The following is a 66,230-nucleotide window of genomic DNA, read 5'->3' as shown; positions in this document are numbered from 1 at the left end:
GGCTGGGGAATTGGTGTGAGCTGATTACTTAGTTCGGACTAGGCAGTGTGAACTTCTTCAGTAGAGACAGTATTCATAATCAGAACTGCATGTGCTGTTAAAACATGGATTATTTTTATTTTCTTCCATATTCGCTCTGGATTTTGTGCTAGCCTTAATTGGCCTAAATGCAAAATGCAATTTTCAATTACAATAGACAGCATGTTAGTTATATATGATTTATATATATTATCCGACCGTTGGGATTCTCTTTTCTCCCTGGCAGTGCAGTCCCGCCCATGGGCACCCTTTTTTAAAAATGTATTTTATTCCAAACGCATATGAAAAGTTACAACATGGAACAATTTGGGAAACAACACACAACTATACCGTTTGTATAAATGTTCCCCCTTTTATGCCCCCCTCCCCTCCCTCTACCCGCCCCCCCCCTTAATGAACAACTCCTCAAACACGGTCACAAACATCCCCCACCTTGCCTCGAAACCCCCCGCTGAACCCCTTAACTCGTATTTGATCTTTTCCAGCCGAAGAAAGTCATATCAGTCCCCCACCGGTGTCCCTGCTGGCGCTGCTGATTGCCACTCCAATAAAATTCGTCCCCAGGCAATCAGAGAGGCTAAGGCCACAATGTCAGCCTTCCTTCCCTCCAATCGGCTCCGGCTTCTCCGATATCCCAAATATCGCCATCAAAGGGTCCAGCTCCACCTCCTCCCCCACTATCCTTGCTAGCGCCGCAAATACTCCTGCCCAGAATCTCTCCAGTTTTTTGCAACCCCAGAACATATGAGCGTGATTCACTGGTCCCCTCCCACACTTCTCACACTCTGCCACCTCCTGAAAGAACCCACTCATTCTTGTCCATGTCATATGTACCCTGTGTACCACCTTGAAATGTATCAGGCTCATCCTTGAGCACGAGGAGGCCGTGTTTACCCTTCGCAGTGCCTCACTCCATACTCCCCAGTTTATTTCCCCTCCCAGCTCCCCTTCCCACTTTCCCTTAATCTTCACCACCCACTCACCTCCCTGCTCTCCCAGCCACCTGTACATATCACCAATTCTATGCACCCCTTCCACATCCGGAAGCAACAGTCGCTCCGGCAGGGTGCACCTCGGCAACCTGGGGAACTCTTTCCAAACATTCCCTGCGAAGTCCCTTATCTGCAGGTACCTGAACTCACTCCCTCTCGGGAGCTGTACCCTCTCCTTCAATTCCTCCAGACTGGGCAAACCCTTCCTCCAGATACAAATCCCTCACCTTGACCAGCCCCACCTCTCTCCAACTCCTATACATGCTATCTATCCCCTCCCCGGCACAAACTGTAGCCATGTAAAATGGCTGACTCCCGATTAAAATGGTCAAATCCCGATCTAAAATGGCGAACGGAAGAGGCTGATGGGAAAATCAGCCAACAGGACTCAAATGGACAGCTGCAGGTAAAACAGTGTATTCGCCTCTGGGGAAGTCAGTCCAGACCGATACCTGCAGCCATCAACATCACAAAAACCCAGCCATCTGCATATTAAGCAGCCATCCCCGGGAACAATTGCTACAAATTAGCAACTCAAAGCCGACCCAGACCTTTCGGCGCCAGCAGGGGCTGACACAAAGAAAGGTAAACGACCACCCCCCGATCAAGGAATTGCTCCAGTATTGGAGCATATCGAACCAAGTGATTGGGACCAAGTCCAATCACTTGGAACCAGGTACAAGGTCCGCCCCGAGAGGCGGGAAGCCCCTGGGGACTATAAGAATAGGGGCCAAGTTCAACTCGACCTTTCTTTTCCTGCTCACAACCTTCGAGACCCTTCTACAAGAAACCGTAAGTTTTACTCCAGCGATCGCTACCAGATAGGCACTCCTGACTATCGACTTGTACCAGCTTTTGAATCCCGTAGGCTCAGAACCAATTCGAAAGGCCATTTGTTTCCCTGACCTGGTGGGCCATTTCCAAAGTTAAGTATTGGCCTTTTAATGGTAGGTAGTAGTTTAGAAGTAGAATTATTGTATATAATAAATGAGCGTTGATTTAACTCTTACTAAGCGGTGTGTTGCATTATTAATCATTACTTGGACTTGAACTATGTGGCGGTATCAGAAAGATACCTGGCGACTCATGAGCAAAGGTGACAGAATTAGAATAAGTAAACTAAGGCTAAAACGAGCAACAAAACCCGTGGTTTTCACACAACGGCGTTAACACCGGCATCCCCTCTGTCCTAACGTGCCTCCTCAGCTGGTTCCAGATCTTCACCGTGGATTTCACCACCAGGCTCCCTGAGTATCTGCTCAATGCCATTGACAATGGTGCTGTAACTGTAGCCGTTACTCTCTACACTCTACAGGATTCCTCCTCCATCTTAACCCATCCGACCCCCTCTCATTCCCACCATCGCCTCACCTTCTCCACATTCGCCACCAAATAATAATATAGCAGGTTCAGCAACGCCGACCCTCCCTGATGCCTCTGCCTCTGTAACAGGATCCTCTTAACCCTTGGCACCTTCCCTGCCCACACAAAGTCTGCAATATTTGTGTCCAGTTTCCAAACCAGGCCTTTTGTATAAAGATCGAGAGTGTCTGGAATATGAACAGGAACCTCGGCAGAATGTTCATCTTCACTGTGGTAGTATGTATTAGGGGTCATGTGGGACTGGAAGCCCTAATGTCATTGGCTGACAGATCCCGGGTCCTGGTTGGCCGTTGACCTCTAGCTCCGCCCCGAAGGCGGAGTATAAGAAGCCGGAGTCCTCCCCCGCAGGCCAGTCTACTACCGAGCTGCGGGGGAACAGACACGCTTAATAAAGCCTCATCGACTTCACTCTATTCGTCTCTCGGAGTCTTTGTGCGCTACAATTTATTAAGCGTGCCTAAAAAGGACTGTGGTAGTATGTATTGGGGGTCATGTGGGACTGGAAGCCCTAATGGCATTGGCTGACAGATCCCGGGTCCTGGTTGGCCGTTGACCTCAAGCTCCGCCCTGAAGGCGAAGTATAAGAAACCGGTGTCTTCCCCCGCATGCCAGTTTACTATCGGGCTGCTGGGGAACAGACACGCTTAATAAAGCCTCATCGACTTCAGACGAACAAAAACTGCAGGTCCTGCACTCGAGGGTGAGCACGGAGATTTTCACCCTCATTGAAGACACCGACGATTTCCAGACGGCGTTCACAGCCCTCAGAAGTCTCTACGTTCGCCCAGTTAACCAAATCTACGCTCGCTACCAGCTCGCGACAAGACGGCAAGCTCCCGGAGAATCGATGGACGAGTTCTACGCCGCGCTGCTGATTTTGGGACGAGCCTGCAGCTGCCCATCGGTGAACGCAAACGAACACACGGACATGTTAATGCGCGACGCTTTTGTGGCAGGTATTCAATCCTCCCAAATCCGCCAAAGACTTCTAGAAAAAGAGTCGCTAGGACTCTCAGAGGCACGGGCCCTAGCAGCCTCCCTAGACGTAGCCGCGCGTAATACCCGCGCCTACGGCCCCGACCGCGCGGCAGGCCATTGGGCCCCGTACATACCCGTCGCGGTAAACCCACTACCCCCCCTCCCGGACGCCCCGCAGGCGCAGCCGCTCTGGGTCCCGACCACCGCGGTCCCGGGAGAACTGGGAGCCCTGCACGCCGCCTACGCTCCCCAACCCCCCTTCCCGCAGCCCACGTATGACCCGCCGCCGGCGCTACCGCTTTGGGTCCCGGCCAACACGCCCCACGGAGAGGAGGGGTTTTTTCGCGTCCCTAACGCCACACTAACCCCCGTCTCGCGCCCCACGCCTGACCCGCCGGCGCCACCTACTTGGACCCTGACCACCGCTGTCCCCGGTGAGGGAGCTCCGCACGGCCCCAGCGCTCGCGGCCCCACGCCTGACCCACCGGCGCCGCCGATCTGGGCCCCGACCACCGCTGTACCCGGCAAGGGAGCTCTGCACGGTCCCAGCGCTCGCGGCCCCACGCCTGACCCGCCGGCGCCGCCGACTTGGGCCCCGACCACCGCTGTCCCCGGCAAGGGAGCTCTGCACGGTCCCAGCGCTCGCGGCCCCACGCCTGACCCGCCGGGGCCGCCGACTTGGGCCCCGACCACCGCTGTCCCCGGTGAGGGAGCTCCGCGCGGTCCTAGCGCTCGCGGTCCTAGCGCTCGCAGTGAGGGAGCTCCACGCGGTCCTAGCGCTCGCGGTCCTAGTGCTCCCCAGACCCCCCAGCACACCATGTGCGACCCGCAGACGCACGTTATTTTGGGTCCCGGCCACCACGAGGGGAGGAAGGGCGCCGCCATCTTGGACCACCCCAGCCACGTGCGATGTATGGGGGCGGCCATTTTGTCCATCCCCGACGCTATCTGGGACGGCAACAACGGACCCCACCCCACTACTACAACCACGGCTCGCTTCGGTTACGCTCGATCAGGCTCGGCCCCGGACACTGCAGACGACGACGACAACGGTCCTAATTAACGGCCACGAGACGCCATGCCTAGTCGACTCCGGGAGCACGGAAAGCTTTATACACCCCGACACGGTAAGACGCTGTTCCTTGACCACCTATCCCAGCGCACAAAAGATTTGCCTAGCTGCAGGATCCCACTCCGTACAGATCCAGGGATTCTGCATAGTTACCCTAACGGTGCAGGGGAGGGAGTTCAAAAACTACAAACTTAACGTCCTTCCCCAACTCTGTGCCCCCACCTTGCTGGGATTAGATTTCCAATGTAATCTACAGAGCCTTACGTTTAAATTCGGCGGCCCCATACCCCCACTCACTATCTGCGGCCTCGCTACCCTCAAGGTGCAACCCCCGTCCTTGTTTGCGAACCTCACCCCGGATTGCAAACCCGTCGCCACTAGGAGCAGACGGTACAGCGCCCAGGACCGGACCTTCATTCGGTCCGAAGTCCAGCGGCTACTAAAGGAGGGCATAATCCAGGCCAGCAATAGTCCCTGGAGAGCGCAGGTGGTAGTAGTGAAGACAGGGGAGAAACAAAGGATGGTCATTGACTACAGCCAGACCATCAACAGGTACACACAACTAGACGCGTACCCTCTCCTCCGCATATCCGACATGGTCAATCGGATTGCCCAGTATAAAGTCTTCTCCACCGTGGACCTCAAGTCCGCCTACCATCAGCTCCCCATCCGCCCAAGTGACCGCAAGTACACAGCCTTCGAGGCAGACGGGTGATTATACCATTTCCTACGGGTCCCTTTTGGCGTCACAAACGGGGTCTCGGTCTTCCAACGGGAGATGGACCGGATGGTTGATCAACATGGGTTACGGGCCACGTTCCCGTATCTCGACAATGTAACCATCTGCGGCCACGATCAGCAGGACCACGACGCCAACCTCCAAAAATTCCTCCAGACTGCCAAAGCCTTGAACCTCACGTACAACGAAGACAAGTGCGTTTTTAGTACCGACCGGCTAGCCATTCTGGGCTACATAGTACGCAATGGGATAATAGGCCCCGACCCCGAACGTATGCGCGCACTCATGGAATTTCCCCTCCCGCACTGCCCAAAAGCCCTGAAACGCTGCCTGGGGTTCTTTTCGTACTACGCCCAGTGGGTCCCCCAGTACGCAGACAAGGCCCGCCCCCTAATACAGACCACGACCTTCCCTCTGTCGACAGGCCTTCAGCCGCATCAAAGCGGACATCGCAAAGGCCACGATGCGCGCCATCGACGAGTCCCTCCCCTTCCAGGTCGAGAGCGACGCCTCCGACGTAGCTCTAGCGGCCACCCTTAACCAAGCGGGCAGACCCGTGGCCTTTTTCTCCCGAACCCTCCACGCCTCAGAAATCCGCCACTCCTCAGTGGAAAAGGAAGCCCAAGCCATAGTGGAAGCTTTGCGACATTGGAGGCATTACCTGGCCGGCAGGAGATTCACTCTCCTCACTGACCAACGGTCGGTAACTTTCATGTTCGATAATGCACAGCGGGGCAAAATTAAAAATGACAAGATCTTAAGGTGGAGGATCAAGCTCTCCACCTTCCACTATGAGATCATGTACCGGCCCGGAAAGCTGAACGAGCCGTCCGATGCCCTATCCCGCGGCACATGTGCCAACGCACAAATTGACCGCCTCCAAACCCTCCACGAGGACCTCTGCCACCCGGGGGTCACTCGGTTTTACCACTTCATCAAGTCCCGCAATCTCCCATACTCTTTAGAAGAGGTCCGTACAGTCACAAGGGACTGCCACATCTGAGCGGAATGCAAGCCGCATTTTTTCAGGCCAGATGGAGCGCACCTGATTAAGCCTTCCCGCCCCTTTGAACGCCTCAGTCTCGATTTCAAAGGGCTCCTCCCCTCCACCGACCGCAACGCATATTTTCTTAATGTAGTGGACGAATACTCCCGCTTCCCTTTTGCCATTCCCTGCTCCGACATGACCGCGGCCACAGTCATTAAAGCCCTGAACAGCATCTTCACACTGTTCGGTTACCCCGCATACGTCCACAGCGACAGGGGGTCCTCTTTCATGAGTGACGAGCTGCGCCAGTTCCTGCTCAGCAAGGGCATAGCCTCAAGCAGGACGACCAGCTACAACCCCCGGGGGAACGGGCAAGTAGAAAGGGAGAACGGCACGGTCTGGAAGGCCGTCCTACTGGCCCTACGGTCCAGGGAACTCCCAGTTTCACGGTGGCAGGAGGTCCTCCCGGACGCTCTCCATTCCATCCGGTCGTTATTATGTACAAGCACTAATCAAACGCCGCACGAGCGTCTCCTTGTCTTCCCTAGGAGGTCCTCCTCTGGAGCGTCGCTGCCGACCTGGCTGGCGGCCCCAGGACCCATCCTGCTCCGAAAGCACGTGCGGGCACATAAGGCAGACCCATTGGTCGAAAGGGTTCACCTCCTCCACGCAAACCCCCAGTACGCCTACGTGGAGTACCCCGACGGCCGACAGGACACGGTCTCCCTGCGGGATCTGGCGCCCGCCGGCACCACGCACACCCCCCGACACCATCAACCCAACCGCCCCCCTTCCTGCCACCGCCACACCCCGCGACCGCCCCCTTCCTAGGAGGATCAGTCCCCCTCCCCTTTGCACCGACAGCTGAAACCGTGCGGCTCCCGGAGGCGACAACACTGGTACAAGCACCACCACCACCGCCGGGGCCGAGGCGATCGACACGGACGACCAGACACCCCGACCGACTCGTGGCGTCGATGTAAAACAAAGATGGGCTGTTCAATGAACATTTTGTTTTTCCTATACCCTCTGTAAATAGTTGTAACAGGACGAAACTGTCCAATACTGTACTACCATGTAACTGTTCTATCCTCCCAGGACCAGCCCTGTAAACCCTTACCACCATACGAAGCATCACCCCGCCGGGTTCATTTTTGACAAGGGGTGAATGTGGTAGTATGTATTGGGGGTCATGTGGGACTGGAAGCCCTAATGGCATTGGCTGACAGATCCCGGGTCCTGGTTGGCCGTTGACCTCAAGCTCCGCCCTGAAGGCAAAGTATAAGAAGCCGGTGTCTTCCCCCGCATGCCAGTTTACTATTGGGCTGCTGGGGAACAGACACGCTTAATAAAGCCTCATCGACTTCACTATATTCGTCTCATGGAGTCTTTGTGCGCTACAAGGACTATGGAGCTCAGGATCATCCCGGAATGCCTGAGGATCAGCCCCCACGCAGTGAACTCGGCAGCAGCCTTCAAGCACTGGCAGACTTGTTTCGAGGCCTACCTCAGAACGGCCACCGGCCGGGTCACAGAAGACCAAAAACTACAGGTCCTGCACTCGAGGTTAAGCACGGAGATTTTCTCCCTCATCGAAGGCGCGGAGGATTTCCAGACGGCGTTCGCAGCACTGAAAAGTCTCTATGTCCGCTCAGTTAACCAAATCTACGCTCGCTACCAGCTCGCGACTAGTCGGCAAAGTCCCGGAGAATCGATTGACGAATTCTACGCCACGCTGCTGATTTTGGGACGAGCCTGCAGCTGCCCGTCGGTGAACGCAAACGAACACACGGACATGTTAATGCGCGATGCTTTTGTGGCAGGTATGCACTCCTCCCAAATTCGCCAAAGACTTCTAGAAAAAGAGTCGCTAGGACTCTCAGAGGCACGGGCCCTAGCAGCCTCCCTGGACGTGGCCGCGCAAAACGCCCGCGCCTACGGCCCCGACCGCACGGCAGCCCATTGGGCTCCGTACACACCCGTCGCGACAAATCCTCTCCCCCCCCCCCCCCAGACACCCCACAGGCTTGTGCGGTCCAAACGCCGAGTCGCACCGGGGGAGCCCACTGCTATTTCTGCGGCCAGGCGAAACACCCCCGGCAGCGCTGCCCGGCCGTCGCAGCGACCTGTAAGAGCTGCGGGAAAAAGGGCCATTTCGCCGTTGTGTGCCGGTCCCGGGAGGTCGCCGCTGTCCCGGCAGAACAGGGAGCCCTGCACGCCGTTTACGCTCCCCAACCCCCCCAGCGCCCCATGTACGACCCGCAGGCGCAGCAACTCTGGGTCCCGGCCACCGCTGTCCAGGCAGAACAGGGAGCTCTGCACGCCGCTTACGCTCCCCAACCTCCCCAGCGCCCCGTGTACGACCCGCAGGCGCAGCCACTCTGGGTCCCGACCACCGCTGTCCCGGGAGAACAGGGAGCACTGCACGCCGCTTACGCTCCCCAACCCCCCCTCCGGACCCCACGTATGACCCGCCGGCATTACCAAAGTGGGTCCCGACCACCGCTGTCCCCAAAGAAGAGGGAGCCCCGCGCGTTCCTGACGCTCCCCAACCCCAGCGCCCCATGTGCGATCCGCAGACGCCGCCATTTTGGGTCCCGGCCACCACGAGGGGAGGAGGGGCGCCGCCATCTTGGACCGCCCCAGACCTGTATGACGCATGGGGGCGGCCATTTTGTCCACTCCCGCCGCCATCTTGTGACCCCCAGCCATGTGCGATGCACGGGGGCGGCCATCTTGTTCACCCCCGACGCCATCTTGGACGGCAACAACGGACCCCAGTATCGACGGCTCCACGGGGTTCGAGGCAGACGATCAACTACTACAACCACGTCTCGCCTCTATGACGCTGGACCAAGCTCGGCCCTGGACACTCCAGACGACGACGACAACTGTGCTAATAAACGGCCACGAAACACCATGCCTAGTCGACTCCGGGAGCACGGAGAGTTTTATCCACCCCGACACGGTAAGACGCTGTTCTTTGACCATCCGTCCCAGCGCACAAAAGATTTCCCTAGCTGCAGGATCCCACTCCGTACAGATCAAGGGATTCTGCATAGTTACCCTAACGGTGCAAGGTAGGGAGTTCCAAAACTATAGGCTCTACGTCCTTCCCCAACTCTGCGCCCCCACATTACTGGGATTAGATTTCCAATGCAACCTACAGAGCCTAACCTTCAAATTCGGCGGCCCAATACCCCCACTCACTATATGCGGCCTCGCAACCCTCAAGGTGCAACCCCCGTCCTTGTTTGCAAACCTCACCCCGGATTGCAAACCCGTCGCCACTAGGAGCAGACGGTACAGCGCCCAGGACCGGACCTTCATTCGGTCCGAAGTCCAGCGGCTGCTAAAAGAAGGCATAATCCAGGCCAGCAATAGTCCCTGGAGAGCGCAGGTGGTGGTAGTAAAGACAGGGGAGAAGCAAAGGATGGTCATAGACTATAGCCAGACCATCAACAGGTACACACAACTAGACGCGTACCCTCTCCCCCGCATATCCGACATGGTCAATCGGATTGCCCAGTATAAGGTCTTCTCCACCGTGGACCTCAAGTCCGCCTACCAACAGCTCCCCATCCGCCCAAGTGACCGCAAGTACACAGCCTTCGAGGCAGACGGGCGATTATACCATTTCCTAAGGGTCCCATTTGGCGTCACAAACGGGGTCTCGGTTTTCCAAAGAGAGATGGACCGAATGGTTGATCAACACGGGTTGCGGGCCACGTTCCCGTATCTCGACAATGTAACCATCTGCGGCCACGATCAGCAGGACCACGACGCCAACCTCCAAAAATTCCTCCAGACCGCTAGAGCCTTGAACCTCACGTACAACGAGGACAAGTGTGTTTTTAGCACCAACCGGCTAGCCATCCTGAGCTACGTAGTGCGCAATGGGATAATAGGCCCCGACCCCGAACGTATGCGCGCCCTCATGGAATTTCCCCTCCCGCACTGCTCAAAAGCCCTAAAACGCTGCCTGGGGTTCTTTTCATACTACGCCCAGTGGGTCCCCCAGTACGCAGACAAGGCCCGCCCCCTAATACAGACCACGACCTTCCCTCTGTCGACAGAGGCTTGCCAGGCCTTCAGCCGCATCAAAGCGGATATCGCAAAGGCCACGATGCGCGCCATCGACGAGTCCCTCCCCTTCCAGGTCGAGAGCGACGCCTCCGACGTAGCTCTAGCGGCCACCCTTAACCAAGCGGGCAGACCCGTGGCCTTTTTCTCCCGAATCCTCCACGCTTCAGAAATCCGCCACTCCTCAGTGGAAAAGGAGGCCCAAGCCATAGTGGAAGCTATGCGACATTGGAGGCATTACATGGCCGGCAGGAGATTCACTCTCCTCACCGACCAACGGTCAGTAGCTTTCATGTTCGATAATGCACAGCGGGGCAAAATCAAGAACGACAAGATCCTAAGGGGGAGGATCGAACTCTCCACCTTCAACTACGAGATCTTGTATCGTCCCGGAAAGCTGAACGAGCCGTCCGATGCCCTATCCCGCGGCACATGTGCCAACGCACAAATTAACCGCCTCCAAACCCTCCACGAGGACCTCTGCCACCCCGGGGTCACTCGGTTTTCCATTTCATCAAGTCCCGCAACCTCCCATACTCTTTAGAGGAGGTCCGTACAGTCACAAGGAACTGCCACATCTGCGCAGAATGCAAACCGCATTTTTTCAGGCCGGATGGTGCGCACCTCATTAAGGCTTCCCTCCCCTTTGAACGCCTTAGTCTCGATTTCAAAGGGCCCCTCCCCTCCACCGACCGCAACACATACTTCCTTAATGTGGTGAACGAGTACTCTCGCTTCCCATTCGCCATCCCCTGCTCTGACATGACCGCGGCCACAGTCATTAAAGCCCTGGACACCATCTTCACACTGTTCGGTTGCCCCGCATACGTCCACAGCGACAGGGGGTCCTCTTGCATGAGTGACGAGCTGCATCAGTTCCTGCTCAGCAAGGGCATAGCCTCAAGCAGGACGACCAGCTACAACCCCCGGGGGAACGGGCAAGTAGAGAGGGAGAACGGCACGGTCTGGAAGACCGTCCTACTGGCCCTACGGTCCAGGGACCTCCCAGTTTCACGGTGGCAGGAGGTCCTCCCGGACGCTCTCCACTCCATCCGGTCGCTATTGTGTACGAGCACTAATCAAACGCCTCATGAGCGTCTCCTTGTCTTCCCTAGGAAGTCCTCCTCTGGAACGTCGCTGCCGACCTGGCTGGCGGCCCCACGACCCATCTTGCTCCGAAAGCATGTGCGGGCACACAAGGCGGACCCGTTGGTCGAAAGGGTTCACCTCCTCCACGCGAACCCGCAGTACGCTTACGTGGAGTACCCCGACGGCCGACAGGACACGGTCTCCCTGTGAGATCTGGCGCCCGCCGGCAACACACACACCCCCCCGACACCATTCACCCAACCCCCCCCCCCTTCCTGCCACCGCCGCACCCCGCGACCGCCCCCTTCCCAGGAGGATCGGTCCCCCTCCCCCCAGGCCCGACCAAGAATAAAGCCCAAGCTGAAACCGTAAGGCTCCCGGAGACGGCAACACCGGAACAAACACCACCACCACCACCGGGGCCAAGGCGATTGACACGGACGACCAGACCGCCCGACCGACTCGTGGCGTCGATCTAAATCAATATATGGACTTTTCACAAGAACATTTTGCTTTTTCTCCCGATACCTTCTGTAAATAGTTGAAACAGGACAAAATTGTACATACTGTATTGCCATATGAATGTTTTCCTCCCAGGACCAGCCCTGTAAACCCTTACCACCATGCGAAGCATCACCCCGCCGGGTTCATTTTTGACAAGGGGTAATGTGGTAGTATGTATTAGGGGTCATGTGGGACTGGAAGCCCTAATGTCATTGGCTGACAGATCCCGGGTCCTGGTTGGCCGTTGACCTCTCGCTCCGCCCTGAAGGTGGAGTATAAGAAGCCGGAGTCCTCCCCCGCAGGCCAGTCTACTACCGAGCTGCGGGGGAACAGACACGCTTAATAAACCCTCATCAACTTCACTCTATTCGTCTCTCGGAGTCTTTGTGCGCTACATTCACTACTTGGACTCTCACTGCCAAAGGCAAGTGCAACGTATCCCACCTCTTGAGATCCTCCCTAGCTTCCTCCACCAGCTTTGTGAAATTCCACTTGTGAAGCATCGCTCATTCCCTTGCTACCTGAATCCCCAGTTATCTAAATCTGTCTCTAGTCACCTTAAGTGGAATCCCCCCTAAATTTTAAATATTTTTAAAAAATTAAAGTTTTGCAAAGGTTTCATAATAAATAGTAATAATCCTAACACAGCAAAATAGAGTGAACATTAACAGAGTGCAAAAAGAGAATATACAATAGCAATTGACTAGACGTGACCCCACGCGCCTCAGTCTTCCCACACCCTCCCAACGGAGCACTCACCCCCACTCCCCTACGGGTCGCTGCTACTGCTGACGTTTTAATTTTCCCTGAGAAGCCATCGGACGGTATTATGCCCCCGCTCAACAGCAGCAGCTCTGTACACTTGACAAAATTATTTACACACATAAGTAGGCACTGTTCGTGGTGTTGCTTCTCCCAGACGGAGTTCACTGCCGTTGTCGTCTCGTTCCGCTTCTGCGCACCTCCGCTTCTGCGGCCCTCCCGTCTTCCCCGTTTTCTCTATTCCTGTGGACGTTAAGTTTGTTAACGTTTCCCTGCCTCCCCCCTCCCCCTCCCTGGCTCTCCTCTATTGTTCCGTCTCTTCCCTCTACCCCGCCTCTCCCCACTCCTGCCCCCCCCCCCCGTGGCTCGCCTTTCCTTCCTCTTAGATTTAGCTGCCCCCCCCCCCCCCCCCCACCCCTCCCGGTCGATCTCTCCCTCTCACGCTTTGGCTACTCTCCCCTGTTTCTTGGCTACCTGGCTATTCTTCTGCTTGTTTGTTGGCCACAAACAGGTCTCGGAACAATTGGGTAAATGGCTCCCACATTCTGTGGAAGCCGTCGTCTGACCCTCGGATGGCGAATTTGATTTTCTCCATTTGGAGAGATTCTGAGAGCTCGGACAGCCAGTCTGCAGCTTTGGGTGGTGCTGCTGACCGCCAGCCCAACAGGATTCTACGGCGGGCGGTCAGGGAGGCAAAGGCAAGGGCGTCCGCCCTCCTTCCCAGGAATAGATCTGGCTGGTCTGAACGCCGAAGACCGCCACTTTCGGGCATGGCTCCACCCTCACCCCCACCACCTTGGACATTGCCTCGAAGAAGGCTGTCCAGTACTCCACAAGTCTGGGGCAGGACCAGAACATGTGGGCGTGGTTGGCCAGGCCTCCTTGGCACCGTTCACCTCCACCTCCGGGAAGAACCTACTCATACGGGTTCTTGTTAAGTGGGCTCTATGTACCACTTTTAGTTGCGTCAGGCTGAGCCTTGCGCACGTGGAGGTGGAGTTGACCCTATGCAGTGCTTCGCTCCAGAGTCCCCACCCTATTTTGATCCCCAGGTCCTCCTCCCACTTCATTCTTGTTGCGTCCAATACGGTGTCGGCCCCTTTCTACCAGTCTACATGTCACTACAGTTTCCTTTATCTAGTCTGCTTGCGTCCAGTAACTCTTCCAGTAATTTCTGTCTTGGCGGTTGTGGGTAAGTCTTTGTCTCCTTTTGTAGGAAGTTTTTTAGTTGCAGGTACCGGAGCTCGTTCCCCCTGGCTAGCTGGAATTTCTCTGTCAGTTCGCTCAGTGTTGCGATCCTGTCGTCTGTGTATAGATCCCTGACAGTCAGTGTCCCTCCGCCCTGTCACCACCTTTTGAAGGTGGCGTAAGTCAGCACTGGCGTGAACCTATGGTTGTTGCAGATGGGAGCTTTACCCGACATTCTGGTCAGGCCAAATTGTTGCCGTAGTTGGTTCCAGGACTGGAGGGTGGCTATTACCACCGGGCTACTGGAGTGTTTTTTGGGTGGGGATGGGAGTGCCACCGTGGCGAGGGTCCGGAGGGAGGTCCCCATGCAGGAGGCCTCTTCCGCACGCATTCACTCGGCTTCTGGCTTCTTGATCCATCCCCTTATTTGCTCGCCCGTCGCCGCCCAGTGGTAAAGTTGTAGGATTGGGAGGGCAAGCCCCACCTGGATTTTGTTTTTTGTAAGATCTTCTTTGGGATCCTAGCATTCTTCCCCCCCCCCATACGAACGCCATGATTAGTTTGTTTAGTGCTTTGAAAAAGGCCTTGAATCCCCCCTAAATTGACTCGCCGACCCAACTCATCCACCTGGAACACTTCGCTTTTCCCTACATTTGACTTATATCCTGAGAATGCCCCAAATTTCGCCAACAGGCCCATGATCCTCTCCATAGTCTCCAGCGGGTCCAAAACATAGGTTGTCTGCGTATAGCGACACCCGATGCTCCCCTTGACCCTTGCCACTCTGCCAAGCCCCAAAGAGCCATTGCCAGAGGCTCCATCACTAGCGCAAACAGCAGCGGCGACAGCGGGCAAACTCCCCTGTACAGTTCAAAGTTCTGTGAACCTATGTCATTAGTTCACACAGTCGCCCTCGGTGCCACACATAACAGGTACACCCATGCCACAAACCTCGGCCCAAACAGAAACCTTCCCAGGACCTCAAACAGGTACTGCAACTCCACCCAGTCAAATACCTTCTCCGCATCGAAGGGCACAACTACCTCCGATACCTGAGCTCCCAAAGGGCTCATGATCACATTCAACAGCCTCCTTATATTGCGAGAAAGCTTCCTGCCTTTTACGAAGCCCATTTGGTCCTCTGTAACCACCCCTGGGACACAATCTTCCATCCTTCCCGCCACCAACGTAGCCAGCACTTTCACGTCTGTATTTAACAGCGATACGGGCCTATACGACCCACATTCCAACGGGTTTTTCCCTTTTTTGATATTAATGTGATCGGTGCCTGCATCATCTTCTCCGACAGCTCTCCCTTCTCCAACGCCTCATTAAATGCCCCCAAGACATGTGGTGCCGGGTCCGTCATAAATTCCTTATAAAATTCCACCAGATAATCATTGGGCCCCGGGGACTTCCTCGACTTTAAATCCCTTATACTGTCTAATATCTCCCAAAGCCCCGGGCTCCTCTAGCACCTGCCTCTTCTCTTCCTCCAGCTGTGGAAACTCCAGTTCATCTAAGAACTGTCCCATATCCCCCTCTTCATCCATTGGGTCCGCCCTGTACAGCTCCTTATAATAATCCCTAAACGCCTCGTTTATCTTCCCTGGCTTCGACACTATATCCCCTGCCCCAGTCCGTATCTTCAATATTTCCCTGGACGTGGCCTGCCTCCACAACTGATGCGCTAACATTCAACTCGCCTTCTCTCCGTATTCGTACTGCACCCTTCTTGCCCTACGCAGCTGTCCTACCACCCTCCCCGTTATCAGCCTATCAAATTGCCCCTGTAATTCTTTTCCTCCTCGCCAATCCATCCATGGTGGGCAACCTCGAGTACTCCCCATCTACCTCCACTATCGCGTTTATTAGCCGTTCACATTCCTCTCTCCTTTTCCTATCCGCATGAGCCTTGTGTGAGATAATCTCCCTTCGAACCACCGCTTTTAGTGCTTCCCAAAAAGTGGCCACCAACACCTCCCCATTTTGGTTCAATTCTACATAATCTTTAATCACAGCCCGCACTTTATCGCAAAACCCTCTATCTGCCAACAATCCCGAATCGAGCCTCCACCCCGGCCTCTGCTCCTGTCCCGATCTGAGGTGAATCTCTAGCCGATGGGGTGCATGGTCCGAGATTTCTATCCCCGTAAACTCTGCCCCCTCCACCCCAACCAAAATCTCCCAGCTCACCACAAAAAAGTCAATTCTGGAATATGCCCTGTACACATGCGAAAAAAAGGAATACTCCTTTCCCTTGGAGTTCTTGAAGCACCACAGGTCCACCTTACCCATCCTTGAATCAAACCCAGAGTGGAAAGCCTGACCCACTCACCCCTTCCTTAGTCTAACCTGGTCCTTCACGCGGAAGTGCGTCTCCTGCAGAAAGACCACCTCCGCTTTCAAGCTCCTAAGGTGCGCAAAGACCCTAGATCTTTTGACCGGTCCTTGAGCCCTTGCATGTTTCATGTTATCAGCCTTACTGGGGGATTACGCCTCCATCCCCCTCTACTGTCTGCCATCCTCCCCTTTTGGCTCTACCCCAATTAATTTGACCCTATATCTGGCCCCTCCAAGATGGCCCCTTTCTCCACCTGACCATGTTTTTTCTCCAACTCCGGCCCGTCACGTCACCCTCCTTTCCCCCCCCCACCGTCCCCCTCTCCCCACCCCCTCCTATGGCCAACTCTCTTGGCTGTCTCCCCCACCTCACTTCCGTTGACCAGCCTTACCTGCCAGAATGGCAACTCCTGCCCAAAGGCTTCTCCCACTGACCCCTCCCCCGTCCTTACCGCTCTGTTCTGTGAAGAAGGCTCCCCTCTGACTTCCCCCTCCCCCACCCAAACAAAGAGTCATGCTGAGCCACAGGTTACCATCCCCAAGAACAAACAAACAGGAAAAAAACACACAGCCTCAGGCAGCAGGAGGGGGGATGGGGACAGCCGTCCCCTGACAGACTTTTCACCCCTGCTACCCTTTGTCAATCCAACAGTAAAAAAAGAAAAAAAGCCTCCACACAGGAGCAAAGAAACCCTCCCCCGCACTCCCTCCAACCCCCATTCTACCCATATTCCCAATTACTTCAAAGTGCCAGCGCCTCAGTCTCCCAGAATTGTTCAGTTCTGTTCTCCCCCAGTTTATGTTCCTTGATAAAGTCAGTAGTCACTTCTGGGGTCACAAAATAGTATTCCCGGCCCTCATACATCACCCAAAGCTTTGCCAGGTAGAGCACCCCAAACCTGATCTGCCGTCGATATAGCACCACCTAGGTTTTGTTGAACCCCACATGCCGTTATGCCAGCTCAGCTCCAATGTTCTGATATATTCGGACCTTGCTCCCCTCCCATTCACAGTTGCACTTCTCCCCGGCTCACTGCAGAATCTTCTCTTACTCCAAGAACTTATGGAGTCTCACGAATACCGCCCGTGGCGGCTCCCCTGCTCTAGGCTTCTGTCTCAGAGACCTGTGCGCTCTGTCCACTTTCGGGACCTTATCCAACACCCACTCTGCCACCAGCCCACCAGCATCCTCGAAACATACCTCGTAGCACTCGCACCTTCCACTCCTTCAGGCAGGCCCATTATCCACAGATTCTGCCTTCAATCTATTTTTCTGCTTCTCCACCTTTGCTGTCAACATCTTGCAAAGGTCTCCTAAGAGCCCAACCTCCACCTCCAATGCCACCACCCGATCGCTGTGGTCCTACTTCACCCTCTCAATCTCTTGGATCTGCGACCCCTGCACCTCCAAACATTTTTCCACCCTCTCCATCGAGCCCTTCAGGGGTGGCACAGCCCCTTCAATGGCTTTCGAATGATCCTCTTGCATCTCTTTCCTCTACTGGAGGAACTCATCCTTGTTGAAAACCAACAACTGCTCCATCTGGGGCTTTCTGACTTGCACAAGCCCTTCCCTCTCCGCCATCCTTCCACTGGCTGCTGCACCACAGGTCTCTTCCAACTCTTTGGCCAGGTCTTTCACCTTTTTCTGCCGGCGTTTGGTAACCAGCAGGTATACCACTCCCGGGGGAAACTACTCCTCCTACCTTCAGCAACATTTTTCTGTTGCACCCAATTGCGGGTAAAAAGGGCTCTTTACTATGCCTTCAAGCAGGAGCTGCCCTGTGTGTGACCACTCACACCATTGCCACCCATGGGCTTCCTGGTGGTGTGGTGTGGCTTCAATGGAAAATCCCATTGACAAGTGGCAGGAAGAGAGAATCCCACCGCCAGTGAACAGCGTGCCACCAAGAAACACGAAGGTCAGGCAGCTTCTGATGGGAGAGGAATAAAATCTTAGGGAAAACATTCATGTCCTTTGTCAGATCTGTTTCCGTTATAAACTGTTCAACTATAATATAGAACATATAGAACATAGAACCGTACAGCACAGAACAGGCCCTTTGGCCCTTGATGTTGTGCCGAGTATTGTCCGAAACCAAAATCAAGCTATCCCACTCCCTGTCATTCTGGTGTGCTCCAGGTGCCTATCCAATAACCGCTTGAAGGTTTCTTAAGTGTCCGACTCCACTATCACAGCAGGCAGTCCATTCCACACCCTAACCACTCTCTGAGTAAAGAACCTACCTCAGACATCCCTCCTATATCTCCCACCCTGAATCTTATAGTTATGCCCCCTTGTAACAGCTACATCCACCCGAGGAAATAGTCTCTGCACGTCCACTCTATCTATCCCCCTCATTATATTATAAACCTTTATTAAGTTGCCTCTCATCCTCCTCCGCTCCAAAGAGAAAAGCCCTAGTTCCCTCAACCTATCCTCATAAGACCTATCCTGCAAACTAGGCAGCATCCTGGTTAATCTCCTTTGCACGCTTTCCAATGCTTCCACATCCTTCCTATAGTGAGGTAACCAGAACTGCACACAATACTCCAAATGTGGTCTCACCAGGGTCATGTATAGTTGCAGCATAACCCCGCGGCTCTTAAACTCAAGCCCCCTGTTAATAAACGCTAACACACTATAAGCCTTCTTCACGGCTCTATCCACTTGAGTGGCAACCTTCAAAGATCTGTGGACATGAACCCTAAGATCTCTCTGTTCCTCCACATTCCTCAGAACCCTGCCGTTGACCCTGTAATGCGCATTCAACTTTTTTCTACCAAAATGAATCACCTCGCACTTACCAGGGTTAAACTCCATCTGCCATTTTTCGGCCCAGCTCTGCATCCTATCAATGTCTCTTTGCAGCCTACAACAGCCCTCCTCACAATCCACTACTCCACTAATCTTGGTGTCATCAGCAAATATACTGACCCACCCTTCAGCCCCCTCCTCCAAGTAATTGATAAAAATCACAAATAGCAGAGGACCCAGCACTGATCCCTGTGGTACACTGCTGGTAACTGGTCTCCAGTCTGAACATTTTCCATCCACCACCACCCTGTCTTCTATGTGATAGCCAGTTACTTATCCAATTGGCCAGATTTCCCTCTATCCCACTCCTCCTTACTTTCTTCATGAGCCGACCATGGGGAACCTTATCAAACGCCTTACTGAAATCCATGTATACGACATCAACTGCTCTACCTTCATCTGCACACTTAGTTACCTCCTCAAAGAATTCAATCAAATTTGTGAGGCAAGACCTACCCTTCACAAATCCGTGTTGACTATCCCGGATTAAGCTGCATCTTTCCAAATGGTCATAAATCCTATCCTTCAGGACCTTTTCCATTACCTCCCCGACCACCGAAGTAAGACTAACTGGCCTATAATTACCAGGGTCATTCCTATTCCCTTTCTTGAACAGAGGAACAACATTCGCCACTCTCCAGTCCTCTAGCACTATCCCTGTGGACAGCGAGGACTCAAAGATCAAAGCCAAAGGCTCTGCAATCTCATCCCGTGCCTCCCAAAGAATCCTTGGGTATATCCCATCTGGCCCAGGGGTCTTGTTGACGCTCAGGTTTTTCAAAATTGCTAATACATCCTTCCTCAGAACATCTACTTCCTCCAGCCTACCCGCCTGAATCACACTCTCATCCTCAAAAACATGGCCCCTCTCCTTTGTGAACACTGAAGAAAAGTATTCATTCAACGCCTCTCCTATTTCTTCTGACTCCATGCACAAGTTCCCACTACTATCCTTGACTGGCCCTACCCTCACCCTGGTCATTCTTTTATTTCTCACATAAGAGTAAAAAGCCTTGGGGTTTTCCTTGATCCGACCTGTCAAGGACTTCTCATGCCCCCTCCTAGCTCTCCTAAGCCCTTTTTTCAGCCCATTCATTGCTACCTTGTAACCCTCAAGTGACCCTACTGAACCTTGTTTTCTCATCCTTACATACTCTTCCTTTTTCCTCTTGACAAGACAGTCAACCTCTTTTGTGAACCATGGTTCCCTCACACGGCCATTTCCTCCGTGCCTGACAGGGACATGCCTATCAAGGACATGCAGTATTTGTTCCTTGAACAAGCTCCATTTTTCATTTGTGCCTTTCCCTGACAGTTTCTGTTCCCATCTTTTATGCTCCCTAATTCTTGCCTAATCGCATCATAATTATCCCATCCCCAATTGTAAACCTTGCCCTGCTGCATGGCCCTATCCCTCTCCATTGCAATAGTAAAGACACCGAATTGTGGTCACTATCTCCAAAGTGCTCTCCCACAAACAAATCTAACACTTGGCCCGGTTCATTACCCAGTACCAAATCCAATGTGGCCCCCCCTCTTGTCGGCCTATCCACATATTGTGTCAGGAAACCCTCCTGCACACTCTGGACAAAAACTGCCCCATCCAAACTGTTCAACCTATAGAGGTTCCAATCAATATTTGGAAGTTAAAGTCACCCATGACAACTACCCTGAGACCTCCACACCTATCCATAATCTGTTTTGCAATTTCTTCCTCCACATCTCTATTACTATTTGGGGGCCGATAGAAAACTCCTAACAATGTGACCGCTCCTTTCCTATTTCTAACTTTGGCCCATATTACCTCAGTAGGCAGATCCCCTTCAAACTGCCTTTCTGCAGCTGTTAAACTATCCTTGATTAATAATGCTACTCCTCCACCTCTTTTACCACCTTCCCTACTCTTACTGAAACATCTATACCCCGGAACTTCCAACAACCATTCCTGTCCCTGTTCTACCCATGTCTCCGTAATGGCCACAACATCGTAGTCTCAAGTACCAATCCACGCTCCAAGTTCACCTACCTTATTGCGGATGCTCCTTGCATTGAAGTAGACACACTTCAACCCACCTTGCTGTCTGCCGGTACACTCCAGCGACCTTGATACCCTCCTCAGTACCTCACTACTCTCAACACTGGCTTTTGGACTACAGCTCATTTTCCCAGCCCCCTGACAAATTAGTTTAAACCCCCCCAAAGAGCCGTAGCATATTTCCCTCCCAGGATATTGGTGCCCCTCTGGTTCAGGTGCAAACCGTCCAATCTGTACAGGTCCCACCTTCCCCAGAATGTGCTCCAATTATCCACGTACCTGAAACCCTCCCTCCTACACCATCCCTGCAGCCACGTGTTTATCTGCACTCTCTCCCTGTTCCTCACCTCATTAGCATGTGGCACCGGTAACAAACCAGAGATGACAATAAGGTTTGTCCTGGCTCTCAGCTTCCAGCCTAGCTCCCTAAACTCCTGTTTTAAATCCCCGTCCCTTCTCTTACCTATGTCGTTGGTACCGATGTGTACCACGACTTGTGACTGCTCCCCCTCCCCTTTAAGGATTCTGAAAACACGGTCCGACACGTCACGGACCCTAGCACCCGGGAGGCAACATACCATCCGTGAGTCTCTTTCGCTGCCACAGAACCGTCCACCTGTCCCTCTAACTATCGAGACCCCAATAACTATTGCTCTCCTGCTCTCCCTCCTTCCCTTCTGAGCCACAGGGACGGACTCAGTGCTGGAGATCCGTTCACCGTGACTTACCCCTGGTAGGTCGTCCCCCTTAACAGTATCCAAAACGGCATACTTGTTACTGAGGAGAACGACCACAGAGGATCCCTGCTCTGACGGCTTCCTCCCAGCCCCTCTCACCGTCACCCATATAGCTTGATTCTTCGGAGTAACTACATCCCTGAAGCTACTATCTATGACCACCTCTGCCTCCCGAATAATCCGAAATTCATCCAGCTCCAGCTCCAGTTCCCTGACGCGGTTTCTGAGGAGCTGGAGATGGGTGCACTTCCCACAGGTGAAATCAGCAGGGACACTGACGGCGTCCCTCACCTCAAACATTCTGCAGGAGGAACATTGCACTGCCTTCCCTGCCATCCCCTCTAGATAAAAAAAGAAAAAGAAAGAAAGAGCTTACCTGTTATTCACACACGAGAACAGCAATCAGCTGTTATGGGCCTGCACAAACAATTTAAAACTTTACTACTTACCCAGCAGTCACTCTGTCCTCACTCCGACCAGATTCAGCTGGAAACTCCCAACAGTAAGTTTTAAAAAAATTTACTCCCCTTCTCAGCAAGCACTCACTCAGCAACCACTGCGCCCCGCACAATAACACCTCAGGGAAAAGAAAAACTACTTACCAGTAAATCACTTACCTGCAGGCTGTGACATCACGGTTCAACTTCTTTCTACTTCTGCCTACCCTTGAGTCTCCCTCTTGATCTTTACTCGGTTGGGATCCTTACAGTGATTGTCCTTTTGTTTTGGTTAGAGGAGGTAGGGAGGGAAACACTGAAGAAGTGTTTGGGGTTTAAATGTCACTTGACAACAGCTCCTCCACAAACCACCTTCAAGATACGGTGACCGCAATGCACTGATGCAAATTTCCCCCGGAACAGCCAATCAGAAGCTCTGCTCCACTGCCCTCTGCTGGATGCTTGCCTTCACTTGAACACATAGGGTGTCTTGCTCAGGTACATTTTCTGGATGCAGTGACCGCAATGCACTGATGCAAATTTTCCCCAGAACAGCCAATCAGCAGCTCTGCTCTACTGCCCTCTGCTGGATCTTCCAGTTCTGAAATGTTCGCCTGTTTCCCAGCAGCAGAGGCGGCTCATCATTGGCTGCCGGCGGGATCCTCTGGTCCTGCCATCTCCCCACCCCCCTCACCGTCAGCGAACATGCCACGGGGGTGGAGGGGGGGGTGGGGTTGGAGGGGTGCAGGGGGATGCCCTTGGCAGGACCGGGAGATTCCACCAACAGAAAGGGCCGAAAAATCTCACCCATAGAAATTATAATATGAGGTGGCAGAGAAGAAAGTAAATGCAGCCAAGTCACAAACATCACTGCAGGAGTTTCTCAGGGTCGATTCCTCGGCCCAACTCGGACAAGTCACAAAACAGAAAAGTACAACAAAATGGCTGATCTTGAAAGAAAATGAAGAAAAGAGAAAATAAAACATGAAATGTTCACTGTTTGTGATTTCATTTCTATCCTTTGTGGGGTACATGGTTAAAACTAAGAGGGGTTAGTTTGAAGTTTTGACAATGGTGTAGAATGGGTGATACTTCACTGAATATTAACATTTGCCCCAGGGCTTATGAAGGTTTATCATTTATAGTTTGCGGTTAAAACACCAGCATTGCACATGTGAGGTAGAAATTACAGTGAAATCCTATCCAATCCAAAGTATCGTATTGCATCTTTGAATTTGTCTATAGATATGCTTCTGGAGACCACCTCTTCATTCACCTGAGGAAGGAGCTGTGCTCCGAAAGCTAGTGACATCGAAACAAACCTGTTGGACTTTAACCTAGTGTTGTAAGATTTCTTACTGTGCTCACCCCAGTCCAATGCCGGCATCTCCACATCCTGGCTATCCAATCTGATAAGAGGTGGGCAAAAGGTGGCTCAGACCAAGTTAACGTACAAAAAATAAAGAAATTTAAATTACTTGTTCTGAGTTACAAAGCCAGGGCACAGTGCGTGGACAGGGGCAAACCCTTAATCCAGCTCCTTGCCTGCTCCAAAAACCAATTCAAATTCAAATTGAATCCAATTCATGGTCCCCACAAGAGAGACATACCAGATCTGAGCCAAAGGCTACTACACTTAATCTTAGCCAAAAGGCCGAGAAGCGATGTGCATGATAATGAATTAATTGCTTTTGAAATTTAATCACTATTGTCAAATGTACAACAGGATCCTCCAAACAGTTTGATAATCCACCAAATATTCTGTTCTGGTAATGTTGCTGGGGAATTTAATATTGGCCTGGGCATGAGGAGAACTTTCTGCTCTTATTCAAATAGTGGTGTAAATTTTTTATACAAAAATTATACAAAACAAAATTCTGACAATGCAACACTTTCTCACTACTGCACTTAAATGTGAGCCAAGATTACATGAATCAATTCTGGATCAGCCTTAAATATACAAACATCTCAATTGGAGAACTTGCACAAACAGATACCAAGGAGCTAATGGATGAGCAAATGGAATATACCAGAACTGACTTATAATTTTAAAAATTTGATCTTGGCATCTGAGCATTTCTGGCAAGGCCAACATTTATTGCTGCAGTCCATGTTGTGTAGGCACATTACAGTGATATAGGGAGGAGGTTTCAGAACTTTGACCCAGTGACAGTGAAGGAATGATGATATATTTCCAGGTCAGGATGGCATGTCACTTGGAGAGGAACTTGCGGGGGTCGTGTTTGCATGCATCTGCTGCCCTTGACCTTCGAGGTAGTAGAGGTTGTATATTTAGAAAATTCTGTCACAGGAGGCTTGGCAGGTTGCTGCAGTGTGGATGACATACTGCTGCCACTGTCCACCAGTGGTGGAAGGAGTGAGTGTTTAAGGTGATGGATGGGGTGGATGGATGGGGTGGATGGATGGGATGGATGGATGGATCAAGCAGGCTGCTTTGTCCTGGATGATATTGTGCATCCCAAAATCTGCTGGAGCCACATTCATCCAGACAAGTGGGGAATATTGCCTCATCCAACCTGATGTGCAGATGGTGGATAGGCTTTGGGGAGCCTCTCTGTGAGTTACTCTCTGCAGAATTCCCATCCCCTGACCTGCTCTTGTAACCACAGTATTAATATGGCCAGTCCAGTTCCGCTTCTGGTCAATCATAACCACAAGGATGTTGGTGGTGACAAATTCAGAAATGGTAATGCCATTGACTATCATGGGGAGATGATAAGATTTTCCCTTGTTGGTGATGGTCATTGTAATTGTTATTTGTCATCTCAAGCTTTAATTCAACTGAGGCATTCAAGACGACATTAGCTGATTATTTGAATAGAAACACTGTCCAGGGGTACAGGGAAATGGCAGGGAATGGCACTAAATGCCCATTTGGAGAGTCGGTGCAGTCATTATGGGTGAAGGACAAGGACGAGAAGGACAACGGCAGCAGACGCATGCAAACACCACCACGTTCAGCGCCCTAACAATTCTGTGATTCTGTCCATCTCATGGGTATATGGCCACAGACTGCTTCTGAGGAGTTATGAATGGAGCTGAATATCGTGCGATCATCCGCAAACATCTTCACTTCTTTTTTTTTTAGAAAATATTTTGTTAAGGCATTTATGATTTTCACACTTTTAAACAGAAAGATCCAACAAAGACAAAAACCCACAATAACATAGCCATCCCCCGCCATCCCCCCAAACACAGACCCCACCCAACATGGTCCATATAAACACTCCGTCTCACGGCCCTCCCTTCATTGGTTTTCCTAACCTTATTCGTCACTTCCATGCCTCCCCACTTTTACACCCCTCCCCACCCTTCCTGACAGACTAATTTTCCTTAAAGGAGTCGATGAACGGCTGCCACCTCTGAGCGAACCCCTGTAACGAACCCCTTAAGGCAAATTTGATTTTCTCCAGCTTGAGAAACCCCGCCATGTCGCTTACCCATACCCCCGACTTCAGGGGCTCCAAGTCCCTCCATCCCAGCAGAACCAGTCACCGGGCCACCAGGGAAGCAAAGGCCAAAACATCGGCCTCTCTCCCCCCTGGGCTCCCGGATCTTCTGACACTCCAAATAGCACCACCTCGGGACTCGGAGGTCACCCTCCCTTGCAGGGCCTCAGACATGACGTCCGCAAATCTCTACCAAACGCCCTTCAACCATGGACACGCCCAGAACATGAGCACATGAGTCCCAGGACATCCCCCACAGCACCCACGCCTGTCCTGCACCTCCTCAAAAAACCTGCTCATCTGGGCCATAGTCATATAAGCCCTGTGGACAACCTTAAATTGGATAAAACATCTTCACTTCTGACCTTATGATAGAGCGGAGGTCAGTGACAAGCAACTGAACCAGGCTGGGCCGAGGAAACAAATGTGAGAAACTCCTGCAGCGATGTCCTGTGACGGAGATGATTGGCCATCAACAACATGACCATCTTCCTTTATGCTAGGTCTGACTAACCAATAGAGAGATTTCTTCATGATCTGCATTGATTTCACATTGGCTCCGGTTCTGATACCAGACTTGGTCAAATGCTGCCTTGATGTTAATCAAGGGCTGTCCCCTAACCTCACCTCTTGAATTCAGCTCTTTGTCCATGTTTGCACCAAGGTTGCAATGAGGTCTTGTGGCCCTGGCAGAACACAAACTGAAGGTCGGTGAACAAGTTATTGCTGAGTAAATGCCAATTGATAGCACTGTCAATGAGACCTTCAATCAATTTACTGATGACCAAGAGTAGACTGATCGGGCATTACTTGGCCAGATTAGTTTGTCCTGCTTTTTGAGGACAGAAAATACCTGGGCAATTTTGCATAATATCTGGTAGACGCCAGTGTTATAACTGTACTGGCCAGGGCCATGGCTATTTCTGGAGCGCAGGACAATACTACTGCAGGGATTTTGTCAGGGTCCTAGGCTTTGATTTTTTTTAAAATTTAGAGTATCCAATTATTTTTTTCCAATTAAGGGGCAATTAAGCGTGGCCAATCCATCTACCCTGCACATTTTTGGGTTGTGGGGGCGAAACCCACGCAGACACGGGGAGAATGTGCAAACTCCACACGGACAGTGACCCAGAGCCGGGATCGAACCTGGGACCTCAGCGCCGTGAGGAAGCTGTGTTGACCACTAGGCCACCGTGCTGCCCGTGTCCTAGGCTTTGATGTATTCAGTGCCTTAAGCCATTTATTGATGCCATATGGAGTGAATTGAATTGACTGAAATACTGGCACGCGTGGGCGGCACGGTAGCACAGTGGTTAGCACTGTTGCTTCACAGCGCCAGGGACAAGGGTTCGATTCCTTGCTCGGGTCACTGTCTGTGCGGACTCTGCACGTTCTCCCCGTGTCTGTGTGTGTTGACTAGGGGATTCTCACAGTAACTTCATTGCAGTGTTAATGTAAGCCTACTTGTGACATGAATAAAGATTATTGTTATGTTGGGACCTCAGGAGTTGGTTGAGACAAATCATCCACTGGGCAATCCAGGCTGAAGATGAATGCAAATGCTTCAGCCTAGTCTTTCGCGCAGGTATGCTGGGCTCTCCCATCATTGGGATGAGGATATTTGTGGAGATTCCTCCTCCTGTTAGTTGTTTAATTATCCACCATTCATGTGGCTGGACTCCAGAGCTTTCATTGGGATCTGTTGTCTGTGGGATCGCTGAGCTTGATCAAGAACAATTTAATGACAGATTATGGGTTGAAGTATGGTTACAAGACTTCTGGTGGCGGCATTTAGGTGGAGGTCGCACGTTAGGTGGCTCCTGCTTGAATCTCTGTTTTTTGGACTTTTATGCCTGGTGTCAGAAAGGTTTTTGGATGAGTTGGTGTGGGAAGTCATAAGGAGGTTGGGGAATGTCGAACTCCCAGAAGAAGGGTTTTGGAAAGAAGGGGTCGAGCGGAAATCCGCCGACGATTGATGCTGTGAGTCCTGCAGGATGGAAGATGGTGGGGGCTGGGTCATCGGGTGGGACCGCTCGCCTCACGGGGGAAACTCTTACCGAGGTGATATCGGTGGAGTTTGAAAGGCTGTTTGCTAAGCATTTGGAGGTGCTTTAGAGGGAGATGACGACTTTGCTTAAATAGTGGGTGGAGGAGCCGATTCCCCTGGTAAAGGTAGCAGTGATGAAGACATCGGTCGAGTTGCGGGAGCAAGGAGAGAAGTTGAAGGGAGTGGAGGAGGCATAGACACAACACAGCAACTAGTTCACCTCGATGGGTGAGGAGCTGTGGAGGGTGGCGAAAGTCAACAAAGGGCTCAGAGCCAAGCTGGAGGACCGAGAGAACAAGTTGAGGAGGCAAAATTTGAGAATCGTGGGCCGGCTCGAGGGAGTGGAGAGCCCAAGGCCGACCGAGTACTTTGCAAAGATGTTTGCTGAGTTGATGGGGGAGGGGGAAGAACCTTTCCTCTATGGGTTGGCAAGGGCACATTGGTCAGTCAGGCCGGAGCCGAGAGCGAATGAGCCACCAAGGGTGGTCATAGTCTGCTTCCACAGCTACCATGTGAAGGAGAAGGTTTTGAGCAGGGTGAGGAAGAGATGATTTGTGACGTGGGTAGCCGTTGGTATACGCAAATACCAAGATCTGACGGCGGATATGGCAAGAAGGCGGGTGGCCTCTGGACTAGAAGGTGGCATTGTATGGTAGTGGAGTGAGATTTGGCATGGTCTACCCAGTGAAACCGAGAATGGCGCACAACTCAAAGGATTTTCATTTTGAGACAGTGGAGGCATTCGTTAAAGCTGAAGGACTGGGACTGAGATGAGAGTTGGGAGTTGGACTTGGTTAGTGGGGATGGGATTGTTTTTTCTTATTGAGGGTTTTCTATTTGATTGGGGTTTTGCTTCTGACTCTTAAATGGTGGGAGGGGTTTTATTTACATGTGCTCTATTTTTTTCCTTATGGTACGACTTTCTTTTGTTTTATCGTTCGAGTCAGGTGAGGTTTGGGCATGGGGGGGAGGGGTAAGGGTTCTGGCAGGGATGACTACACTAGCAAACGGAGGTTGTCTAGTGAACGGGATTGGGGTGGGGGGAGAGTGGTTGGAGCCTGGTTGAGCAGATTTTGATGAACCTGGGTGGTGTGAATGGTGAGGGGAGGGGATCGATAATGGGTGACGTGTTTGCAAGAGGAAGTGGATGGGGGGTTTCTGGGGGCAGGGAAGGGGCTCGATGATGACAAAAGGATGGGGTGGGTCCAGCTGGATGGGCAGGGCTTGGAGCAATAGTGATGGTGGATAGGAGAGGTGGGGGGTATGAGAGACCACCGGTCAGAATGGTGACGTGGAACATGAAGGGCTTGGTGGGGGGGACCGGTGAAGAGAGCAAATGTTTTTCTGCATTTGAAGAGTTTAAAAGCCAATGTAGTGATGCTACAAGGGAACAATCTGAGGGTGAAGGACAAGATGAGGCCTAGGAAGGGGTGGGTGAGCAGGTGTTTCATTCAGGGTTTGAAAGTAGGGCTCGAGGGGTGGTGACCTTGGTGCGGAAGCAGATGAGGCTTTAGGTGGAGAAGGTGATGGCGGATCAGGGGGGGCAGGGAAGCGATAGTGACGGGATGCATTGGAGGGGGGGCCGGTGGCACTGGAAAGCTTTTATGCCCCTAATTGGGATGATGTGGGGTTCGTGAAGAGAATGTTGGGTGCTATCCGGATGTTGGGTTCAATTGTATGTTGGTGTTTGGGAGGCTCTTCTTGTAGGGGAACACATTTAGGGGCATTGTTGACAGTACCTCTGCCGTTCTCGTCGGCCAGGTACTCCGTGAGCCCACTGGTGGTGCCGGCCTTGAGGGTATGGGAGCAGTGGAGGCAGCATTTGATACTGGAGGGTGCCTTGGTGTGGGCACTGATTTGTGATAATCATAGGTTTGCACCAGGTGGTGCTGGATGCGAGGTTTCAGGGTGGAGGCAGGGGGGGGATTGAGCGGTTTGGGGACCTGTTCGTAGGGGGCAGCTTTGCAAAATTAGAGGTCCTGAAGGAGGAATATGAAATGCCCAGGGGGAATGGTTTTAGGTACTTGTAGGTCGGGATTTTGTGAGGAGGGAAGCACCTTCCTTTCCCGAGTTGCCGCCCCTGGGGCTGCAAGATGAGGCGTTGTAGAGGGAGGGGGTAGAGGAGGGAAGGTGTCCAAGGTTTACAAGGAGCTGATGGACTGGCAGGGAGCCCCTAGTTAAATGGAAGTAGGAGGAGGAGCTGGGAGGGTGGGGGGTGGAGGTGGAGGCCGGAATGTGGGAGGAGGCCCTGTGGAGGGTTAATGCGTCCTCGTCGTGTGCAAGGCTCAGTCTTATCCAGTTTCAAGTGCTCCATGGGGCACATATGACGGTGGTTAGGATGAGTAGGTTCTTTGAGGGAGTAGTGGATAGGTGTGGGCCGTGCGTGGGGAGGCCTGCGAACCATGTCCCCATGCTTTGGGCATGTCTGAAGCTAACGGGGTTCTGGCAGGGGTTTGCGGGCATAATGTCCGAGGTGCTGGGGGTGAAGATGGCCCCGAGCTCAGAGTTTGCGATATTTGGAGTGTCGGAACACCCGAGAGTCCAGGGGGCGAGAGAGGCCGATGTCTTGGCCTTTGCCTCCCTGGTAGCTCGGAGGCGGATTTTCCTTGGGGTGAGGGACTCAAAGCCACCGAAAACGAGGGTATGTGTGAGCGACCTGACAGAATTCCTGAAGTTGGAAAGGATCAAATTCGTCTTGAGGGGATCGGTTGATGGGTTCATCCGGAGGTAGAAGCCATTCATTGACTTCTTTAAGGAGGATTGAGGGGTCAGCAGAGGGTAAGGGGGTGGGGGGGAGGGGTGGAATAAGGGGGTTTAAATGGGATAGGCAGGATAGGAGAAGGGGAAGGGCAGGGTGGGGGAGGGGGGGTGTGCTGGTTATTTATTATGTTGTGCAATTTTGCTTCTGCTCTGACTTGTTTTGTTTGTTGTTTGTTTAGATAAATGCCTGAATAAAATATTTTTTTTAAAAGAGAAGGACGAAGGGGGCTGTCTCTGAGTATGTGGAGAAGGCAAGGCACATGCTGGCAGGTCCGCTTCGTAGGGTGGCCGCGGCGAGGGAGAAGGTTCGGGTGCGGGTCAGCAAGGGGGAGTTGGTGGTGGCTCCGGGACCGATTAATAAGGTGTTTGAGGGGTTCTATAGGGACTTGTATAACTTGGAGCCACCAGAGGAGGTGCAGGGGATCAGGGAGTTTCTGGGTGGGTTAAAGTGCCTGAGTTTGGGTGAGGTGGAGAGGGCAGGGCTGGAGGAACCAATGGGGGTGGAGGAGGAGAAGATGGCAATCGGGAGGATGCAGGCAGGAAAGGCGGCGTGGCCAGATGGGTTCCCGGTCAAATTTTATACAAGATTTTAAGGACAGGCTGGTGCCGTTGATGGTGGGAATGTTTGAGGACACGTTGGACTGGAGTGTCTTGCCGCAAATGATGGGGCAGGCCTCCATCTTGATGTTGCTTAAGACGGACAAGGATCTGGTGGAGTTTGGGTTGTACAGGGGAAGGTGGCTAGGATTAGGAAGGTGATACTGCAGAGGGGACGGGAGGCAGGGAGGGGCAACGCCTCCCAAATTTCATGTACTACTATTGGGCAGCAAATCCAGAGAAGATCATAGAATCATAGAATTTACAGTGCAGAAGGAGGCCATTCAGTCTGCACCGGCTCTTTGAAAGAGCACCCTACCCAAGCCCACACCTCCACCCCATCCCCATCCCCATAACCCAGTAACCCCACCCAACACTAAGGGCAATTTTGGACACAATTTATCATGGCCAATCCATCTAATCTGCACATCTTTGGACAGTGGGAGGAAACCGGTTTGTTTGAAAGCCGCCTTGGAGAATATTTACCCGAGGGCGGCTTTCAAGACACATGACAATGCAGAATTGCCAAGCAGAAACTGGTAGCTAAGTTCCACTTGTTTGATTAATGGTCTCATAGATCATGATTAATGATCTCATAGTTCGGGATCCTCTTGGAAGGAGCGACCACAATATGGTGGAATTTAAAATACAGTTGGAGGATGACAAGGTAAAATCAAACACTAGTGTTTTGTGCTTAAACAAAGGTGATTACAATGGGATGAGATGAGTGGTAAAGCAAAAAGTGCAGAGGATACCGGAAGTCTGCAGAAGGATTTGGATAGGTTAGGTGAATGGACTAGGGTCTGGCAGATGGAATTCAATGTTGCCAAGTGTGAGGCTATCCATTTTGGGAGGAATAACAGCAGAATGGATTATTATTTAAACGGTAAGATGTTAAAACATGCTGCTGTGCAGAGGGACCTGGGTGTGCTGGTGCACGAGTCTCAAAAAGTTGGTGTGCAGGTGCAACAGGTGATTAAGAAGGCTAATCAGGCTTTGTCTTTCATTGCTAGAGGGATGGAGTTCAAGACTAGTGAGGTTATGCTGCAATTGTATAGGGTGTTGGTGAGGCCGCATCTGGAGTATTGTGTTCAGTTTTGGTCTCCTTACCTGAGAAAGGACATATTGGCACTGGAGGGAGTGCAGAGGCACTAGGTTGATCCCAGAGTTGAGGCGATTAGATTATGACGAGAGGTTGAGTAGGCTGGGACTGTACTCATTGGAGTTTAGAAGGATGCGGGGGGATCTTATTGAGACATATAAAATTATGAAGGGAATAAATAGGATAGATGCGGGCAGGTTGTTTCCACTGGTCGGGGAAAGCAGAACTAGGGGGCATAGCCTCAAAATAAGGGGAGGTAGATTTAGGACGGAGTGTAGGAGGAACTTATTCACCCAAAGGGTTGTGAATCTCTGGAATTCCTTCCCCAGTGAAGCAGTTGAGGCTCCTTCTTTAAACGTTTTTAAGAAAAAGATAGATGCCTTTCTAAAGAATAAAGGGATTCGGGGATATGGTGTACGGGCCGGAGAATGGAGCTGAGTCCACAAAGATCAGCCATGATCTCATTAACTGGCGGAGCAGGCTCGAGGGGCCAGATGGCCTACTCCTGTTCCTAGTTCTTATGTTGTATGAGGACAGCCTTAATCAGGATCTCAGGTTCATGTCACATAACATGTGACCCCCACCATACTGCCCGTGTTTGCAGAATTCGACTAACTGTCCTGGCCTGAGACAATTCACACCTCGATAACCTATGATTATCACGCACTCCACTCACACGGTTTGTTCCTGTAAAGATCCACATTACAACCATTCTTCACATTCCAATCTATAATTATCTTGCAATTGTGTCTCTCCTATATATGCTGTGATTGTGAATCTGCTTCCACTTCACCTGGTGAAGGAGCAGTGCTCTGAAAGCTTGTCATTTCCAAATAAACCTGTTGAAATTTAACCTGGTGTATTGAGACTTCTTACAGTGCGCATCCCAGTCCAGCGCTGGCATCTCCACATCCAGTGGTGGTGGCCACGCTGACAATCTAGAGACAGTTTAGGCAGCATTTTAGTTTGGGAGCTGGATTGGGGGAAAGCCGATTAGGGGGAATCATGGGTTCGAGCTGGAAGGATGGATACAAGGCTCTGGGGATGAGAAGAGGGAAATCAAGGAAATGAAGGATCTGTTCCTGTGAGGGCGACTTGCGAGTCTGGTGGAGCTGGGCTAGGAGTTTGGGCTGGTGCGGGACCTAAATTTCAGGTATATGCAGATACAGGACTGTGCGAGGAAGGCCTTCCTGACCTTCCTGATAGCGCCCGCTTCCTCGTTTCTGGAGGTGGTGCTGTCAGCCGGGGGGGGAGAGGAGTTGGAGAGAGATGGGGTGTCCATGGAGGGGGTTGGAGGAAGAGGAAGAGTTGGGACTGGCGGTGGAGGAGGGATTATGGTGTGAGGTGCTGCGGAGGGTAAATGCCTCGACTTTATGTGTGAGGCTGGTGCTGATACAGCTGAAGGTTGTGTACAGGGTGCCCTTACAAAGTCTAGGATGAGCCAGCTGTTTGAAGAGGGGGAGGATGTCTGTAAACAATGTGGGAGGGGCCCTGTGAATCATGTGTGTATGGTTTGGGCCTGCCCGAAGGTGGAAAGGTTTTGGAGGTCGGTGTTCAGCACCATCATGGGCGTTCTACATGTGGAGGTGGAGCCCGGTCCCCGAGAAGCCATATTCGGGGTGTCGGACAAGCTGGAGCTGCAGGTGGGTGCGGAGGCAGGTGTTTTAGCCTTTGCCTCACTGATTGCTCGCAGCTGGGCCTTGCTGGGGTGAAGGTCAGCTTCTCCACCCTGTACCTCGGCGTGGCGGGGGAACCTGTTGCAGTTTCAGACCTTGGAAAAAGTGTAATTTGCTCTGCGGGAGGGGGGGGGGGGGGCAAGTGATGGGTTCTACAATTGTTGGAGTTTGTTTATTTTGCATTTTGGGGAGTAGGTTACCATTGACTGCTGAGGGAGGGATGGGGGGGGGGATAATGGGGGAGTTAGGGCGTTTGTGGGATTGCTGTAAATTGTAAAAATGTTGAAATTTTCTGAAATAAAATACTTTAAAAAAAAGAAGTATGGTTACAAAAAGGGATGTACAGTTGATAGAAAGTTTTAACAATCAAGTTGAAACATCATTTGGTGACATTCCCCATTTTGTTGCTTTTGCTGTGTGTCTTCTATTGTTTACTGTATTTAAATGTTCAAAGCTGACTTTGTTCATCCAAATAATGCATGTCTGTTTAGACTTCTTGATAACATTACTTGCATTTTTGCCTTTCTAATGAGTGCTCAAATAAGTATTTTGTCTTTCATTACAAAAATGATCCTTTGGAGAGCAAAAGGTCAATTAGAAACATTTCTGTTTCCTGATAAATATAATTGTTGTATTATAATGAAGTATTTCACATTGCATTTATCAATTTTCCACAATAGTGAACAAAAATGAATTTCTGACAAATTATCTCTGATGGCATATTATATTGAGTTCATGGTACATAAACAGATCATTCAGTCCAGCTTGTTATACTGGTGTTTAATGCCAAATGAGCCTCCTCCCAAGCCCTCATCAAACCCTATCAACATACCTTTCTATGTCCGTCTCTCTCATGTAATTACCTAGCTTTCCCTTAAAGAAATCTATGCTATTTGTCCAAAGATTCCTTGTGGTAGTGCCGTCTACAATCTTACTATTCCTGGTGCATTAAATCACACTGGATCTACTAGTTATATTTAACACCACAAATAATAATAATTTCTTATTGTCACAAGTAGGCTTCAATGAAGTTACTGTGAAAAGCCCCTAGTCGCCACATTCCGGCACCTGTTCGGGGAGGCCTACGGGAATAGAACCCGCGCCACTGGCATTCTTCTGCATTTCAAGCCAGCTGTTTAGCCCACCGAGCTAAATCAATGATGGATCTATCAGCGGCTAAATTATATTTATGGTCTCTAGATTTTGTCTCCTCCTCATGGAGCATCATTTTGGGTGCATGTATCCTACAAATCCTTCTGTTATCTTTTTATTAAGGCATTCAGATATATACATTAAACACAACCAAAACCAAAAATAGAATAAACAGGAAATCTTATAACAGGTAGTTAACACCCCACTATCCCACCCTCCCCGCTGTTCCCCTCCACCCACCCACCCTGCCTTCCCCATTTATCCTTCTGTTATCTTAACACCTCAAATAAGTCCTCCCGGCCTTCTCTTTCCTTGAGGCTAGTTCTGTTTTCTTTAACTGTTATACACTCTCATACCCTTTGGTCTCAACCTTGGGAATGATGTTTGCACCTTCCCAATGCCTCCATAACCTTTCCAGAATATGGAGTGTGGAAGCGTGGCCTCTTTAAGGGCCATGGAATGGGGACAGAGCATGCGAACGTTAGCCTATCAGGCATTTAGGCATGAATCTGGCTGTTGGGGCTTGGTCAGAGTTAGCCCAGGAGTGGTGGGACCAAGACCTGTGTAGTAGTTGTGCTGTCCTGTGTATTTTTTCCTAGTACAATAAACCTCTTTTGTGTTTTAACACAGATTCATCGATCACCTCATATTGGTGATGAGAATAAATCAAGTCCATCGAAGTAACATTGTCGAAAATTTGGAAGGGGGGTAAGAGTCTTTCGGAATACTAAAAAAGTAAAAGATCGCCTGCAATTGAATAGTTGGAAAAATTGATCAGTTTGATCCGGAGGTTGAAAGTTAAGGCAATATGTCAAAAGGCTTCTATACTTTTTCACTGCCAATGAAATAATGGCAGAAGAGAAATAAAAGGTAATATTACTTACTGTTTGCAGCCCACAAACATACAACTTTGAGTGAAGCTTAACATCTCTGGAGGCTCCGGACTCTATGTCTTTTGATCAATTGGTGCAACTAGTGAGGGACCATTACAACCCCCGACCCTCCATTATTATGCAGCGCTACAAATTTCATACAGCCGTTAGAGATCTGGTGAAACAGTATCTGCTTTCGTAGCTAGACTACGACAAATATCGGAACATTGCAAATTTGGTAGCTCTCTCAGTGGCATGTTGCTTTTTAAAAATAAATTTAGAGTACCCAATTCATTTTTTCCAATTAAGGGGCAATTTAGCATGGCCAATCCACCTACCCTACACATCTTTTGGGTTGTGGGGGCGAAACCCACGCAAACACGGGGAGAATGTGCAAACTCCACATGGACAGTGACCTAGAGCCGGGATCGAACCTGGGACCTCGGCGCCGTGAGGCAGCAGGGCTAACCCACTGCGCCACCGTGCTGCCCCAGTGGCATGTTGCTTGACCGGTTGGCCTGTGGGATCAACAACTTAAATATTCAGAGGAAGCTCCTGGCAGAAACCAAGATATCTTTGAACAAGACAGTTGGGTTAGCTGAAGTGACTGAAGGCGCTGAGAAAAGCACTTTTGAATTGAAACGTGTGCAGACCAAGGAGAACCAATTATGGCGGGAAGCGATGGCCGCTTGAGGTTCCCTTAAGACCATAAGACATAGAGCAGAATTAGGCCACTTGACCCATTGTGTCTGCTCTGCCATTCAATCATGGCTAATATTTTTATCATCCTCATTCTCCTGCTTTTCCCCCATAATCTCTGATCCTCTTATTAATCAAGAACCTATCTATCTCTGTCTTAAAGACACTCAGTGATTTGGCCTCCACAACCTTCTGCGGCAAAGAGTTCCATAGAGTTCAGGCTGAAGAAATTCCTCCTCATCTCTGTTTTAAAGGATCTTTCCTTCAGCCTGAGGTTGTGCCCTCTGGTTCTAGTTTTCCCTACTCGTGGAAACATCCTCTCCACATCCACTCAAGCTAGACCTCATGGTATCCTGCAAGTTTCAATAAGATCCCCCTTAGGCCGGTGAACCTGACTTCAATCATTGGCAAGATTTTAGAGTTCATTACTAAAGGTAAAAATGTGGAGTACTTAGAAGTGCATGATAAAATAGGATTGAGTCAGCACGGCTTTGTCAAGGGGAGGTCATGTCTGACAAATCTATTAGAGTTCTTTGAGGATGGAACAAGGAAGTTGTACAAAGGAGAACCAGTGAATGTGATCTCTTTAGTTTTCCAGAAATCCTTTGACAAGGTGTCGCATAGAAGGCTGTCAAATAAGTTAAGAGCCCATGGTGTTAAGGGTAAGATACTGGCATGGTTGGCTGACTGGCAGAAGACAGAGAATGGTGGTGAATGGGTCTTTTTCAGGATGGAAGGAATTCCAGAGATTCACAACCCTTTGGGTGAAGAAGTTCCCCTTACACTCATTCCTAAATCTACTTCCCCTTATTTTGAGGCTATGCCCCCTAGTTCTGCTTTCCCCGACCAGTGGAAACAACCTGCCCGCATCTATCCTATCTATTCCCTTCATAATTTTATATGTCTCAATAAGATCCCCCCCCGCATCCTTCTAAACTCCAATGAGTACAGTCCCAGTCTACTCAACCTCTCGTCATAATCTAATCCCCTCAACTCTGGGATCAACCTAGTGAATCTCCTCTGCACTCCCTCCAGTGCCAATATGTCCTTTCTCAGGTAAGGAGACCAAAACTGAACACAATACTCCAGATGCGGCCTCACCAACACCCTATACAATTGCAGCATAACCTCACTAGTCTTGAACTCCATCCCTCTAGCAACGAAAGACAAAACTCGATTAGCCTTCTTAATCACCTGTTGCACCTGCACACCACTTTTTGCGACTCGTGCACCAGCACACCCAGGTCCCTCTGCACAGCAGCATGTTTTAACATCTTACCGTTTAAATAATAATCCATTCTGCTGTTATTCCTCCCAAAATGGATAGCCTCACACTTGGCAACATTGAATTCCATCTGCCAGACCCTAGCCCATTCACCTAACCTATCCAAATCCTTCTGCAGACTTCCGGTATCCTCTGCACTTTTTGCTTTACCACTCATCTTAGTGTCGTCTGTAAACTTTGACACATTGCACTTGGTTCCCAACTCCAAATCGTCTATGTAAATTGTGAACAACTGCGGGCCCAACACTGATCCTTGAGGGACACCACTAGTTACAGGTTGCCAACCAGAGAAACACCCATTTATCCCCACTCTCTGCTTTCTGTTAGTTAACCAATCCTCTACCCATGCTACCACTTTACCCTCAATGCCATGCATCTTTAGTTTATGCAGCAACCTTTTGTGTGGCACCTGGTCAAAAGATTTCTGGAAATCCAGATATACCACATCCATTGGCTCCCTGTTATCCACTGCACTGGTAACGTCCTCAAAAAATTCTACCAAATTAGTCAGACACGACCTACCCTTTGTGAACCCATGCTGCGTCTGCCATGGGACAATTTCCCTCCAGGTGCCCCGCTATTTCCTCTTTAATGATAGATTCCAGCATTTTCCCTACAACCGAAGTTAAGCTTACCGGCCTATAATTACCCGCTTTCTGCCGCCCTCCTTTTTAAAACAGTGGTGTCATGTTTGCTACTTTCCAATCCTCTGGGACCACCCCAGAGTCTCGTGAATTTTGATAAATTATCACGAGTGCGTTTACAATTTCCCTTGCCATCTCTTTTAACACTCTGGGATGCATCCCATCAGGGCCAGGAGACGTGTCTACCTTTAGCCCCATTAGCTTGCCCAATACTGCCTCCTTAGTGATTACAATCATCTCAAGGTCCTCACCTATCATATCTTTATTTCCATCAGTCACTGGCATGTTATTTGTGTCCTCCACTGTGAAGACTGACCCAAAAAACCTGTTCAGCTCCTCAGCCATTTCCCTGTCTCCTATTATTAAATCTCCCTTCTCATCTTCCAAAGGACCAATATTTACCTTAGCCACTCTTTTTTGTCTTATATATTTGTAGAAGCTTTTACTATCTGCTTTTATGTTCTGAGCCAGTTTACTTTCATAGTCTACCTTACTCTTCTTTATAGCTTTTTTAGTAGCTTTCTGTTGTCCCCTAAAGACTTCCCAGTCCTCTAGTCTCCCACTAATTTTTGCCACTTTGTATGTTTTTTCCTTCAATTTGATACTCTCCCTCACCTCCTTAGATATCCACAGTCGATTGTTCCCCTTTCTACCGTCTTTCTTTTTTGTCGGTATGAACCTTTTCTGAACACTGTGAAAGATCGCTCGGAAGGTTCTCCACTGTTCCTCAACTGCTTCACCATGAAGTCTTTGCTCCCAGTCTACCTTAGCTAGTTTTTCTCTCATCCCATTGTAATCACCTTTGTTTAAGCACAAAACACCAGTGTTTGATTTTACCTTGTCATCCTCCAACTGTATTTTAAATTCCACCATATTGTGGTCGCTCCTTCCAAGAGGATCCCGAACTATGAGATCATTAATCAATCCTGCCTCATTAACCAGGACCAGATCTAGGACCGCTTGTTCCCTTGTAGGTTCCATTACATACTGTTCCAGGAAATTATCCCAGGCACATTCTATAAACTAACCTCAAGGCAGCCTTTACCAACCAGGTTAAACCAATCGATATGCAGATTAAAATCTCCCATGATAACCGCTGTACCATTTCTACATGCATCAGTTATTTCTTTGCTTATTGCCTGCCCTACCATCATGTTACTATTTGGTGGCCTACAGACTACTCCTATCAGTGACCTTTTAGCCTTACTATTCCTGATTTCCACCCAAATTGATTCAACCTTGTCCTCCATAGCACCAATATCATCCCTTACCATTGCCCGGATGCCACCCTTAAACAACAAAGCTACACCACCGCCCTTACCGTCCATTCTATCCTTTCGTATAGTCTGATACCCTTGGATATTTAACTCCCAGTCGTGACCATCTTTTAACCATGTTTCAGTATGGCCACTAAATCATAGTCATTCGCGATGATATGCGCCATCAACTCATTTACCTTATTTCATATACTACGAGCATTCAGGTAAAGTACACTTATGCTGTTTTTTATGTCTTTGTTATGAATCCTAACACCTTGATCAGTAACTTTTCACAAATTATTTTTCCTCTTACCCTTTCTCCTAATTTTCCTTGTCTTTGAACCCATATCTCTACATAATAACCTGTCACGTAACCTGCTGCCTTGATCTCCATTAACCATTATACTGTCCATAGCTTTACGCTTCCCTTCCCCCCAACTTGCTAGTTTAAAGTCCTTGTGACCAACCTATTTATCCTATTCGCTAGAACACTGGTCCCAGAATGGTTCAGGTGAAGACCGTCCCAACGGTACAGGTCCCTCCTGCCCCAGTACTGATGCCAATGCCCCATGAAATGGAATCCCTCTTTCCCGCACCACTCCTTTAGCCACGTGTTAACTTCCCTAATTTTCTCAACCCTATGCCAATTGGCACGTGGCTCGGGTAGTAATCCAGAGATTATAACCCTGGAGGACCTGTTCTTTAATTTAGTCCCTAGTGTTTGATAATCCCCAAACAGGTCCTCTTCCTAGTCTTACCTATGTTGTTAGTCCCAACGTGGACCACAACAACTGGATCCTCCCCCTCCCTCTCCAAAATCCTTTCAAGCCGATCAGAGATGTCCCTCACCCTGGCACCGGGCAGGCAACATACCATGCGGGACTCTTGATCTGGCTTACAAAGGATGCCATCAATCCCCCTAATTATAGAATCCCCTACAACTACCACTTGTCTTTTTGCTCCCCCCTCTTGAATGGCTTCCTGTACCACGGTGCAGTGGTCAGTCAACGCATCCTCCCTACAGCCCTCTTCCTCATCCACACAGGGATCAAGTTCCTCATACCTGTTGGACAAGGTCAAGGGCTGAGGCTCCTCAACTCCTAAACTCAGGATCCCTATACCTGCCTCCCTTGCAGTCACACCACTCTGACCCTGACCACTGTCCGAATTAACAGTACTTATTCTACCAGGTGTGATTGCCTCCTGAAACAAGGCGTCCAGGTATACATTAACGATCTGGAAGAAGGAACTAAAAGCACTGTTGCTAAGTTTGCAGATGATACAAAGATATGCAGAGGGACAGGTTGTCCCTCAGGTGGTCAGTCAACGCATCCTCCCTACAGCCCTCTTCCTCATCCAGACAGGGAGCAAGTACCTCATACCTGTTGGACAAGGTCAAGGGCTGAGGCTCCTCAACTCCTAAACTCAGGATCCCCCTACCTGCCTCCCTTGCAGTCACACCACTCTGTCCCTGACCACTGTCCGAATTAACAGTACTTATTCTACCAGGTGTGATTGCCTCCTGAAACAAGGCGTCCAGGTATACATTAATGATCTGGAAGAAGGAACTAAAAGCACTGTTGCTAAGTTTGCAGATGATACAAAGATATGCAGAGGGACAGGTTGTATTAGGGAAGCAGGGCGGCGGGGGGGGGGGGTCTGTCAAAGGACTTGGACAGGCTAGGAGAGTGGGCAGTGAAGTGGCAGCAGGAATACAATGGGAAAAGTGTGAGGTTATGTACTTTGGAAGGAAGAAGGAGACATAAACTATTTTCCAAATGGGGAAATGCTTAGGAAATCAGAAGCACAAAGGGACTTAGGAATCCTTGTTCAAGATTCTCCTAAGGTTAACGTGCAGGTTCAGTTGGCAGTTAGGAAGGCAAATGCAATGTTAGTATGCACGTTGAGAGGGTTAGAGTACAAGAAAAGGGATGTACTTCTGAGGCTGTTTGGGGCGGCACAGTAGCACAGTGGTTAGCATTGTTGCTTCACAGCGCCAGGGATCCAGGTTCGATTCCTGGCTTGGGTCACTGTCTGTGCGGAGTCTGCACGTTCTCCCAGTGTCCGCGTGGGTTTCCTCCGGGTGCTCCGGTTTCCTCCCACAAGTCCCGAAAGACGAGCTTGTTAGGTGAATTGGGCATTCTGAATTCTCCCTCAGTGTACCCGAACAGGCACTGGAGAGTGGCGATTAAGAGATTTTCACAGTAACATTGCAGTGTTTTTAAAAAAAAATTTTGTTTATAAATTCAGAATACCCAATTCATTTTTTCCGATTAAGGGGCAATTTAGTGTGGCCAATCTACCTAACCTGCACATTTTTTGGTTGTGGGGGCAAAACTCACACAAACACGGGGAGAATATGCAAACTCCACACGGACAGTGACCCAGAGCCAGGATCGAACCTGAGACCTCGGTGCCGCAAGGCAGCTGGGCTAACCCACTGCGCCACCGTGCTGCCCTCTTCATTGCAGTGTTAATGTAATCCTACTTGTGACACTAATAAAAGATTATTAAAAAAAAGATTATGAGGCTCTGGTCAGACCTCACCTGGAGTATTGTGAGCAGTTTTGGGCCCTGTATCTGAGGAAGGATGTGCTGGCCTTGGAAAGGGTCCAAAGGAGGTTTACAAGAGGGATCCTTGAAATGAAGAGCTTGTCGTATGAGGAATGGTTGAGAGGGAGCAGAGGATGCAGAAAAGAAGTGACTGGCAGCCTCAAGGCTTAGAGGTTTGTGACCATGGTGGGGGAGAACAGTCCAAGGACAGATGCAGGTATAAATAATTCAGTTGTTTCAGAAATAATAAGAAAGGGCATTTGCAAGCCAGATGCAGAGGCAGACAGTCCACAAAAGTTCCCAAATGCCAAGTAGTGGTTTATGGTCCAAGATGATTGTGGTGTTGACCGTAAACTCCAGTCAACAAGCTTGAGGAAGACCCTGAAGAAATATCAGAAGTACACAAGCTTAATATGGTGAGATTAAGTAAATAATAATAATAATCGCTTAATGTCACAAGTAGGCTTCAATGAAGTTACTGTGAAAAGCCCCTAATCGCCACATTCCGGCACTTGTGCGGGGAGGCCGGTACGGGAATTGAACCCGTGCTGCTGGCCATGTTCTGCATTACAAGCCAGCTGTTTAGCCCACTGTGCTGAACCAGCCACTCTCTCACTTTGAGATCATCCTCGTCGTCATTCGGCATCCATTCAAAATGGAGGTTGATACAGGCGTGCCTGCCATATAACTGGGTGAGGAAACATTTAACTACCTGCAGGGAAGCCTGCAGCCTGTGAATCTGAGCAATACATTGGCCACCTTTGCCACCTATACTGGAGAGGTACTGAAGATATTGGGGACGGCATCCATACCAGTATCGTACCAACAGCGGTCAGCTCAACTACCATTGATCGTTGTAGAGGGAACGAGGCCAAGCCACCTGAGGCGTGATTGGCTGAAGAAAATCAAACTAAATTGGTTAGAAATATTCAGTATCACCAATGGGGTTTACCAGGAGCTTCTACGGAAATACCACAAGGTCTTCCAGAGAGACTTAGAATGCATCAAAGGTGTAAAGGCAAAGATCTATGTAGAGCCAGAAGCAACACCAACATTTTCTCATGCCAATTCGGTGCCTTATGCTCTACACCAAAAAGTACAGGTGGAGTTGAAGCGTCTGGAAGACCTGGGGGGGGGGGGGGGGGGGGGGGGGGGCATAATTACTCCAGTAAAGTTTTCAGAATGGGCAGATCCCATCATCCCAGTGTTGAAGTCGGATCGCACAGTTCGAATCAGTGGTGATTATAAGGTGATGGTGAACAGGGCTGCTAAAGTAGAGAATTATCCTATACCCAGGATAGAATATTTATATGCCAAGTTGGCAGGAGGTCTTACATACACCAAGTTGAAAGTAAGTCATGTATACCAGCAGCTTGAGCTGGAAGTTGTGCCAAGAAAGTTCATTATCATAAATACCCATGAAGACCTGTTCCAATATACAAATTGCCTTTCGGCATTTCGTCGGCTTGTGCGATATTCCAGGGCACAATGGAAACCCTTTTGCAGGGAATTCCAAAGGTTGTCGTTCATCTGGACTATATCGTGGAGGTAGGGGTAACACAGAGAGAATTTGGAAGAAGTCCTCAGTGGTTAAAAGAAGCCAGTTGTGGTAAACCACTGTTGCACCTGTATTAGGTGATGTACGGTAGGACCTGTACTACAGGTTCGCCGGTAGTCCCTGCCTGCTGGCTCCGCCCAGGGGGCAGGGTATAAATATGCATGTACTCCAGCCAGCAGCCATTTCGCCAGCTGCTGTGGGAGGCCACACATCTGATAGCAATAAAGCCTCAGTTGGATTCAACTATCGTCTTTGTCCAATTGATCGTGCCTCAATTTATTGCTATCAGTTTCTAAGGATGGACCTCCGTATCAAACCGGATCGCCTGCAAATGGATCCGCACTCAAGCGATGCCAGAAAGGACTTCCAGCTCTGGCTAGCTTGCTTCTCAGCGTATATCAATGCAGCACCAACCCATGTTCCGGAGGCTCAGAAGATTCAGATTTTATATTCCAGGTTGAGCTCCAAATCTTTCCGTTAATCCAAGACACGCCGAACTACGCCGAAGCCATGACTCGACTCAAGGACAACTACATACAGAAAATGAACACGCTCTTCACCAGGCACGCACTCGCCACTCGTTCTCAACTCCCTGGTGAGTCCATAGAAGACTATTGGCGGGCCCTAATCCCACTAGTCCGGGACTGTGACTGTCAGGCCGTTACGGCCACGGAACACTCAGACCTCCTCATGCGGGATGCTTTTGTGACTGGAATTGGGTCAGATCTCATATGCCACGACTCCTAGAAAGGGCCACGTGCGACCTCGCAGAGACTAAAACGCTAGCGCTCTCCATGACGGTCGCCCTGCGCGATGTCCAGTCCTACACCCCCAGCCGTGCGGTCCACCACTCCTACGTTTCGTGGAGCCCGCAGACAGCCGCCCCAGTGGGGGCACTGCCCACCCAATACGCCTGCGCTGCATGCCAGCTAGCAAACCCCGGGGGCCCCCGATGCTGTTTTTGCGGCCAACAGATGCACCCCCACCAACGCTGCCCGGCCCGCGCTGCCCTTTGTAAAGCCTGCGGGAAGAAGGGCAACTTTGCCGTGGTGTGCCAGGCCTGCTCAGTAGCCGCTTCGCCCCCACCCACCTCGGTCTCGGACAATGGGCGCCACCATCCCCCCCCCCCCCTCAGACCACGTGCGGCCAGTGGGCGCCGCCATCTTCCCCTGCGTGCAACATGGGCGTTCCGTGGGCGCCGCCATCTTGTTCCACCCCCGCAACGTGCGTTCCATGGGCATTTTGTAACCCTCAAGATCTTCGGGCGCTGCCATCTTATCTACCCCTCAGCACATGGGCACCACCAGCGTTCCAGGACCCGGGCTCACCAGCTGCCCCATTACCCGACGACCAACCAGGACTCGCCTCCATGTCAATCGACCAGCCTCGTCCGCATAACCTGACCAACGTATACACCAGCGTGAAAGTCGACGGACATGTAACCTCCTGCCTGCTGGACTCTGGGAGCACCGAAAGCTTCATACACCCGGATACGGTAAGGCGCTGCTCCCTCACGATACACCCCGCCAACCAAAAAATCTCCCTGGCCTCTGGACCCATTGCGTAGCGATTCAGGGGTACTGTACGGTCACGCTCATGGTCCAGGGCGTAGAATTCAGCGGCTTCTGCCTCCACGTCATCCCTAACCTCTGCGCTGCACTAATCCTCGGCCTGGACTTCCAGTGCAACCTCCAGAGCTTAACTCTGAAATTCGGCGGGCCCTTACCACCCCTTACTGTGTGCGGCCTCACGACCCTAAAGGTCGACCCACCTTCCCTCTTTGCCAATATACCTCCAGATTGCAAACCCGTCGCCACCAGGAGCAGATGGTACAGCACCCAGAACAAGACCTTCATCAGGTCCGAAGTTCAGCGGCTGCTTCGGGAAGGCATCATCGAGGCCAGCAACAGCCCCTGGAGAGCTCAAGTGGTAGTAGTTAAAACTGGGGAGAAACACCGAATGGTCATGGACTACAGCCAGACCATCAATCGGTACACGCAGCTCGACACGTACCCCCTCCCACGCATATCTGATATGGTCAATCAGATTGCGCAGTACCGGGTCTTCTCAACGGTAGACCTGAAATCCGTCTACCACCAGCCCATCTGTAAATTGGACCATCCATACATCGCCTTCGAGGCAGACGGCCGCCTCTACCACTTCCTTAGGGTCCCCTTCGGCATCACAAACGGTGTCTCGGTCTTCCAAAGGGAGATGGATCGAATGGTCGACCGGTACGGGATGTGCGCCAACTTTCCATACCTAGACAAAGTCACCATCTGCTGCCATGATCAGCAGGACCACGACGCCAACCTTGCTAAATTTCTCCACACCGCCACTCTCCTGGACCTCACTTACAACAAGGAGAAGTGCGTATTCAGCACAAACCGCTTAACCGTCCTCGGCTGTGTGGTCCAGAACGGAGTTCTGGGGCCCGATCCCGACTGCATGCGCCCCCTCATGGAGCTCCCCCTCCCCCATTGCCCCAAGGCCCTCAAACGCTGCCTGGGGTTCTTTTGGTACTAAGCTCAGTGGGTCCCAAACTATGCGGACAAGGACCATCCACTCATACAGTCCACCTAGCTTCCCCTGACGGCCGAGGCCCAACAGGCCTTCGCCCAGATCAGAGCTGATATTGCCAAGGCCACAATGCACGCTGTAGATGAGACACTGCCCTTCCAAGTAGAAAGCGACGCATCAGACGTCGCCCTTGCCGCCACCCACACACGCACCCTTCATGCCTCAGAAATTCGGCACTCATCCGTCGAAAAGGAGGCCCAAGCTATCGTTGAAGCTGTGCAGCATTGGAGGCATTACCTTGCTGGCAGGAGATTCACTCTCCTCACTGACCAACGGTTGGTAGCCTTCATGTTGGGGCAATGGGGCAAGATCAAAAATGATAAAATCTTGCGGTGGAGAATCGAGCTCTCCACCTATAATTACGAGATTATGTATCGCCTCGGCAAACTCAACGAACCTCCAGACGCCCTATCACGAGGTACATGTGCCAGCGCACAGGTAGACCGACTCCAGGCCCTGCACGACAGCCTTTGTCACCCAGGAGTCACACGGTTGTACCACTTCATTAAGGCACAAAACCTGCCCTACTCCGTCGAGGACGTAAGGACAATCACCAGGGACTGCCAGGTCTGTGTGGAGTGCAAGCCGCACTTCTACCAGCCGGACCGCGCGCGCCTGGTGAAGGCCTCCCGTCCCTTTGAACGCCTCAGCATGGACTTCAAAGGCCCCCTCCCCTCCACTGACCGTCACACATATTTTCTCAGTGTGATCGCCGAATACTCCAGATTCCCCTTTGGCATCCCATGCCCCGACATGATGTCTGCCACCGTCATTAAAGCCCTCAACACAATCTTCACTCTGTTCGGTTTCCCCCCCTACATCCACAGTGACAGGGGATCCCAATTCATGAGTGATGAGCTGCGTCAGTTCCTGCTTAGCAGGGGTATCGCCTCCAGCAGAACGACGAGCTACAACCCCCAGGGAAACGGACAGGTAGAAAGGGAGAATGGGACGGTATGGAGGGCCGTCCAGCTGGCCCTATGGTCCAGAAACCTCCCGGCCTCCCGCTGGCAGGAGGTCCTCCCTGATGCACTCCACTCCATTCACTCATTACTCTGCACTGCCACTGACAATACACCCCATGAACGTCTTTTTGCCTTCCCCAGGAAGTCCACATCCGGGGTGTCGCTACTGACTTGGCTCGCAGCTCCGGGAACCGTGCTGCTCCGTAAGCATGTCCAACTCCACAAAGCGGACCCATTGGTGGAGAGGGTGCACTTGCTCCACGCAATCCCCCAGTACGCCTACGTGGCGTTCCCCGACGGCCGCCAGGATACTGTCTCCCTCAGGGACCTGGCACCAGCAGGTTCCACCCCCACACCCCCTCCGCCCCCGGCGCCACCCTCCCCTCCCCCGTCGCTCCCAACAGCACTCCCCCCAGGACCATCCAACCCCTCCCCCCCTTCCCACGCCCGCCAATGAAGAGGATTTTGGCACGCTCCTGGCGTCACCATCGACCAGATCAGCACCAATATTGCCAATACCACTGCGTCGCTTCCAGAGGAACATCAAGGCCCCGGACTGGCTAAACCTCTGACCAGTCCACCGGACATCAAAAGACATTTGTTTGCTCAAATCTTGTAAATATTAACTCATTGTTGTATACAGTTATCCACGACCCCCGCTGGACTCAATTTTAACAGGGTGTGAATGTGGTAAACCACTGTTGCACCTGTATTAGGTGATGTACGTTAGGACCTCTACTACAAGTTCGCTGGTAGTCCCTGCCTGCTGGCTCTGCCCAGGAGGTGGGGTATACATATGCGTGTCCTCCAGCCAGCAGCCATTTCGCCAGCTGCTGTGGGAGGCCACACATCTGATAGCAATAAAGCCTCAGTTGGATTCAATTATCGTCTTTGTCCAATTGATCGTGCCTCACCAGTATTCGGGTATAAAGGGGGAGAAGTGAAGGTTTCAGGATGATGAAGTCACGTACTTAGTTTTCAGAATTGATGTGAAGGGATTACACCCGCTTGAAGATAAGATATGTTGCTAACTTTGGTTGGCTCTTAATTCGTTGCCCGTTGGGTCTTTACTGAATTTGCTCTGTTTCTATAACCTTTGCTCTAGAGTCGCCAGGTATCTTTATGATACCGCCACGAGGTTCAAGTACTGCTCAATAACGCGACACACCAATTAATAAGATTCAAATCAAAACACATTTATTATACACAGTCAATCACTACTCATGCATAAAACTCTACTTACTAGGCTAAACTCTATCACTAAAAGGCCTATACTTAGCTTGGAACTGGCCCACCAGGTCAGGGGAACAAATGGCCTTTCGTTCGATTCTGAGCCTGCAGGATTCAAAAGCTGGTATGGACTGGTAGCTAGGAGCACCTATCTCGTAGCGTGCATTGACTGGAGACTTACTTGGTTGATGCGGCAGCTTAGGCAGTTCACTGTCAAGGGTTGATTCGCGTTGCTGAGTGACCCTGCCAAGAAGTACGATTTGAATTTGGGGACTCTACTTTATAGTCCCCAGGGGCTTCGTGCCGTTCGGGGCAGACCCCGTATCTGGTTCCAAGTGATTGGACTGCGTTCCGATCACTTGGATTGATTTCTCCATTACTGGAGCTGTTCCCTGATCGCTGGGTGGTCCCTAAGTGTCCATTGGCCTTCCTGTGTCTTGGCTCCTGCTGGCGCATAGGAGTCTGGCTTGGCCTTATTCACTATAAATGTTTCAATTGTTCCCGGGGATCGCTCATTAATATGCAGATGGCTGTTGGTTTCAGTGTTGTCTGAGTTTCTGCAAAGTCTAATACACAGGAGACTTTGCACCTGCTAGTTTTTCCTGGCTTGGCTGAATTTCCCTTCATTCTTTGCGGATCTCCATTTTAAATCAGGAAGTGGCCAACCCAGGTGGCTACAGAAAAAAGCAAAGAAAGGCGTCTCAGAACCAAGGAATGCATTGGAATAGAAGCCTTTCCAGGAATGGGCAATAATTTGGCTGCGTTTTGTTCAACATGTTGACCATTTTTGGCACCCTTGCATCAATTGCTAAAAAAACATGAATGCTGGAAATGGGAAAATTCCCAGAGGAAGTCTTTTGATCAGGCCAAGCAGGCCCTGAACTTGTCGGCCTTACTGGTCCATTTCAACCTGGATAAACCCATTGATGTTACTTGTGATGCATCTCCGTACGGTATCAGTGCGGTACTCTCATACGAAGATGGTGTGGAAAGGCCTTGTCTTCGCATCCAAAACACTGTCAGATGCTGAAAGGAAATATTCCCAGATTGACGAAGAAAGTCTGGCGGCCTTAAAAAAGTCATCAATATGCTTATGGGTCAACACCACTATCATCTTGGACCATAAAACATTATTTGGCATTTTTTGTGAAGATAAACCCCTCCAACCAATAGTTTCAGCCCATGTGCAAAGATGGGCACTGCTCAGTGCTGCACATTCGCACATCTTTCAGTATAGACCGGGAATCCAGATATCAAGTGCAGATGCTTTGAGCAGGCTTCCATTGCCACAAACAATTTCCAAACCTTCCACTCTTCAGGAGATTGTTCTTGCTCTAAATATTCTTGATATGTTACCTACTTCATTGAAGTGTGGACCAACAGAGACCCAGTGCTGTCAAGAATCAAAAGGATGGTTCTTACGGGCTGGCAGTTTGAGAAGTCAGAACAGATTAGGCTCTATATGCAATATAGGGACGAAATAACTTAAAAAGATGGGGTCCTCCTGTGGGGTTGCAGAGTGAAGGTGTCACCCTGGGGGGCATTGCACAGTTGGCAGGCTGGGACATCTGAAATGAAGGTACTGGCCAGGAGTTACAGATGGTGGCCAGAGATCGACAAGGAGATAGAAAGCATGGTTAATTAGTGTGATCACTATCAATCTCAACACAGCCTTCCACCTGCAGCATGTTTGCACCCTTGGGAATGGTCAGGGCGGTCCGTGGACGAGACTCCACTTAGGCTTTGTGTGTCCCTTTTTGAGTATGATGTTTTTGATTGTCATAGATGCCCACTCGATATGGCTAGATGTCCAGCCTATGTGTTTGGCCACCGCAGCAGCCACAGTGGACAAGCTGCACCAAATCTTTGCCATTCATAGCCTACCTGTGTGGTCGATATCACACCATCTGCAGAATTCGAAATAGAATAAAGACACTTATAAGAAGCAGAAATTAATACACAATGTGTTTTAATTCAAAGTGGAATAAAACCACAATCGCAGAAAGGTCTTTTAAAAGTCAGTACGCATCTGCAAAAGTATTAGCTGACCCCGAGGCTCATTAAGTCACCTTGGACAAGTGCAGGGCCTAAGGAAGATCGTTGAGTTGACAGATCATAAATTCTTCCAATTACCTTACTGCAGTTGTAATCACTAGCCAGAGTGCAGGAAGGGATATAGGGAAAGCAAGTAGAATTAATTAAGCAAACTTCCTGTCTTAGCTATATAACCTTTGACACTTGAGATAACGGCATTCGTAATAGTGGCACTCTAAACATCTATATATTTAAGAATCTTGACACATCAGAGATGCAAAAATTGGAGACATGTCTATAACAGCTCCCTGTCCAATCATATACCTTAAACATCTATCACTCATGCTAATACTAAGAATATTAAATCACATATTGTTGATAAACAACAAATCTGGCCATTTGGTTTCAGGAAATCGTTTATTTGAGGGGATAAGACACAGGAAAGGCCATAAATAGGAAGAAATATGTATAAATGGCAAGCAGACTCACAGAATCAGCACTCACTCTCTCCTGCTAAGAGTGCAGTCAAAGTTCTGTTCCTCAGCCTGCTTCATCAAAGACCAAGTATGTTTCTATTAAACTTCTTAGAAATGTATTAGAAATTGATATGAGATACTTTATGATTTCCCATGTTTAGATGTATCCTTCGCTTAGAGAAGTTAGTTTGTCACCAGACAACAAAAGACTGTTAACGGGATTTATATTTTTAACAGATATCAAAGGACTGTTAACCAATTCATATTTTTTACTCTGCATTTTTGTATGTTATAATACAAGAGTGCTTTACAATAAAATACCACTAAAAAATAAACTGTGTAGTTTACTTTCAATAAGCTTCAGATCCTAGACACTCATTTAGGAAGTCTGAAATGGTAAGGATCCACAACTAAAAGAGGAAGGGGGTTTAGTTGTGGGTGACATATCCAAATATCGCCCAGCAGAAATCCTGTTCGACTGTTTAAGGCACAGAAAAGTAACCTCCCTCTCGTGAGAGATATTCAGAGTCTTTTTTAAAAAAATATTTTTATTCTCCTTTTTCACATTTTCTCCCAAATTTACACCCACCAACAATAAACAATAATGAGCAATGAATACGTCAATCCACATATCAATAACAACAATCCCATCCTCCCACCAAACACCAAACATTAACCCGCATGTTCACATAAACAAATGATAAAAAGGAATTAGGAATCACCCATAGTCACCATTAACACACACCCTTCCCCCCAACCCTCCCAACCCCCCAACTAATGTTCGATGTTATCCAGTTCTTGAAAGTGCAGAATGAATAATGCCCATGAATTGTAGAACCCCTCCATCCTTCCCCTCAGTTCAAACTTAACCTTCTGAAGAGACAAGAATTCCAACAGGTCCCCCCGCCACGCCAGGGCACAGGGTGGAGAGGTTGATCTCCATCCCATCAGGATCCCCCTTCGGGCGATCAACGAGGCGAAGGCTACAACACCTGCCTCCACACCCATTTCCAACCCCGGCTGGTCCGACACCCCGAACATGGCCTCCCGAGGGCACAGGTCCAGTTTCACGTGCACCACTTTAGAGATTACCCTAAAAACCTCCTTCCAGTAATCCTCCAGCTTTGGACAGGACCAAAACATATGAACGTGATTAGCGGGGCCTCCCCCCGCAACGTTCACACACATCTTCTACTCCTTCAAAGAATCTCATCCTCACCCTCGTGAGGTGTGCTCTTTATACCACCTTCAGCTGTATCAGCCCCAACCTCGCACACGGGGTGGAGGCATTCACTCTCCGGAGCACCTCACACCAGAACCCCTCCTCCATATTCTCTCCCAACTCTTCCTCCCACTTTGCTTTGATCCCTTCCAGTGGTGCCTTCTCCTCTTCCAAAATAGCTCCGTAAACCATCGACACTACCCTCTTCTCCAGTCCCCCTGTCGTCAGCACCTCCTCCAGCAATCTGGAGGCCGGCTCCACCGGGAAGCTCTGTATCTCCTTTCTGGCAAAACCTCGAACCTGCATGTATCTAAACATTTCATCCCGCTCCAGCCCATACTTCGCTTCCAGCTCCTTCAATCCTGCAAACCGACCCCTAAGAAATAAATCTTTTAGTGTCTTAATCCCCTTTTCCTCCCATTTCCGAAAATTTCCATCCCACTTCCCTGGCTCAAATCTGTGGTTCCCCCGAATCGAGATTTCCTTTGACCCTACCCCCAACCCGAAGTGTTGGCGAAACTGCCTCCAAATTCTCATTGAAGCTATTATTACTGAACTCCCTGAGTATTTCCCCGGGGCCGTCGGGAGCGGCGTTGTTGCTAGTGCCTTCCCCCTGCATAAACTCTCCTCCATTCTGACCCAGCTCTGCACCTTCTCCACATTCTTCGCCCAGTAATAATACATCGGGTTCAGAAGACCCAAACCCCCTGCCTGCCTTCCCCTCTGTAGCAGCTCCTTTCTAACTCTGGTCACCTTCCCTCCCCATATGAACAAAGTAATCATTCCTTCAATCTCTCTGAAAAATGCCTTTGGCAGGAAAATCGTCAGGCATTGAAAAATAAACAGAAATCGCGGCAACACGTTTGTTTTAACCGCCTGTACCCGACCCGCCAGTGACAGAGGGAGACCATCCTACCTTGCCAGATCAGCTTTCACTCTCCCCACCAAACTAGAAATGTTGACTATTCAGAGTCTTAACAGAAAAACATATTTCCCTCCTTCGGTGGCTTAGCCAAAAATAGGCAGGTAAGATAATCCCTTCGTGTCAGGGAATATCTAAACTGCTCACACCTGAGGTGATTGTGTCAGACTCCTTCACAGCCGAAGAGTTTGAAGTCTTTGTTAAGTTCAATGGGAGCCAGCATGTAAGGACAGCCCCTTACCGTCCCGCATCTAACGGGCTAGCCAAAAGAACGATCCAAACTTTCAAAGCACCAATAAAAAAACAAGCTAATTAGCCACAACTGCCTCGTTTAATAGACTTCTTTTTTTCGAAAAGATATTTCATTCCAAGCGTAAAACACATTTCAACAAAACAGAGTTACCAGATTGTACATTTTTCCCCTTTTAATCCCTTTCCATCCCACCTCCCCCTGCAACGAACAACTCCTCAAATATTGTCATGAACGGCCTTCAACATACCTCAAAGCCCACTCCTGACCCCCTTAAGGTAAACTTAATATTTTTCAACCGAAGAAACTCGTACAGGTCTCTCAGCCAAGCTGTAACCACCGGTCGCGTAACTGACCTCCAATTCAAAAGAATCCATCACTGGCCAATCAGGGAGGCGAAGGCCGCAACATCAGCCCCCTTCCCCTCCAGCAGGTTCGGCACCTCTGAATCCCCAAAGACTGCGAACATTGGGTCCGGCTTCACCTCTCCCCCACTAGCCTCGATAAGGTCCCAAACACTACTTCCCAGAAGCACTCCAATTTCTCGCAACTCCAAAACATGTGAACACGATCTGCCGGCCCCCGCCCACACGTCTCACATCCATATAATAATAATCTTTATTGTTACAAGTAGGCTTACATTAACACTGCATTGAAGTTACTGTGAAAAGCCCCTAGTCGTCACATTCCAGCGCCTGTTCGGGTACACAGAGGGAGAATTCAGAATGACCAAATTACTTAACAGCACGTCTTTAGGGACTTGTGGGAGGAAACCGGAGCATCCGGAGGAAACCCACGCAGACACGGGGAGAATGTGGAGACTCCACACAGACAGTGACCCAAGCCGGGAATCGAACCTGGGATCCTGGAGCTGTGAAGTAATGGTGCTAACCACTGTGCTACCGTGCCGTCCATCTGTTACTCCCAGGAAGAATCCACTCATCCGAGTCGAGGTCATGTGTACAATGTGCACCACCTTAAACTGAATCAAGCTCTTTCTAGCACAGGAGGAGATTGAGTTCACTCACCACATTGCCTCACACCAGATCCCCTATCCTAGCTCCCTCCCTAACTCCTACTCTCACTTCCGCTTAATCCTTTCCACCAGCGCCTTACTCTGCTCTCCAAACCACCTATATATATCCCTGATCATGCCCTACCCCACCTCATCTGGGAGCAGCAGTTTCTCCAGCAGCATGTCTCCGAAGCCATCGAAGACCCCTGGGTGGTCATGGATTGTGTAGCTGGTCCCAGCTCTGCGCCACCTGGATTCCCAGATACTGAAAACTCGCCCCCACCACCCGGAATGGCAACTCCACTAAGCTCCTCTTCTGCCCTCCAGCATTGATCGGGGACACCTCGCTATTCGCCTTTTTCAATTTGTACCCTGACAACCGGCCGAATTCCCTCAACATCTCTATAATCCCTCCAATGTTGCACCATTGCCAACAGCTCTATCCCCAAGGTGAAAAGTAACGGGGAGAGCTGGCACCCCTGTCTCGTCCCATGATGTAACCCAAAGTACTCTATGTCATGATATTCAAACATACATTATAACACATACATAATGATAGACAGACCAACGGACCAATTAGCACACATAACACGACAGCCAATCACAGACAAGAGCAGACACAGTATAAAACAAGAAACACAACACTTCCTGGGCAGTCCATCTGGAGACGGCACAGGGCCAGGACCTCATAGCAAGACACTCACACAGTCACAACGTGCTGAGTACCAAGTCTGATGTAAAAATAGTTTAATGGAATAAAACTGCGTTGTACCAATCGCAACCGTGTTGGTTCGTCTGTACCCCAGAGCACCCAACACTTCATGATACCAGGAATGAATCGATACCTACTGGCAAATCTGCCATCCTGAGCCATGGACACCCGCAACAAACCGCAGCCGTTGCAAGTCGCTGGGAACCTGGGTACAAATTGGAAGCTCTTCAAGCAGCGCTTCGAACTCTTTATGCAAGCCAATGAAAAACAGGGCGCCTCGGACGAAACAAAAATAGACCATGCTCCGGTACTGCATAGGATGCAACTGCAGCGCAGTCACCAGAAGAGATCGTACGACATAGGGGCAACTGATCTTCCCTCCCTGGCCCCTGGAGACAACGTCCGCATCCACCTACCAGACGGTGGCTGGTCAGCACCTGCCGACGTTCTCCGACGCGTGGCTCCCCGCTCGTTCCTGGTATGCATGCCGGATGGATCCATGCGTAGGCGCAATCGCCGAGCCCTTCGCTTACTTCCACGCTCGCAATGGGACCCTACACAGACGCCGTGTCCTCCACTGGTTTCTGATAGCGACTTCGTGGAGCTGCCATATACCATGCCCCTTCTGTCGCCGCCCGTAGCCAGGCTCGCACCTCAGCCGGTGGTTCTCGACCCACCCTTGAGGCGGTCAACCCGAATTCGTCGCCCACCTACTAGACTGGACTTATGAGACTGTTCACACGTCAAACGTTTGCAACCACTGGTTTATAACATGTCTCTGTTTTATCATTACAGGCTTCGTTTGATCGTTCCAAATTTCCACGTTGTTCTTCTTTTGTTATGGTACAACCTCGTTAGCATGTCACACCTGACATCGCCCCTTGTATATAGTTAAGCATCATGTACATGATGTAAATATTACGCACACACACACACCTTTAGCTGCACTCAGGACACATTTATATTTATAACCACGTAGGCACATAATCTTGTAAAAAAGGGGGATGTCATGATATTCAAACATACATCATCACACATATATAATGATAGATAGACCAATGGACCAATTAGCACACATAACACAACAGCCAATCACAGACAAGAGCAGACACAGTATAAAACAAGAAATACGACACTTCCTGGGCAGTCCATCTGGAGACGGCACAGGGCCAGGACCTCATAGCAAGACACTCACACAGTCACAACGTGCTGAGTACCAAGTCTGATGTATCAATAGTTTAATGGAATAAAACTGCGTTGTACCAATCGCAACCGTGTTGGTTCGTCTGTACCTCAGAGCACCCAACACTTCACTCTAAACCTGTCCTGTTCATCTGAACGCTCGCCACCTGCATCCTGTACAACAGCCGAACCCACTCCACAAACCCCTGCCCAAAACTGAACCGACCCCAGAACCTCCAACAAATACGCTGACTCCATCCAATCAAATGCCTTCTCCGCGTCCATCGCCACAACTACCTCTACCTCCTGCCACTCCGAGGGCTTCATTAAGCAGCCTGCGCATATTCACCGACAATTGTCTGGTCCTCCCCCAGCACACAGTCCTCTATTCGTGATGCCAATACCTTCACCAACAACTTTGCATCAACATTCAACAATGATATCGGGCGGTACAACCCACACTGCTCCGGGTCCTTATTTTTCTTTAAGATCAATGTTGGGGGGGGAGCCCACTACCATCCCTCGCCTCATTGTACGTCCGCACCAAACTTCTCATAAACTTGACTGGGAACCCATCCGGCCCCGGGTGTCCCCTGCCAGCATCGCACCCATCCATCACTTCCTCAACCTAAAAGAGGCCCTTGCACCTTCTCTACCTGCACCTTAGCGAACTCCAACCCATCTAGGAACCGCCTCATCCTCTCCTCCCTGGCTTGAGGCTCCGACTCATACAGCCTCCCATAGAAGGCCTCAAATACACCATTCACCCCCTCTGGATCAGTCCCCACCCTATCCCTATCGTCCTTCACCCTCCCAATTTCCCTCGTCGCTGCCAGCATCTAGCTTGCCTTTTCCCCATACTCATACACTGTTCCCCCACAACTGCTCCACCGCCTTCCCCAGGGACACTAACCCAAACTCCACCTGGAGCCTCTGCCTCTCCTTTAACAAACCCTTCGCTGTGCCCCCGAGTATCTCCCCACACTCAGAATCTCCTCTACCAGCCTCACCCTCTCCTCTTGTTCCATCCTCTCCCTATTTGCCCGGATTGAAACAAATTCCCCCCTAACCACCGCCTTAAGTGCCTCCCACAGCATGGCGATGTGACCTTCCCCATGTCATTCAACTCCACATACCCCCGAACGGCAGCCTTCACCCGCTCAGACGCCTCCTTATCCACTAACAGCCCCACATTTAACCTCCACTGCGGTTATTGGGCCTCCCCCTGTACCACCCACAAATCCACCCAGTGTGGTGCGTGGTCAGAAACTACAATTGCCCAGTACTCCAAATCGGCCACCCTGGCCAGCAGCACCTTGTCCAGAACAAAAATGTTGATCCAGGAGTGCATCCGGTGCACATGTGAGAAGTACGAGAACTCCTCCCAAACCAACAGGGGTGCGTCCGCCCCCCCCCCCCCCCCCACGCCCCCCCCCCCCCCCCCCCGTCCCCCGTCCCCCGTCCCCATGCGCATCATGAGCCCCCTCAACTCTCTAGCCACCACCGACGACTTAGGACTCGACCGGTCCAAGCTTGGATCTAAGGCTATATTGAGATCGCCCCCCATAATGAGCCGATGCAGGACCAAGGCCGGGATCCTCACAAACACCCACCTTATAAAGTCCACGTTGTTCCAATTCGGGGCATAAACATTCACCATTCCTGTAACAGCCTCCCCGAACAGTCGCCGGAATATGGCGACTAGGGGCTTTTCACAGTAACTTCATTTGAAGCCTACTTGTGACAATAAGCGATTTTCATTTTCATTTCACCAGGACCACCGGGATCCCCTCCAACTTACCACTGACCATCACATATCCAACTCCCAGGTAGGCTACAATGCTCCCCACCTTGAAAGCCATTCTCTTATTAACCAAAACCGCCATCCTCCTCTTCTTCATATCCAGCCCCAAGTGGAACATCTGCCCCACCCATCCCTTCCTCAACCTGGTCTGATCTCCGAACTTCAGGTGCGCAAAAACATGTGACTGTTTATCCGGCCCCTTCAACCTTTGCACATTCCACGTGACCAGCCTGGTCAGGGGCCCAACCTCCATAAGACCATAAGACATAGGAGCAGAATTAGGCCACTCGGCCCATCGAGTCTGCTCCGCCATTCAATCATGGCTGATATTTTCTCATCCCCATTCTCCTGCCTTCTCCCCATAACCCCTGATTCCCTTGTTAATCAAGAACCTATCTATCTCTGTCTTAAAGACACTCAGCGATTTGGCTCCATAGCCTTCTGCGGCGAAGAGTTCCACAGATTCACCACACTGTGGCTGAAGAAATTCCTCCTCATCTCTGTTTTAAAGGATCGTCCCTTTAATCTGAGATGGTGTCCTCTAGTTCTAGTTTTTCCCACAAGTGGAAACACACACCCCCCACACCCCTCCCCTCCCGATCAACCATATCCCCTTTTAAGCCAGCCCTTGGCCCGCATCACGCTCCCCTCAAGTCCCGCCTCCTGATGTCTGCCACCATCTCTCCCTTCCCAACTGCGCCACACCAACCACACCCATGTCAGCAAACCTCTTCTTCCCTCCCCGACACCCACAACCAAACAAAGCACTAACACAATCCCCCCTCCCCATGCCTTCCTCCTGCCAACCCCCCATTTCACTACCGTTAACTAGCCCACCCAGCTAGCATGGTGGCCCCATCCGAGGCCTCTGCCTTCTGCCTTCCCCCCACCCTTCCAGTCCGCCACCACCAACCCCAACCCCCCCCCAACCATCCCAACCACCAACAAACAAAAGGCACACTCACCATAACCACTCCCCTGTCGGACCCTTCCCCAATTCACCAACCCAACAAGCCCCACAATTTACACAGAACTCCTCTCCAAAGTTTAATGTTCACACTCCTCCCAGTCCATTGTATCTCATAACGTCCATCGCATCCTCTGGTGAGTCAAAATATATTCCTGTTTTGATGAGTCACCCACAAGTGGACAGGGCACAAAACCCCAAATATCAGCCCCTTCTTGAAGTGGCCAACTTTATCCAATTATTTTTTTAAATAAAATTTTATTGAGGTTTTTGTGATTTTGTAACAATAACAGAAGAAACAGAGTACATACAAATATAAACATAGTGCAAAGGCCATCTTCCTCCCTCACAGGTCCCACCTTTCTCCCACACTAATCTAAAACTAACTTCCCCCTCTCTGCTGACGGTTAATTTTCTCTAAAGAAGTCAATGAACGGCTGCCACCTCCGTACGAACCCTAACATTGACCCTCTCAGGGCGAACTTGATTTTCTCCAGAAAACGAAAGCTAGCCATGCCAGTGGGCCAGGTCTCTGACCAGGGCTAATAGTATCTGTCTCCAGGCTACCAGCGAGGCAAAGGCCAGAACGTCTGCTTCTTTCTCCACCTGGACTCCCAGATCCTCCGACACTCCGAAAATCGCCACCTCTGGACTCGGTGCCACCCTTGTTTTTAACACCTTGGACATGACATCGGCAAACCCCTACCAGAATCCCCTGAGCTTCGGGCATGCCCAGAACATATGAACATGGTTCACTGGTCCTCCCGCACACCTTGCACATCTATCTTCTATCCTGAATAACCTGGTCATCAGGGCCACTGTCGTGTGCACCCGGTGAACGACCTTAAATTGTATCAGGCTGAGCCTGGCGCATGATATGGAAGCATTGACTCTACTCAACGCATTCGCCCAGAGACCATCCTCTATCTTGCGTCCTAACTCCTCTTCCCATTTGTGTTTCAGCTCCTCGGGCTGCATTTCCTCTGACACCATGAGTTCTTTATAAATGTCCGAAACCTTCCCCTCTCCCACCCACACTCTGGAAACTCCCCTGTCCTGTACACCCCTTGGTGGTAGGAGTGGGAAGGTTGAGACCTGCCTGTGTAGGAAATCTCGTGCCTGCAGGTACCTGAACTCAGTTCCACCCGTCAATTCAAATTTCACCTCCAGCTCTCTCAGGCTGGGAAAGCTCCCCTCTATAAACAGATCTTCCATCCTCTCGATCCCTGCTCTTTGCCATCTCCGAAACCCTCCATCCAGCCTCCCCGGGGCAAACCGATGGTTATTGCAGATTGGAGACCAAACCGATGCTCCCCCTGCGCCCACATGTTTCCTCCATTGCCCCAGACTCTCAGGGCCGCCACTACCACGGGGCTGGTGGAGTACGGCAGAGGCGCCATTACCAATGCTCCCAGACCCGTGCCCTTACATGATGCTGCCTCTACTCGCTACCCTCTACTAGTCGGGTCAAATTTAGCTTATGTAGCTGATCCCATTCCCGTGCCACCTGGATGCCTAGATACCGAAAACCTCCCCTACCACTCTAAACGGCAACTCCCCCAGTCGCCTCTCCTGCCCCCTTGCCTGGATCACGAACATCTCACTTTTCCCCATGTTCAATTTATAACCCGAAAACCGGCCAAATTCCCCCAGAATCCTCAGAATTTCTCCCATCCCTTCTTGTGGGTCAGAAACATATAGGAACAGGTCATCTGTGTATAGCGAGACAGTATGTTCCACCCCTCCCCGAACCAGCCCCTTCCAGTCCCTTGAGGCTCTCAGCGCAATTGCCAGCGGCTCTATGGCCAGCGCAAACAGCATCGTCTCCCGGTGCAGCCTAAAATAGCCCGATGTCAACCTGTTCGCCCATATACTCGCCACGGGCGCCTGATACAGCAGCCTAACCCAGTCGATGAAGCCCCGTTCAAACCCAAACCGCCCCAACACCTCCCACACATAGGTCCATTTCACCCGATCAAATGCCTTCTCTGTGTCCATTGCGACCATTACCTCTACGTCCCTACCCTCTGGGGGCATCATGATCACATTCAGCAGCCTTCTAACGTTGGCCGCCAACTGCCTGCCCTTAATGAATCCCGTCTAGTCCTCCACAATCACATCCGGAATGCAGTCTTCGATCGTAGAGGACAAGATTTTGGCCAACAGTTTGGCGTCCACATTTAATAAGGAGATCGGACAGTAGGACCCGCATAGCTCCGGGTCCTTATCCCGCTTCAGGATCAGTGAGATAGTGGCTTGTGACATCGTCGGGGGAAGCCCCCCTCTCTCCCTTGCCTCACTAAATGTCCTCATCAGCAGCGACCCCAGTATCCCAGAGAATTGTTTATAAAACTCCACTGGGTACCCGTCTGGTCCCGGGGCTTTACCCGACTGCATGGCCTTCAGCCCTTCTGTTATTTCTTCCATCCCGATCGGGGCCCCCAGCCCTTCTACCAACCCTTTGTCAACCTTCGGGAACCTCAGCCCCCCTAAGAATTGCCTGAACCCCTCCGGCCCAGCTGGGGGTTCCGACTCATACTTATATATAACGCCTGCTGAATCTCCGACCAAGTTTCCGTCTCTGTCCTTCACTTTCCCAATCTCCCTGGCTGCCTCCCTCTTTCTGAGCTGCTATGCAAGCATTCTGCTGGCCTTTTCTCCATACTCATATATCCCCCCCCCCCCCCGCCCCATGGCCTTTCTCAGCTGCTCCACCGCCTTCCCTGTAGTTAGCAAGCCAAACTCCGCCTGTAGCCTCTGTCGTTCCCTTAAAAGCCCTGCCTCTGGGATCTCCCCATATTTCCTGTTGACCTGAAGTATTTCCCCTATCAGTCGATCCATCTCTGCTCTATCTACCTTCTCCCTGTGGCCCCGTATCAAAATCAGCTCCACTCTGACCACCGCCTTCAGCGCCTCCCAGACCATTGCAGCCGAGACTTTCCCCGTTTCATTAACTTCCAGATAGTTCCGGATGCATTTCCTCACCCGCCCGCACACCTCCTCATCCGCTAACAGTCTGACATCCAACCTCCAATGCCGGCGTTGGCCACCCTACTTGCTCACCTTTAGGTCCACACAGTGCGGGGCAAGATCCGAGACCGTGATCACTGAGTACTCAGTGTCCACTACCCCCGTCAGTAAAGCCCTGTTCAAGATAAAAAAGTTGATCCAGGAGTGCACTTTATGTACGTATGAGTAGAAAGAGAACTTCTTCACTCTCGGCCGCCAAAACCTCCATGGGTCCACCCACCCATCTGCTCCATAAACCCCTTTAGCTCCTTTGCCATTGCTGGCACCCTGCCTGTCCTTGAGCTCGACCGGTCTAGCCTTGGGTCAATGACTGTGTTGAAGTCCTCCCCCATGACCAACTTATGCGAGTCCAGGTCCGGGATCTTCCCCAACATCCTCCTTATGAACTCCACATAATCCTAATTTGGCGCGTACACATTCACGAGTACCACCGGCAGCCCTTCCAGCTTCCCACTAACCATGATGTAATGGCCTCCCACATCCGCAACTATTCTTCCCGCCTTGAATGACACTCGCTTATTAATCAGGATCGCGACCCCTCTAGCCTTGGAGTCCAGCCCCGAATGAAATACCTGTCCGACCCATCCCTTCCTTAGTCCAATCTGATTGGTTACTCTAAGATGTGTCTCCTGTAACATTGCCACGTCCGCCTTCAATCCCCTCAAATGCGGGGAGCCCATTTAGCCCTCTAACGTTCCACGTGATCAGCCTAGTCGGCTTCTCGCGCCCCTCCCTCCACCGATCAGCCATTTCCTTTCATAGGCCAGTCTCCAGCTCTTGCCCCGTGCAACCGCAGGCCTGCCCCCAGGCAGCCTCCGTCCCCTCTTGTCCCCTAGCAACAGTCCCTCCCTCATCAGCAGAGCAATTCCCCCTTCCCCCCAATAACAGCAGCGTAAAAATAGTCCCCTTCAACAAGCATAACATCTGCTCACCCCCCACTGTGCTTCCGTGAGCCAGCCCGTCCAGCTAGCTTGGTAGCCCCCCTCCCATGGCACCAAACATTTTCTCACCTATTGTTCTCCCCCCACCCCCCCCCCCCCCTCCACTCGGACACACATATTCAAGAGAAAACATTACCGGCCCAGTTAACCAAAAGAAACAAAAAGCAGAGAAAATCCCCGCATCGCAAATTCATACCTCCATACCCCACCAGTACCAATGCAAACTTTAACGTACAAAAATACGCAGCAGCTCCAGAATCGATACAGAAGGCATTACAAATTTAGTGCAAAAACAAAAACATTTTTAACGTGAACACTGCAGCAAAGTTCAAACACCTCTGTCCCCTGCCAGCCCTTTTCTTCTGGCGAAGTCCATCGCTTCCTCGGGCGACTCAAAATAGAAGTGTTGCTCCTCATAAGTGACCCAAAGACGGGCCGGATACAGCAGTCCAAACTTCACCTTTTTCTTGAAAAGGGTCAACTTTACTTGGTTAATCCCGCTCTTCTCCTGGCTACGTCCGCGCTCAGGCCTTGATAGATACGTAGGATGCTGTTTTCCCACTTACAGCTCCGTGTCTGCCTGGCCCACCGTAGAATACGCTCCTTATCCAGGTATCTGTGCAATCTCACCACCATCGCCCTCAGGGGGTCACCTACTCGATGCTTCTTCGCTAGTGCTCTGTGCGCCCCAACCACCTCCAAGGGTCGAGTGAACGTCCCATCCCCCATTAGCTTCTCGAACATGCCCACGATATATGCCCCCGCATCCGCTCCATCAGACCCCTCCAGGAGACCAACGATCCTCAAGTTCTGCCAGCGGGACCTATTCTCTAGATCCTCCACCTCCTCCATGAGCCTTTTCTGCTAGTCCCTCAGCATCCCCACCTCCACCTCCATTGCTGTTTGGTGTTTCTCATGCTCGGCCAATGCCTTCTCCACTTTCTGGGTCGCCCGATCTTGAGCATCCAATCTCTGTTCCAGTCAAGCAATCGATTCCCTAATCGGGTCCAAGCATTCCTGTTTCTGTTTGGCGAAGCCCTCTCGGATAAACTTCATCAACTGCTCCGTCGACCGCTGGGTCGTTGAACCAGGACTCTGGTCGTCCCCCATGCTTTTTCCGGCTGTAGCTTCAACCCAGGGCTTCTCTGTTCACCTATTTCTTCCTTTGCGAGCACTCCTGGTCTGCCTCTCCATGCACTGGAGTGGGACTCCTCCTTATGGTCGCGTCCACTATCAATTTTCCAAGTAAAGTCCGAGAGAAAATCGGGGAACAGGTCCAAAGGTCCGATCCGAGCGGGAGCCACTAAATGTGCGACCTACTCCTTCATGGCCGCCACCGTAGTCCAACGTTATCCAATTATAACCGGGCCTGCGCTTAGCCAGCTCCGCATCCAGGTCCTGGTAAATCCTCAGTCCACTCCCCTCCCAGGTACACCTCGTGGTCTGCCTCGCCAACATCAGTATCTTTTTTTAAATCAAGGAACCGATGCAGCCTCACCACCATCGCCCTTGGTGGTTCCCCCACCTGCGGCCTCCTCCTCAGTGCCCAAGCCACCTTGAGAGGCCAGTCAAAGGTCTCCTCCCCCATCAGCTTCTCCAACATGTTCGCCACAAACTTGGCAGCCTCCGCTCCCTTGAGTCCTTCAAGCACCTCAACAATCCTCAAATTCTGCCTCCTGGAGCAGTTCTAGAGGCTTTCTAATTTCTCTCCTGCTTCCTGAGTTGATGGGCCAGGATCCTATTCGCCTTCTCCCCATACTCATACACTGCCTCTCTGGCCCTCTGCAGCTGCCCTACTGCCTTCCCCGTGGATACCAGCCTGAACTCCATCTGGAGCTTCTGCCTCTCCTTCAACAACCTTGCCTCCGGGGTCTCCGAACACCTCCTGTCCACCCGCAGAATCCCGTCCACCGATCTTGTCGTTTCTGCTTGTTCCTCCTTTCCCCTATGTGCCCGGTCACCCAAGGGTGCCCCCTTGCTGAGCACTGGGGGGGGGGGGGGCAAGCCTAGTGCCCCCGGGCTCTTTGCCTGTGAGCAAAGATGACTACACATCCTCGCTTTCTACAGAAGCCCTTCCGCCAGGTTCACGTTTTTCAAAAGGAGGACGAATCGGCGCCAGCGTGAGCACTTGCTGGGAAGGCCGGTAAATGATGTGAGGCCATTGAATATGGGATCGCCCTCGTTAATCGTATGGAAATAGGGCTTAAATGGTAATAAATGTTTTTTGTCACGCTACGGCGAGATCCCGATTTACAGCCTATGGGAACAGGCCGGTTGCATCGCAAACTGTTTGGCGCCTGGTGCGGATCTTGATTTTAGCCTCTCCCGCTATTCACCAACTTTGTTATACTTGGGTGAGAGCGTAACGAGGCTGGAGAATTGCTCCCCAAATGTCATTTGTTAGCAGTGGGGAACTCGGCGGCAGAGCCGGCGGGAAACCCCCTAAAAAACCCGCCACAAATGAATTTCATGTTACCATTAAATCCTGCCTTAGATACTAAAAGGACGGACTGAAAAAACCCCATTCTCATGATCAGTGAAATCACAACAGTCATTGAAATTCTAGTCAAATGACAAGGACAAAAATAGACATACAGTCATGTAAAGCTGACAGCATAATCTAGTCATGCAAAATCTTCTCAAAATGTAGTTTCTATTTGAAAAACCATTTAGCTGTCAGAGAAAAGCTAAGAATTAAGAGAGTCAGTGTTTCCTCTAGCAATGCCCTTGACAGCAGGGGGTGAAGTACTCATTATAGAAGTAATTTAATTTCCTTACACTTTCCTCATTTGACCTATTGGATATTAAATTGAGTTAACTTGCAGGCATGGAAACAAATATTTCTCTCACATGACAACCTCTAAATGCTTGAGTAGTTTTAGGGACTATTTCAAGCTTACAACTGAAGCTAGGCAGTTCTAAAATTCCAAGCGTGTTATTTTTCTGTTGTTTGCACAAATAAAATCACACCTGACTTCCATCAGAAGCAATTATGCTATTTCAATGTGACCGTGGGTATGGCACAGAGTGGCCCTACGC

The 66,230-nt window shown here is 50.7% G+C and overlaps 1 pseudogene; it reads right to left on the bottom strand.

Moving 5' to 3' along the window:
- Positions 1-23,650: 23,650 nt before the first annotated feature.
- Positions 23,651-23,853, bottom strand: LOC140408103 (U2 spliceosomal RNA; annotated as a pseudogene).
- Positions 23,854-66,230: the final 42,377 nt, after the last annotated feature.

The sequence above is a fragment of the Scyliorhinus torazame genome, chromosome 2, assembly GCF_047496885.1.
Source record: "Scyliorhinus torazame isolate Kashiwa2021f chromosome 2, sScyTor2.1, whole genome shotgun sequence".
NCBI classification, from domain to species: domain Eukaryota; kingdom Metazoa; phylum Chordata; class Chondrichthyes; order Carcharhiniformes; family Scyliorhinidae; genus Scyliorhinus; species Scyliorhinus torazame.
The sequence above is the reverse complement of the archived record's forward strand: the minus strand, read 5'-3'. Positions and strand labels throughout refer to the sequence as shown.